This window comes from Oryx dammah, unplaced genomic scaffold, assembly GCF_014754425.2.
Source record: "Oryx dammah isolate SB20612 unplaced genomic scaffold, SCBI_Odam_1.1 HiC_scaffold_29, whole genome shotgun sequence".
Classification (NCBI taxonomy): domain Eukaryota; kingdom Metazoa; phylum Chordata; class Mammalia; order Artiodactyla; family Bovidae; genus Oryx; species Oryx dammah.
This window is the reverse complement of record NW_024070213.1, coordinates 36,314,389-36,375,336: the sequence shown is the minus strand read 5'-3', so window position 1 is coordinate 36,375,336 and position 60,948 is coordinate 36,314,389. Positions and strand designations below refer to the sequence as shown.

Genomic DNA, 60,948 nt, shown 5'->3' with positions numbered 1-60,948 from the left:
CTGTCCCACTCCTCTAGGTTATCATATAGCACCAGCTTTGGGTTCCCGGCATTAAACAGCAAATTCCCACTACTTTACATATGCTAATGTATATGTTTCAATACTACTCTCTCAAGTCATCCTACTTTCTCCCTCCTCCGCTGTGACTGTAAGCCTGTTGCTTACATCTGCATCTCCTTTGAAACTGCCTCGAAAACAGATCGTCAGTACCATCTTTCTAGATTCCATGTATATGTCAGTATACGATATATTTCTCTTTCTGATTTACTTCACTTTGTATAATAGGCTCTAGGTTCATCCGCCTCAGTAGAACTGACTCAAATGCATTCTTTTTCACAGCTGAGTAATATTCCACTCTATAGTGTTTTTTTTAAAAGTAAGTTAACCACCATAATACAAGAACAGCCAGAATTTTATTGGGAAGAAAGTCAGTAGGGTAACAGTAACTTCTGTATCTTTAAGAGGGTAGCAAGTCTTCCACTTCCAAATTCAAGAAAGGTGCAAGAATCTCCCGCAGTTCCCACATCCTGCGGCGCCCGAGAATTGTAGGGAGTACCTTTTCAAAGATAAATGTAGCATCAAAAAACAGTATGTAACATGAAAGTCCAGTCAAGGTGAGGACATAAAACATGATGAAAATCCTCAGTGCACGTTTCCTAGAAGGAAAGAAACACATTTGTGGTTAAGAACATCTGAAGGATGTAGAGAGCAAACTAGTGGCTACCAGTGGGGAGAGAGCGGATGGGGGTGCAAGATCGGGCTAGAAATTAAGAGACACAAGCTATTATGTACAAAATGAATAAGCGACAAGGATATATTGTATAGCACAGGGAAGTATAGCTATTATTTCATAATAAATGTAAATGCAGTATAATCTATTAAAATATTAAATCACTATGTTGTATAAGTCTGTCCAAGAGTGTTCAACATGTCTGACTCTTTTGCAACCCCACAGACTGCAGTCCATCAGGTACCTCTGTTCATGGGATTTCCCAGGCAAGAATACTGGAGTGGATTGCCATTTCCTCCTCCAGGGAACCTTCCTGACCCAGGGATTGAACTTGCATCTTCTGCAATCACAGGCGGATTCTTTACTACTGAGTCACCTTGGAAGCCCCTTTACCTGAAACCAATATGATATTACAAATCAGCTGTACATCAACCAATTAATCAATAGATAAGTAAATAAACAAACAAAAGAACATTCTGAAGAAAATCACACTGATGTGACCCCTGGTTCCTCCATCTGTGTAGCTCTACAGCTTCAAGTAAGTAACTGAACTTCTCTTAACTGCTGTTGACGTCTGCAAAAGAAGGAACTTGGGAGTAGATAGATATAAGCCCATCCTAGGGCTGGCATTGGAATTCTAAGATTCTATAGCCATGAGACAATGAAACCCTGGATACTGTGGAGTTCTTTTCTTTGAAATGCTAGTCTTGCACTCTAGTGGTTACTGCCACCCTTACTTCACTTGTGAGGTACAAGAAGTCTATTTGGGGAGAAATAAGGGCACAGCCAACTAGCTAGATTTTCCTCAGGGTACAAAATACCATGTGACAAGTGAATTCAGCTCTCTTTATCACCAGTTTTATCCCACCACTAGCCATGCCCTTTTTGCATTATATTTATTTGCTTTGAAGTTCTTGCATTGTTATCTAATTATAAATGAAATACATGATTAGGATAGAAGATCTGGAAAATCCAGAAAGACAGAAAGAACAAAAGCAATGTCACAGATAATCCAGTTACCTGGAGATAATTACCTTCTATAATACCTTTCAGAAGAGTAAGTCTAGGGCACAGTTAAAGCTAGTTACGCATATGTTTTGTGACCCAACTCTTTGGATTCCATGAACCTGAGCCAAGTTTCTTGGCATTATTGCCACTGGCTATCTCTTGGCAGGTACACAAATAATTGCTTCTACTTCACATATTTATTAAAGAGCCAATGATCTTAAAATACTCTATTTGAAAGAGGCTTTGATGGCTAGCAAGGTGAAGCAGAAATGTCCTGTCCTCGAGGAGCACTAAATCTAGATTTGTTCCTTCTTATGCAAAGAGACTCACTACCAACACATACCTAGTAAATAAACACTGTCTTTCTAAATTCCAAAAGTAATCATATTTGGAAATACTAAGCTGGGACATTTTCCACAAAAACACCACATTTTAACATTAATATTTAAAGAGAAAATAGGTTTTTTTCTAAATTACAGATAACTTGGAAAACAGAGAAACTAAACACTATAATCCTATAACTTTAATATAATTTTATTGCTGCCTAGTTTCTAAGTCATGTATGACTCTTTACATCACCACCAGGCTCCTCTGCCCGTGGAATTCTCTAGGCAAGAACACAGGAGCTGGTTTTCTCCTCCAGGGAATCTTCCTGACCCAGGGATTGAACCAGTTTCTCCTGCATTGCAGGCAAATATCTTCACTGTCTGAGCCACTAAGGAAGCCCCAACATCAATTAAAAAAAAAAAAAACAAGAACTTTCCTTGCATAAAATCTTTAATCTTTTCTAAATGTTCACATTATATGTGGTCAATAAATAGAAGAAAACTATAAGCTAACTGAGAGATTGGGGATAATACCAGGAAGAGGCCACCCTCTGAAGCTAAAAACAGCAAAATTGGTACAGAATAATTGACTTTGTAAGATAAACCTCCAGAAAAGAGATAATGTATAAATATGCTTAAATGGAATAGAATGTTTCCAGTTCTTTGAAAGGAGACTTATAAAAGTCTTAGACAATCTTAACTAGGATGTAATTCTGTGTGTGTGTGCATGCTCAGTTGTGTCTAATGCTTTGTGACCCCATGGACTGTAACCCACCAGGCAAATCTGTCTATCAGATTCTCCAGGCAAGAATATTGGAATGGGTTGCCATTTCCTCTTCCAGAGGATCTTTCTGACCCAGGGATTGAATCCATGTCTCCTGGGCCTCATGCATTGGCAGGCAGATTCTTTACCACTTGAACCATCTCTGAAGCCAATTATGTGATGAAAGATGACCAACTAACCTGGATTGTCTGCCTGTATAACACAGTTAAGTGACAGTGAAAGTCATTCAGTTATGTCCAACACTTTGCGACCCCATGGACTGTCCATGGAATTTTCTAGGCCAGAATACTGGAGTGGGTAGACTTTCCATTCTCCAGGGGATCTTCCCAACCCAGGGATCGAATCCAGGTCAACTCACTGCAGGCGAATTCTTTACCAGCTGAGCCACAAGGGAAGCCCAAGAATACTGGAGTGGGTGGCCTATTCCTTCTCCAAGGGATCTTCCCAACCAGGAATTGAAATGGGGTTTCCTCCTTGCAGGCGGATTCTTTACCAACCGAGGTATCAAGGAAGCCCATAACACAATTAAGTGATCACCAAATGGCATTCACTTACTCACTTACTTGTCTGTTTTTGAGATATAATTCACATGCCATAAAACTTATTCTTTAAAGTGTACAATTCAATGGCTTTTAGTTTATTCACAAGATTGTACAACCATCACCACTAATTCCAGAAAATTTTCATCAAAATTCCCCCCCAAAACAGTCATTCCCTCTTCTCCACTATTCCTAAGCCTGGCAGCCACAAATCTAGTTTCTGCATACCTGGATTTTCCTAATTTTAATACTTTATATGAATAAAATGATATAATATGTGGCCTTTGGGGTCTGACTTCTTTCACTTAGCATAATGTTTTCAAGGGTCATTCACGTTGTGGCGTGTATAGGTACTTTACTGTTTTCATGGCTGAATAATATTCCATCGTATGGATATACCACCTTTTGTTCACCTTTAATCCGTTGATGAGTGTTTGTATTGTTTCCACTTTTTAGCTACTGTGAATACTCATATACAGGTTTTTATGTGGACATATATTTTCAGTTCTTTGGGTGCATACTACAAGTGGATCATATGGTAGCTTAACATTTTCAGGAACTGTCAAACTGTTTTCCAAAGTGTTTGCACCATTTTACAATCCCACTAACACTGTCTGAAGATTCTAATTTCTCCACATCCTCTCCAATGCTTGTCATCGTCTGTCTTTTTTAATTATAGTTATCTTAGTGGTGTAAAGTAAACTCCGGGAGTTGGTGGTGGACAGGGTAGCCTGGCATGCTGCAGTCCATGGGGTCGCAAAGAGTCTGACATGACTGAGCAAGCTAACTGAACTGAACCTGATCTTGAGGTGTAAAATGATACCTCATTATTTATTTGTTTATTTATTTTGGCTTATGGGATCTTAGTTCCCTGACCAGGAATCAGAACTGGGCCCTAGCAATGAAAACAAATCTTAATCATTGGATCACCAGGGAATTCCTAGAATCTCATGATTTCGATTTGTGTTTCCCCAAAGATCAATAATGCTTTCATTGTGCTTTTTCACTGAAAATATTTTCAAGTGATTTTTGGCCATTTGTATGTCTTCTTTGAAGAAATGTCTATTTGAGTTTTTTGCTTATATTAAAAATTAGGCTGTTTGTCTTTTGCTATTGAGTTTCAAGAGTTGTTTATCTTTTCTGAATACTAAATATTTACTTTACAGAATTGTGAAAAAGTTGATTCTGACAATTTTTTCCAGCTCTCTGATTGATTTTTATGGAGGAGGAAGTTTTCTTTGATGGTCTTTACTTCACCATCAACATCACTCTTCACCTGTTACTTTAATTAATAAATAAGTTAAATATTTGTTGAGCATGATGAACATGTTTATATTTAATATCCACAAACAATCAAGACTTCTGCCTTCAGGTAGCCCATGGATTATTAAGATAAGACAGATTGGAAATAATTTAACTGCAATAGTATGCTGTGGGTACTATGTCAGGATTATGAGCTAAGTACAATGTGCATACACAAAAGAGAGAGCTGAAGATTCTACTTGGGTTAGTGCTTGGGGATAAAAAAATCAAAAGAGCTTTCTTAAGCAAAAGAGATAAAATGGTTTTTATACCATTTTCATTATATTTTTATAAAATTGAGTTAACAATATTTGTGCATGTATGTGCTTGTGTGTGAAAACATGGCCAGAGTTTACTTAATTTTCACATTTTTCTCTAACAAAAGAATAAAACAAAATAAAAAGATTAAAGAATAGCTTTCTTAGAGGAAAGTACTACTCAAGGCAAATATGATGGTATGGCATCTCCAGAAAAAGAGATCCAGAGTCAGAATTTGCCAGTATGTGTGTCTTCAATATCATACAAGGAAGAGCCACCCTGTCTAGCAAACAAAGGTTTTCAAATCTGCTTAGCAGGTATGTTCTTTCAGTAGAGGTGGCTGCATCATAGCTTGCAGACACCATCCTTTAAAATGTATGTATATGTAGTTTTCTGGGGCTTCCCAGCTTTCTCAGTGGTAAAGAATCCACCTGCCAATGCTTGAGATGCAGTTTCATTCCCTGGATTGGGAAGATCCCCTGGAGAAGGAGGCAACCCACTCCAGTATTCTTGCCTGGAAAATTCCATGGGCAGAGGAGACTGGCAGACTACACTCCATTGAGTTGCCAGGAGTCGGACATGACTTGGTGACTAAGCAAGAATACATATATTTATAGTTATCTAAAATGCTAAGAAAGAAATATCTATATCTATGTCTATATCTATATCTACTGCAATAGGTATATGTCTTGGGAATTCCCTGGGGGTTCAGTGGTTAGGATTTGGTGCTTTTACTACTATAGCCTGGGTTCAATCCCAGTAGAGGAACTAAGCTCCCACCAGCCATGCAACGTGGCCAGTAAATGAAAGAAAATACTGATTGAAAATTTTAAAAATATTAAGAAGAAAAATATTACAACTTAAAGTTTTAAAGAAGAATAATAAATAATTTATTTAAAAAATAAAATAAATTCCTTGATGAAATTATAGTCCATTCATTTTGGGGACTCTGTCAGCCTCCAGAGGTCCCTGTCTCTAACTCACCACATTGTAATGTGGGGAGGGGAGCTCTCCTCCAAGGATGGTGATGAAGCCTGAAGAAGCAGGGGCTCCCTTTCATCCATGCCCATTTCTTCAGGACTCTGAGAGTCTGGATTCCCTTGCATTTGGTACATCCCCAAGTGTGTATCCAGCAGAGCCATGTCCTTGCAAAAGTTCTGGGAACAAAAAGAGCAATCATTTTAAAAAAAGATTCTCATTGTCTGCCCTTCTCATTGGAGATGATGCCAAGTATCTTTCCTCCAGAACACGTAAAGGGTGCTGCAAATCACATGTGAGTCACATGTACTCACTGTGTACTCACCTAAGGAAAGAAACTTACACATTCACAGAGTAGTCAGACACAAATGTAATTATTCTTTTATTGAATTCAACTATTCAATTTTTTCATCTATGCAAAACATATTTATTTGACTGACTCCACCAGGCACTATTCTAGGATGTGGCAGGTAACAAAATAGACAAGACATGGGCATTCCATTATGCATGTGTTTTTTAACAAAAGGGACAAAGAATTTTATGTGTGTTTATAAGGGTTGGGTGGTAAGCAATAAACAACTAAATGCATATATTCATTAGATCCTATAGACTAAAATACATGCTAAAGAGAAAGTAAAAACTGTGAGGACACAGTAGCTGAGGCTTGGTTTTGGGACATCTCTAGGATAGGTAGGATGATTAAGCACCTCTGAACGGGTGACAGGTTCATTCATTCATTAATTCACTGTTTCATTCATGCGTTCACATTTACCTCAGTATAAACTCTTGTGCGAGAAGTTCAGATGGAGTCATTTTTCTGGCTAGGGGAGATTAGGGGAGGCCTGGGAGATGAGAGGACATTTGAGTTGAGCTTTGAAGAGTGGATAATACGTAGACTTATCCACTCTTATACGTATATGGAGGATAAGCTGCAGATGGAGGAGCTGCTGGAGCAGCCCCAGGATATGAGAGCTTGGCAGTACACCACACCTGTGAGACACTCGGTCAGCCCAAAGCAGAAGTTCAGGAGGGGAGAGAAGGGTAGAAGGAGACCAGTGTGTGGTGTACACTCAACTTCCAGGGAAAAAGTGACCTCTGTGTGTAGATTTAAATAAGTTCATTTGATCATTATTTGAACTTGTGTAACTGCAAAATCTTACCTCTATTCTTGCAATGAGTTTTTCCTTTAATTTTTGAGCTTCATCACAAGCATCTTCCTGAAAAGACACCCACAATTTTGGGTAAAATAAAAGTTACATTTTCTGATTTATACAATAAAACCATACTCATTCTGATACCACTAAGTTGTAGGGAGGCTTCACTGAAACTTACTTTTATTCAGTTAAACCCTTCCTCTTAGAAAAAAATTCATCATGCAATCACAATAAATTACAGAAGGTATCACCACAAGATCAATAAATTATTTTCAATACTTCAAAGATATAAATTTTTACAATAGCAGCATATTACAAATAATTTTTTTCTCTATCCACTACTCTCTCCTTGCTTTTTAAACTTTTACCAGGACACTAGTTGGAGAAACATAGTATGTTTCTGAGAAAATAATAAAACTATATTTTTTCTAAATATTTTAAAATTTACAATATATAAGTCTTCATTATGTTTGAATACTTGGGCCTTAGAGTTTAATAAAAGTGCTGACCACAAAAAGTGTCTTGTTCCTCTTTTCTTCCCATGTATCTCAGTAAGATCAAGACACGGGCTGAAAGCAAATCATCCTCTTCTAAGATGCAAATGCCAGTTGCACATATGTCCTGCATAAATAATGCTTAGAAAGATCTTTAATTAGTCATCCCATAATAGACTTGCAGGATATGTTGAAAAGCAGAGCCTTAACCGAAAAAAGAGTGTCCTGTGATTCAAGGAGGTGCCATTTCTAGAAACTAATCCTTAAAAATTACTTGCAAAAGCAAGAAAAGATATGGATTTTTGAGGTAGAGTTTATAATTGATTATAAAACCACAAATATCTAACAAAATAAGTTTCATAAATCCAAAAATCAAATCCTGCCTCATATAAACAGTGAAAAAGTAAAAGGACATCTAGTGGCATAGAAAGTTGTTGAAGAAAAATGCTAAATGAAAAAGCAAGTTTGAAACTAATATATATAATATTAACTCATTAAAATAATAATATTATAATATATGTATTAAAACTTTTAAAAGAATATAAATATACTAAAATGTTCACTGTGTTTATTTTTGAGAGTGGTTTTATTTTTCTTTTTATATGCAATATTTTTATAATTTTTAAATTATTAAAATAAGCATGCATTACTTTTGTTAGAAGAAAAAATATTTTTTATATTCTTTTAGATTTACATTTAATTAGAGGATAATTACTTTACAATGTTGTATTGGTTTCTATAGTACAACAATATGAATCAGACATAAGTATACATACATCTCCTCCCTCTAAACTTCCCTCCTACCCCATCATCCCACCCCCTAGGCTGTCACAGAGCACGGAGGAGTTGAGCTCCCTTATTACACAGCAACTTCCCTCTAGCATCTGTTATACACATGGTAATGTGTATGTTTCAGCGTTACTCTCTCAATTCTTCGCTCCTTCTTCTTCCCCTTCCATGTCCAAAAGTCTGCTGTTCTCTATGGCTGTGTCTCTATTCCTGCCCTGAAAACAAGTTCATCAGTACTGTAATATTTTTTAATTAGATAGCAAGCACAAGACTCTTGTCATGTGGAAATATGGGTAAAAGTAATAGTAAGTTCCCTTCTAGGTCTGAAATTCTGAGTCTCTTTTGTTGAATTTTGGATTCCATTCACTAAAATTTGAGATTTCTTTGTAGAACTATTTCTCTTCCTTAAAGACATTTTATCATTACCTTGACAAAATTGTTATCCATTTCTCCTATTTGCTTTTTAATTTCCATGATCTTCTCCTTTAAAACAAAAGAGTATAGAACAAAAGTTGTAATGAATGATGTCTGAAACTGAAAAAGAACAAATGACAATTTTTTAGAAGAATGCTCATTCATGATCAAATAGTCTGAGATTTAATAGAAGCTGGGTTTTCTTGCATCCAGTTCTGGTTGCTGATCTGCAAAATCAACATTAAATCAAATCAAAACTATGTCATTAGCTGCATCCTATGTAAGTGGCCATGGAGTTAGGCATTATGCTTGTTGGATATAAGCAATAAGAGTGTTTACCCTCGAACTGCCTATAGAAAATGGATAATCTACACCTTTTTTCCCCCAAGTTCATTCATCACCAACCCCTGAGTTGTGTGATTTAATTATTTAAAAAGGAGCTGTGAGATAATAATCACATTTTACGCAGCACCCTAGTAAATATCTTTACACGGTAATTATCAAAGATAATTGTACCAAAGGTAACTGAGATAGGAGTCAGTCTCAGGATGAAAGTTATTTTCATACAGATATTTCAGAAAGCTTTGTGGACTCAACATCAGGCTACTTCAAAGTCCTTTCTTCAGCTTAAAGTTCTCGTAAATTTGTTTCTGATGTGTGTGTGTTTAAATACTTTCACCAATTTCCCCCTCCTCCCACTTGCATGCTTTGAGTCATTCCATTTATTCATGAGAAATAAATGAGCCAATACGTGTGATGTGTGTGTATTAGTCATTCAATCGTGTCCAACTCTTTGTGATCCTGTGAACCGTAGCCCGCCAGCTTTCTCTGTCCGTTGAATTCTCCAGGCAAGAATACTGGAATGGATTGCCATTCCCTTCTCCACAGGATCTTCCCAACCCAGGGATTGAACCTTGGTCTCCTGCATCACAGGCACACACGTTGCTTTTCCTATAGTTTTTTCTAACAATAGCTCACTTGGTAAAGAATCTGCCTGCAATGCAGGAGACCCCAGTCCAATTCCTGGGTCGGGAAGATCCCCTGGAGAAGGGATAGGCTACCCACTCCAGTATGCTTGGGCTTCCCTTGTGGCTTAGCTGGTAAAGAATCTGCCTTCAATGTGGGAGACCTGGGTTTGATCCCTGGGTTGGGCAGATCCCCTGGAGAATGGAAAGGGTACCCATTCCAGTATTCTGGCCTGGAGAATCCCATGGGTCCCAAAGAGTTGGACACAACTGAACGACTTGTGCTTCACTTTCACTTTTTCCTCCACCAGAGTAAACCTAAAGCCATTCTTAGGACCTTGCTTCTGTAACAACTGTATTTAAAGTCCCTTACTTATTATATTACTGCATTTGTTTTTACACAGACTTTTCCATCAGTCCTTAGTCTTAGGACAGAGTTGTGTCAATTTTTAAAGTCACGTTTATTGAGGTATAATTTACATAGAGTAAAACTTATCTTTTAAAAGCATCACTGTATGCACTGTATGTCACTGGTATGCAATCACCGCTACAGCACTACAGCAAGATATGGAATATTTCTATCACGCCCCTAACTGCTTTGTGTTCCTTTATCCGGCCTTTCCCCACTGCTGCCAGTGACCACTAGTCTATTTTTCATTCCTATGGTTTTGCCTTTTTCAGAAATGGGATCATGAGGTATGTAATCTTCCAAGTCTGGCTTCTTTCACTTAGCATCATGCACTTGAGATTCAGATATGTTGTTGGGTGATTAAGAAATCTCTTTTTAATCTCTGAATAACATTCCATCATTTAGTACATACCACAGTTTATCCACTCACCAGTTGGTGCATATTTGGGCTGTTTCTAGTTTTCAAGTCTGTGCCCATATTTTTAGAGTGTATACAAAGCTGTATATTTCCAGGATAGAGAATTCCCTTAACATATTCAGGCCTTCCCTGGTGGCTCAGACGATAAAGCGTCTGCCTACAATGCAGGAGATCGGGGTTCAATCCGTGGGTCGGGAAGATACTCTGGAGAAGGAAATGGCAACCTACTCTAGTACTCTTGCCTGGAAAATCCCATGGATGGAGAAGCCTGGTAGGCTACAGTCTATGGGGTCACAAAGAGTCGCACACAACTGAGTGACTTCACTTTCACTTAACATATTCATGATGCCTTCCTTTTTCATATTTTTTTTTACCAGTGCAAAATATATCTGTTTCATTTTATTTATTTATTTATATTTCTAAGTTATTTTTAAATATTTTATACTAGAGTATAGTTGATTTACAATGTTGTGTTAGTTTCAGGTGTACAGCAAAATGATTCAGTTATACACATATCCATTCTTTTTTGGATTCTTTTCCCTTTTCATATTATCCCAAGCCCATGTTGATTTGTCTTTTCAATCTCACTGTCATTTGTCTCTGTGCTTTTTTTCTCTCTTCATTCTTTTGATATCCATCCCTCCCTATCCTTTCCTCCAGTGAACCCACATTTCTGTATTTTCTGACTTTTGGAGGAAATTTTTTTAAGGGGAAAAATGTTTCTTGGCCTTTGTCCTCTTCCCTTTCTTCATAGTTTTCAATTTCCAAAGCCCTAGATAGTGAAAAAAAAAAAAAAGCTGACTTTCCAACTAGCACAAAATGAAGTTGCTACGTCAAAATGTTGCACTAAGCCATAGTTAAAGCTGTTTTGTCCCTTGTTGAAAAATCTGTACATGGTTTTTAATATGTGAGAGGTCTAAACAAATATTACTTCCTACTATAAAAGAGGCATTTTTCTTTTTCTTTCGAAATCCTACTTAATTTAAATCTGGCTTGAACTAAAGCAGAAGCTGGCAATTTCAGTAAAAAAAAAAAAATGTAGTTAGACACAGATTTTTTCCATTTTTAGAGACTGTTCTTCAAATGCCTGAAGTTTATTAGAGAAGAAAAACTACCAGCCAGGGCTCTGAAAGTTATTTATTATCCAAAGTTGGTCACTACTTTTCTAATATTTTATGACTCTTAAGAAGGGAAAAGTAAACCTTTCTCAGAAAAGAATCTCTAAGAAATGCAAGGACACAAAAACAATAAAAAAGCTTTGGATATTGTGAAAACCAACATAAGAACTCTTCATGAAGGCATGAAAGACAAACACAAATCTATCTCTTATGTTCTAGGGATGCAGTTCTTCACAAATATATATTTCCTGCAGGTTTTTCTCCATAGTGGTAGGTGCTGGGAAACAGATATTAAGATGAGAACTTTTCTCTCAAGGAACTCTTCATTATTTTAAGTGGCATCGAGATGAAAACCTGCCAAATTTGACTGAGTTTCTAGGTAGAACAGAAAAGTCTAGTTTTTGTTGTTGCTGTTGTTAGAGAATAGAAATGGTGGAACCCAGGCAAAATGTGCTCAGAACTGACCACCAGATCCAGCATACCAGGGATCAAACTTGTGTCCTCTACAGTAGAGGCTTGGAGTCTTAATCACCAGACTGACAGGGAAATCCCTTTAATTCTTGTTCAGTTCAGTTCAGTTCTCTCACTCGGTCATGTCTGACTCTTTGCGACCCTATGAATTGCAGCACACCAGGCCTCCCTGTCCATCACCAGCTCCTGGAGGTTACCCGAACTCATGTCCATCGAGTCGGTGATGACATCAGCCATCTCATCCTCTGTCATCCCCTTCTCCTCCTGCCCCCAATCCCTCCCAGCAGAACGGTCTTTTCCAATGAGTCAACTCTTCACATGAGGTGGCAAAGCATTTTAGTTTTAGAACCAATGAACACCCAGGACTGATCTCCTTTAGGATGGACTGATTGGATCTTCTTGCAGTCCAAGGGACTCTCAAGAGTCTTCTCCAACACCACAGTTCAAAAGCATCAATTCCTCGGCACTCAGCTTTCTTCAAAGTCCAACTCTCACATCCATATATGACCACAGGAAAAACAATAGCCTTGACTAGATGGACCTTTGTTGGCAAAGTAATGTCTCTGCTTTTCAATATGCTATCTAGGTTGGTCATGATTTTCCTTTCAAGGAGTAAGTATCTTTTAATTTCATGGCTGCAATCATCATCTACAGTGATTTTGGAGCCTAAAAAAATAAAGTCTGACACTGTTTCCATTGTTTCCCCATCTATGGCCCATGAAGTGATGGAACCAGATGCCATGATCTTCGTTTTCTGAATGTTGAGCTTTAAGCCATTTTTTCACTCTCCTCTTTCACTTTCATCAAGAGGCTTTTTAGTTCCTCTTCACTTTCTGCCATAAGGATGGTGTCATCTGCATATCTGAGATTATTGACACTTCTCCCAGCAATCATGATTCCAACTTGTGCTTCTTCCAGCCCAGCGTTTCTCATGATGTACGCTGCATAGAAGTTAAATAAGCAGGGTGACAATATACAGCCTTGACGTACTCCTTTTCCTATTTGAAACCAGTCTGTTGTTCCATGTTCAGTTCTAAGTGTTGCTTCCTGGCCTGCATATTGGTTTCTCAAGAGGCAGGTCAGGTGGTCTGGTATTCCCATCTCTTTCAGAATTTTCCACAGTTTCTTGTGATCCACACAGTCAAAGGCTTTGGCATAGTCAATAAAGCAGAAATAGATGTTTTTCTGGAACTCTCTTGTTTTTTTGATGATCCAGCAGATGTTGGCAATTTGATCTCGGGTTCCTCTGCCTTTTCTAAAACCAGTTTGGACATCTGGAAGTTCACGGTTCACGTATTGCTGAAGCCTGGCTTGGAGAATTTTGAGCATTACTTTACTAGCATGTGAGATGAGTGCAATTGTGCAGTAGTTTGAGCATTCTTTGGCATTGCCTTTCTTTGGAATTGGAATGAAAACTGACCTTTTCCAGTCCTGTGGCCACTGCTGAGTTTTCCAAATTTGTTGGCATATTGAGTGCGGCACTTTCACAGCATCATCTTTCAGGATTTGAAATAATTCTTGTTATGACATGTTAAACAACAGATGGTGTGAAAAGAGGTTACAGAGTCCCCACAACCTCCCCATTTTTTCCCCAAGCCTTCAGCTTACCTCCATGTTTACCCCCTGATCAGAGTCAAGGTCCTGGTGTGATTCCAGCTTTTCAATTTGGCCCTCCAGGGAAATAACCTCACTTAATAAGCTGCAAACAGACCAAGAGAGGGACTTAGTCCTGTGGCTTAAGAAAATCCCCAATGGATAATCTTTTTTGATCTTGAAAGATCATTTCTGACCTTTCAAAAATGAAATCCTATTCCTATATAAGGGGGACTCTTGGGTGGTAATTGTGTTGGAATGGGAAGTCATAAATGCAGTTCAAGAAAGTAAAAAACATACTAAGTTATCTAGATAATTGTAAAGAAGTGTAGTCCTAACTGGATATAGAAGCAGAAATGTAAATTTCACTTATAACTGGTAAGGTCTGAATGAGCTTTGTCATTAATATTAATACCAATATCCATTTCTTAGTTTTAATGATACCATTGGTATCATTGGTAAAGTACCAACTCATTGGTTTTGAGTTGGACAAGATGCTACCATTCGGAAGGTTGAAGGAATGGTGCATGGGATTATGCTATATATTTCTTTGAAAATTCCTGTGAAGTTGCAGTTATTTCAAAAAATATATAAGAAAATATTATTAATAATTTTATGCCAATAAATTAGATAATTTAGAGGAAAAGGGCAAGTTCCCTAAAAGATACATTCTACTACTGAAATATACTCAAGAGCTAGGTAGCCTGTGCATCCCTATGATCCTATATTGTATCATTAAAAATTAAATTTGTAGTTAAAATCTTGCCATGGTGAAATCTCTAGGCAATATGGCTTCACTGGTGAATTCAACCAGTTAAGAAAGAAATTATGCCAGCTTTACACAAACTCATCCAGAAAATAGAGAACTGTATAAAAGCATCCCAATTTTTTCTTTGATACTAAATATAAGTTTTTTTGATACCAAACATAATTCTGTTACTAACACTAGACATTTCAAGAAAGCAAAACACAGGTCAATATCTCTGATTAACATACACATTAAAGATCATTTTAGTAAGCTGAATTCAACAACAAATAAAAAGGATAATATGGCCAGGTGGTATTTATTCTGGGAATTCAAGGCTGGCTCAGCATTTAACAATCAGTCATTATAATTCACCATATCAAGAGATTTATAAATGAACAAACAACATGATTAATCCCAGCTGCAGCAAAAGCTATTGAAAAAATTCAGTATCATTCCTGATTTTAAAAACAACTCAGTAAACTATAAATAGAAGAAGAAATCTTCTCAATCTGAGAAAGAGCAATTTAAAAATAAACAAACAAAAGCCCAGATAATATCACACTTAATGCTCTTGCTCTTCCTGTAAGACTGAGAACTAAGTAAGTACGTCTGCTATCTGCTGTCACTCCTATTCAACATCACACTAGAAGTTCTAGCCAATATAATAAGGCAACAAAAGAAAGTGAAAGGAATACAGATTGGAAAGGAAGATAGAAAGCTGTCTCTATTTGCTGATGACATAATTATCTATGTGAAAAATTTCAAATAATCTGTAAAGACTATTAAAACTAATAAATGAGCTTATCAAGGTCACAATGGAAAGTCAAATACAAAATGTTAGCTGTATTTCTATATACTAGCTATTAACAATAATTTTGAGGGGCTCAAAAATCACTGCAGATGGTGATCACAGCCGTGAAATTAAAAGAAGCTTACTTCTTGGAAGGAAAGTTATGACCAACCTAGATAGCATATAAAAACCAGAGACATTACTTTGCCAACAAAGGTCCATCTAGTCAAGGCTATGGTTTCTCCAGTGGTCATGTATGGATGTGAGGGTTGGACTGTGAAGAAAGCTGAACGCCGAAGAATTGATGCTTTGAATTGTAGTGTTGGGGAAGACTTTTGAGAGTCCCTTGGACTGCAAGGAGATCCAACCGGTCCATCCTAAAGGAGATCAGTCCTGGGTGTTCTTTGGAAGGAATGATGCTGAAGCTGAAACTCCAGTACTTTGGCCACCTCATGTGAAGAGTTAACTCATTGGAAAAGACTGATGCTGGGAGAGATTAGGGGCAGGAGGAGAAGGGGATGACAGAGGATGAGATGGTTGATGTCATCACTGACTCGATAGACATGAGTTTGGGTAACATCCAGGAGTTGGTGATGGACAGAGAGGCCTGGCATGCTGCGATTCATGGTCACAAAGAGTCAGACACAACTGAGCAACTGAATTGAACTGAACTAAAATGAACAATAAGAAAGTGAAAATTTTAAAGTACCATTTATAACAGAACCAAAAACATGACATAGATATAAATCTAAAAAAATGTGAAATATCTGTACACTGAACACTCCACAATGCTGATGAAAGAAATCAAAGACCTAAATAGAGAGAAATACTGTATTCATGAATCAGAAGAGTTGATATTGCTAAAATATTAATTATTCCCAAATGTATCTACAAATCAATGGTAGTTTCAATCAAAATCACAACAAGATTGACAGGTTGATTGTAAAATCTACATTTAAAAAGCAGACAAGAAAAAGTAGAGTAGCTAAAACAATTTTGAAAAATTAAAACAAAAATTAATGACCTACTGTAACAGGGAACTCTGCTCAATATTCTGTAATAACCTAAATGGGGAAAGAATTTGAAAAAGAATAGATACATGTATGTGTGCCTGCATGCCAAGTCATTTCAGTCCTGTCTGACTCTTTGAGACCCTATGGGCTGTACCTGGCCAGGTTCCTCTGTCCATGGGATTCTCCAGGCAACAGTACTGGAGTGGGTTGCCATTTCCTCCTCCAGGGGATCTTCCCGACCCAGGGATCGAATCCACGCCTCCTGCATTGCAGATGGATTCTTTACCACTGAGCCACTGAGGTAGCCCCCTAGATACATGTACGCTGCTGCTGCTAAGTCGCTTTAGTCGTGTCTGACTGTGTGAGACCCCATAGACAGCTGCCCACCAGGCTCCCCCATCCCTGGAATTCTCCAGGCAAGAACACTGGAGTCGGTTGCCATTTCCTTCTCCAATGCATGAAAGTGAAAAGCGAAAGTGAAGTCGCTCAGCTGTGTCTAACTCTTAGCGACCCCATGGACTGCAGCCTACCAGGCTCTTCTGCCCATGGGATTTTCCAGGCAAGAGTGCTGGAGTGGGGTGTATATGTATAACTAAATCACTTTGCTGTTGATTCCAGCTGAGCTGTTTCAAATCCTGAAAGATGATGCTGTGAAAGTGCTGCACTCAATATGCCAGCAAATTTGGAAAACTCAGCAGTGGCCACAGGACTGGAAAAGGTCAGTTTTCATTCCAATTCCAAAGAAAGGCAATGCAAAAGAATGCTCAAACTACCGCACAGTTGCACTCATCTCACTGCTAATAAAGTAATGCTCAAAATGTTCCAAGCCAGGCTTCAGCAATACGTGAACCGTGAACTCCCTGATGTTCAAGCTGGTTTTAGAAAAGGCAGAGGAACCAGAGGTCAAATTGCCAACATCTGCTGGATCATGGAAAAAGCAAGAGAGTTCCAGAAAAATATCTATTTCTGCTTTATTGACTATGCCAAAGCCTTTGACTGTGTGGATCACAAGAAACTGTGGAAAATTCTGAAAGAGATGGGAATACCAGACCACCTAACCTGCCTCTTGAGAAATCTGTATGCAGGTCAGGAAGCAACAGTTAGAACTGGATATGGAAAAACAGACTGGTTCCAAATAGGAAAAGGAGTACGTCAAGGCTGTATATTGTCACCCTGCTCATTTAACTTATATGCAGAGTACATCATGAGAAATGCTGGACTGGAAGAGACACAAGCTGGAATCAAGATTGCCAGGAGAAATATCAATCACCTCAGATATGCAGATGACACCACCCTTATGGCAGAAAGTGAAGAGGAGCTAAAAAGCCTCTTGATGAAAGTGAAAGAGAAGAGCAAAAAAGTTGGCTTAAAACTCAACATTCAGAAAACGAAGATCATGGCATCTGGTCCCATCACTTCATGGGAAATAGATGGGAAAACAGTGGAAACAGTAGAAATCACTTTGCTACATACCTGAAACTAACACACACTAATCTCCTAACTAATAATAGTTAGCCAATAATTAGTTATTAACTAATAATAAATAGTTAATAGCTAACTAATACTCCATTTCCTTAGAAGAAATGAAATAGCCCTCATAGTCAACAAAAGAGTCCAAAATGCAGTACTTGGGTGCAATCTCAAAAATGACAGAATGATCTCTGTTTGTGTCCAAGGCAAACCATTCAATATCACAATAATCCAAGCCTATGCCCCAACCACTAATGCCGAAGAAGCTGAAGTTGAACATTTCTATGAAGACCTACAAGACCTACAACTAACACTCAAAAAAGATGTCCTGTTCATCATAGGGGACTGGAATGCAAATCTAGGAAGTCAAGAAATATTTGGAGTAACAGGCAAGATTGGCCTTGGAGTCCGAAATGAAGCAGGGCAAAGGCTAACAGAGTTTTTCCAAGAACATGCACTGGTCATAGCAACAACACAAGAGAAGACTCTACACACGGACATCACCAGATGGTCAATACCGAAATCAGATTGATTATATTCTTTGCAGCCAAAGATGGAGAAGCTTTATACAGTCAGCAAAGAAGATCTGTGGATCAGATCTTTAAATCCTTATTGCCAAATTTAGATTTAAATTGAAGAAAGTAAGGAAAACCACTTGATGGACGTGAGTCTGAGTGAACTCTGGGAGTTGGTGATAGACAGGGAGGCCTGGTGTGCTGCGATTCATGGGGTTGCAAAGAGTTGGGTACGACTGAGCGACTGAACTGAACTGAACTGAAGGAAAACCACTAGACCACTCAGTTCAGTTCAGTTCAGTCGCTCAGTCGTGTCCGACTCTTTGCAACCCCATGAATTGTAGCACGCCAGGCCTCCCTGTCGAATACCAACTCCCAAAGTTCACCCAAATTCACATCCATCAAGTCGGTGATGCCATCCAGCCATCTCATCCTCTTTCGTCCCCTTCTCCTCCTGCCCCCAATCCCTCCCAGCATCAGAGTCTTTTCCAATGAGTCAACTCTTCGCATGAGGTGGCCAAAGTATTGGAGTTTCAGCTTTAGCATCATTCCTTCCAAAGAAATCCCAGGGCTGATCTCCTTCAGAATGGACTGGTTGGATCTCCTTGCAGTCCAAGCGACTCTCAAGAGTCTTCTCCAACACCACAGTTCAAAAGCATCAGTTCTTTGGCACTCAGCTTTCTTCACAGTCCAACTCTCACATCCATATATGACCACTGGAAAAACCATAGCCTTGACTAGATGGACCTTTGTTGGCAAAGTAATCTCTGCTTTTCAACATGCTATCTAGGTTGGTCATAACTTTCCTTCCAAGGAGTAAGCGTCTTTTAATTTCATGGCTGCAATCACCATCTGCAGTGATTTTGGAGCCCCCCAAAATAAAATCTGACACTGTTTCCACTGTTTCCCCATTCAGGTATGACCTAAATAAATTCTTGATGATTATACAGTGGAAGTGACAAATAGATTCAAGGGATTAGATCTGATAGAGTGCCTGGAGAACAATGGATAGAGGTTCATGACATTGTACAGTAGACAGTGATCAAGACCATATCCAAGAAAAGGAAATGCAAAAAGGAAAAATGGTTGTCTGACGAGGCCTTCCAAATAGCGGAGAAAAGAAGAGAAACAAAAGGCAAGGAGAAAAGGAAAGATAATGCTCGTCTGAAAGCATAGTTCCAAATAAAGGCAAGGAGAGATAAGAAAGCCTTCTTCAGTGATCAAGGCAAAAGATAGAGGAAAACAATAGAATGGGAAAGACTAGAGATCTCTTCAAGAAAACTAGAGATACCAAGGGAATATTTCATGCAAAGATGGATACAATAAATGGTATAGACCTAACAGAACCAGAAGATATTAAGAAGCAGCAAGAATACACAGAAGAACAATACAAAAAAGATCTTCATGACCCAGATAACCACAATGGTATGTTCACTCACCTAGAGCCAGACATCCTGAAATGTGAAGTCAAGTGAGCCTTAGGAAGCATCACTACGAACAAAGCTAGTAGAGGTGATAGAATTCCAGTTGAGCTAGTTCAAATCCTAAAAGATGATGCTATGAACGTGCTGCACTCAACATGCCAGGAGATTTGGAAAACTCAGCAGTGGCCACAGGACTGGAAAAGGTCAGTTTTCATTCCAATCCCAAAGAAATGCAATGTCAAAGAATGTTCAAACTACTGCACAATTGCACTCATCTTAGACGCTAGCAAAGTTGTACTCAAAAATTGCCAAGCCAGGCTTCAACAGTATGTGAACTGTAACCTTCCAGATGTTCAAGCTGGTTTTAGAAAAGGCAGAGGAACCAGAGATCAAATTGCCAACATCGGTTGGATCATCAAAAAAGCAAGAGAGTTCCAGAAAAACATGTACTTCTGCTTTATCGACTACGTCAAAGCCTTTGACTGTATGGATCATAACGAACTGTGGAAAATTCTTAAATAGATGGGAATACCAGGCCACCTTAGCTGCCTCTTGAGAAATCTTTATACAGGTCAAGAAGCAACAGTTAGAACCGGACCCAGAGCAATGAACTGGTTCCAAATCGGGAAAGTAGTACGTCAGGCTGTATATTGCCACCTTGCTTATTTAACTTAAATGCAGAGGACATCATGCAAAATGCCAGGCTGGATGAAGCACAAACTGAAATCAAGATTGCCAGGAGAAATATCAATAACCTCAGATAAGCAGTTGATATCACCCTTATGGCAGAAAGGGAAGAGGAACTAAAGAGCTTCTTGATGAAAGTGAAAGAGGAGAGTGAAAAAACTGGCTTAAAACTCAACATTCAGAAAACGAAGATCATGGCATCTGGTCCCACCATTTCCTGGCAAATACATGAGGAAACAATGGAAACAGTGTCAGACTTTATTTTTGGGGGGTCAAAATTACTGCCGGTGGTGACTGTAGGCATGACATTAAAAGATGCTTGCTCCTTGGAAGAAAATGAATGACCAACGTAGACAACATATTAAAAAGCAGAGACATTACTTTGCTGGCAAAGGTCTGTCTAGTCAAAGCTATGGTTTTTCCTGTAGTCATGTATGAATGTGAGACTTGGACTCTAAAGAAAGATGAGCCCTGAAGAATTGATGCTTTTTAAGTGTGGTGTTGGAAAAGACTTGAGAGTCCCTTGGACTGCAAGGAGATCCAACCAGTCAGTCCTAAAGGAGATCAGTCCTAAATAGTCACTGGTAGGACTGATGCTGAAGCTGAATGTCCAATACTTTGGCCACCTAATAGGAAGAACTGACTCCTGGTAAAGACCCTGATGCTGGGAAACATTGAAGGCAGGAGGAGAAGGGGACGACAGAGGATAAGATTGTTGGATGGCATCAGTGACTTGATGGACATGAGTTTGAGCAAGCTGTGGGAGTTGGTGATGGACAGGGAAGCCTGGCATGCTGCAGCCCATGTGGTCATAAAGAGTCAGACACTACTGAGTAACTGAACTGAATTGAACTGAAACTAACACAGCGTTGTTAATCAACTCTACTCCAACATAAAATAAAATTTTAATTTAAAAAAAGAAAAGGAATAAAATCAGATAATAAAAATTAGTATTTGACTTAGAAAAAAATTAGAACAAAACTGAATAACATTCACTACCTAATTTAAAGACTTAATATAAAGCTACAGTTACCATGGTAGTGTGGTATTGTTGTTGCTGTTTTAGTTGCTAAGTCACGTCCAACTCTTTTGAGATCCCATTAACTGTGGCCCACTAGAGGACAGGCTCCTCTGTCCCTGGGATAACCCAGGCAAGCTTCTGGAGTGGGTTGCCAGGTCTATCTAAAGGGGATCTCCCTACCCGGAGATTGAAACCACATCTCCTGCACTGGCAGGCAGATTCTTCAGTACTGAGCCACCAGGGTAGACTCAAGTGAATGTTTAGTGTCTTTATTAATGATTGCTAAAAAAAATTTAATATGTCTCAGCTAGTGAAAGAATAAATTGTAGCATATTTGTATAAGGGAATACTGTTCAGCAACAAAAAGGAACAAATTGTTGATGTGTACAACATGGATAAATCTCAAATTACATTCTTTATACTAAGGAAAGAGGGTTGACTCAAAAGGGTGCATGCTATGTAATTCCACTGCTGTGACATTCTAGAATAGGCAGAACTGTACAGACAGAGAATAGATGAGTGGTCACTAGCAGCCTGGGGAGAGGTGTTAACTATAAAAGAGTATGAAGGATGTGGGGAGTGATGAAAGTGTTCTTTATCTTCACTGTGGTGGCTAAACAAGAGTATGCATTTTTTAAAACTTGCAGAACTGTACAATAAAAGATATAATTTTACAGTATGTAAATTATAACTTAGTTTTAAAAATGGGAAAAAAGTTTTTGGCCATACCACACAGTTTGTGAGATCTTTGTTTTCCAACTAGGGATTGAACCCATGCCCTCTGTAGTGAAAGCGTGGAGTCCTAACCACTGGACCAGCAGGGAATTCCCATGGAAAGAAACTTTAATGTGCCAAGTTTGAATTAATAAAAACATAGAATCTTTTAAAATCCAAATATTATTCGTGCTCTGGAAGAAAAAGGCTGGTGCCTTGAATAGGATAGTCAGAAAACTGGTACAGAGATGTTTAGCTAAAGGTATGGTGATGTTTAACTGAATACAAAGAAGATGTTTAACTGAAAGGCAAAGAAACATGTAGAAGAGTAGCCCTACAATAGGAAAGAGTTTGGAATGTGGTAGGAAGATTCAGAAGGCCAGAGGGATTTATTTTTTTAAATAGCTTCCATTTATTAATTGCTGTTACATACCAGGCACTGTATTAAATGCTTTACATATGGCATTTTGTTTAATACCCACAATAAACCAATGAGATGGCTATCATTACTTCTTTATGGACGAGGAAAGTCAAGGCTTAAAAAAACAGTTTATTAACCTGTCCAAGAAAGGTCAATATCAAGATTCAAACCCAGGTTCCTCTGACTCCAAAGCCCAGTCGCTATGCCAGTGACTGCATAAATAACAACTTTATCATTTCTGTTTCATCTTGAAACTTTTAACCTGAATTCAGATATGCATTTTCAAGTACACTTTAACAGTTTTTTCATGTCATACTGGTTGGATTCCTTTGAACAACACTGGATAAAACTCAAAGATCACTGAAAACCTCAGTATGGCCTTTTGATAACTGTTAATGTGGCTTCAAGGAGAGAATCTCTGAGGGCAGTCTTTTCCTTGAGAGAAGAGAGAGCAAAGATGCAGATAACTTTGATGTAGGCTTCAAGATTCTGTGACATGACTTTTAATTCTAAGGCTTTATGCTTCCCAGTTCTTCCCAGATGGCGCTAGTGGTAAAGAATGCACCTGTCAATGCAGGAGACATAAGAGACACAGGTTCAGTCCCTGGGTTGGGAAGATCCCCTGGAGAAGGAAATGGCAACCCACTCCAGGATTCTTGCCTGGAGAATCCCATGGAAAGGGGAGCCTGGTGGGCTGCAGTCCATAGGGTCGCAAAGAGTCGGACACGACTGAAGTGACTTAGCACATATACTTTGTATCCTTAAGATTTTACCCACCTTAAACCTGTAGTTTCATACATTTCTGAAGCTATGAGACTTTTCATTATTTTCTGACCCACCCTCAAACCCTACAATTACCTCTTCACTGTGTTTTCTGTTAGGCTTATTTTTTGTAAAATATTTTTAATTTTCTCCATCCAGCCTATGTGATCAGCTCCAAGTTCTTTCACTTGTAGACCCATCTGCATATTCCAGTGGTTGAGCTGAAAGAACATGCTCTCCTGACTCCTACAGAGATACGATTATGATCAGAAAGTGTGAAACATCTCACAAAGCCTGAAACCCTCTTTCTATGGGTGGCAAATAGGTCTGCTTATTCATTTTCTGTCACCAAAATAGGCCAGGTAGGCACTTAGGCTTTAAGAAAGGAGTTTGGACATTTATTTAATACCCATTTTAACAGACTTTTCTAAGGATGGAGAAAATAAAGTATGTTTTATGTTCAGTAAACAATGTAGATATATTTTTAATTTTCCTGCGTGGAATGAATGTTAAGTGTTGATTTCAGGAAGGTGGTTGCATCTTGGTGAAGGAGAAGTTATGTTAGGTATTGATTTCAGGATGGTGGGTACATCTGGGTGAAGGAGAAGAAGTTATATTAATACATAGGGAAAGGGTCCATAACGATTCAATCATACATTTTTAATAATAATTACAATATTTTTCATCTCTAGAAAATTACCTAAGACTGATGAGATGTGTAATAAGTCCAGGGTCCAAAGAAAAGCATGGAAAGAGAACCCCATGGTCTCCCTATGTCCCTCTTCGTTGTTCTTGCTGGAATAGGTAGGTAGTTACTTGTGCATGTGATTGCTTTGTGGTTCAAGACATGTACTGATTTAAAATCTTCTAAGCTTTCCATAAGCTCTCTGCTAAGTTTCATTCTCCCCTCCACAAAACACTACTCAGTGTTCCCTCTTGCATTTGCCAAGGCTTACTGTTCAAGGATGTTCTCAAACTGCAAAGATGTGGATGCTTGGGGATCTTCATGTTGAATGTGATCTCTTTCTTGCTCATCCTGTTCACTCTGCAGGTCCTGGCTATGCCCAGCCTTCGGCTCCAACTTATCCTGATAAAGATCATGAAGGGAGCAAAGCAGACCAGAAGGGTTATCACAAGAGGTGGTGGCCCCACTACGGTACCCCTGCCCTCATTACCCTTTCCGAGGCTGGAGTCCTCTGATGCATTTGTGAGGTAGGCTGACATCCCTTTGCTCTGTGACAGAGAAAGGCTGGGTGTAGAGGGTAGGGAGAACAGATCAGCCTCTTATTGATATACCTGTACAGATCATTGCCCAAGTCAATAGGAACAGCATTCACCTACCTCTACAAACTGCTTTTCAGCACATCATCCTTTAAATGACAGCCCTGACATGGATAAATGTGGGTACTGAAATTCCCTAGGCCATTCATTCATATTTAGTGATTTGGCCAAGGTCACATGATGCAGTGAGTTAAGTGATGAACTCCGAAAGATATGTCCATGTCCTAATACTAGGCCCCCAGAGAATGTGACCTTGTTTGGAAAAAAGGGTCTTTGCAGATGTAATGAAGTTAATAATGATCTTGAGATGAGATTAGCTTGGATTACCGGGGTGGATCCTAAATCCTATGATGAGTGCCCTAATGAGGAACAGAGGAGGAGAAGACAGACAGAGAAACTCATGTGGTGATGGAGGCACATTGTAGTTTATGCAGCCACAAACTGAGGAATGCCCAGAGTCACCAAAACCTAAGAGAGGAATGGAAAAATTCTCCCCCAAAGCCTTCAGAGTAAGTATGGTCTCACTGACCCCTTGATTTTTGATTGTTGGCCTCCAGAACTATGACAGAATACATTTTGTGTGTGTGTGTGTGTGGCTTTAAACCACCAAGTCTAATTTGTTATAGCTACCACAAGAAACCAACCCATATGGCTGGTAAGTATATAGACTAGAACTTGAACTAGGTTTTCTGATTCCCAACCCATGGCTCTTTTCACTGTATCTAGGACTTGGGTTCAGATTAAGGAATACCTAGTTCCTACCTCTGGTGCTTTCACAACCCAGTGGCGCCTCACCAGAGAGGAAGGATTATTACCACATTTACAGATGAAGAAACCAAGGCTAGATTTTCCAAGTATGATGTGACTCCACTATCTTTTAGCTACTTCTTTGTAAATAAAAGGCATCCACCATTTCCATTTCTTTCCACTAAATCTTTGGCCAGGATATTCAAAAGCAGCAGAAACACTGTGATGTAGAGAAAGACAACCACATTGGGAAGCAGAGAACCAGAGGTCTAAGTCTTGTTCTACTGCTGTGAGTGTTGAACAAGTCACTTAATCACCATAAAGCTCAGCTTCCTAGCCTAGTAAGAAAATTGGGCCAGACCATCTCTAGAGTTCTATGTCCAATAATCTCTGATGACATTTCATATCTTCATCAGTCATTTTACTGTAGTGGTTAATATATCACAAACGAGTCAAAAGGCAAGAAATAGAAATAAAAAGAGTTTTTACAAAAAATCTACAGGACTAGGACTTCCCTGATGGTCCTGTGGTTAGGACTTTCCCTTCTAATGCAGAGAGTATGAGTTCAATCCCTGGTCAGGGAGTTAGGATCCCACAGACCTCGTGGCCAAAAAAACCCGTAGCATAAAACAGGGGCAATATTGTAACAAATTCAATAAGGACTTTAAAAATAAGTAAATAAAATCTATAGGACTAAATAAAACCTACAGGACTAAACGCATAAAGAAATGTGTGTGTTTTTAAAATAACAGACTAAATGTTGCATAAAATACACAGTCTAAGGCTTCCCTCATAGTTCAGTTGGTAAAGAATCTGCTTGCAATGCAGGAAACCCAGGTTTGATTCCTGGGTTGTGAAGATCCTCTGGAGAAGGAAACAGCAATCCACTCCAGTATTCTTGCCTGGAAAATCCCATGGAGAGAGGAACCTGGCGGGGTACAATTCATGGGGGTCACAGGAGTCGGACATGACTTAGCAACTAAACCAATGGCATTGAAAGTGAAGTTGCTCAGTCGTGTTCGCCTCTTTGTGACTCCGAGGACTATACAGTCCATGAAATTCTCCAGGCCAGAATACTGGAGTGGGTAGCCTTTCCCTTCTCCAGGGGATCTTCCTAACCCAGGGATCAAACCCAGGTCTCCCGCATTGCAGGCAGATTCTTTACCAGCTGAGCCACAAGGGAAGCTAAAGACATTACTTTCCATTTATGTGCAGCTTTTGGGAGAGCTCATATTCCTCGGAAAGTGAAAAATGGAACTCATCATATTTCCCCTCAACTTGTCCAGTTCCCCACTCTTGTATATGGCCCCCCATTCATCCAAACGTCTCTGTCTGAAGACTGGAAGAAGTCCTTGAATTGTCATGGGAGATATTCTTTTCCCTCCTCGTTACCCATTTCATATCCGCTTAGTATAGTATCCACTAATACTACTTATCTTTTCAGTCGGTGTCCTTGCATCTCTGTTCATGGCACCCTGGTTGGGGCCCTATCTCAAGTCCTCCTCAGTTCCTGACTCCTATTGGTGTCCTGGCTTCCTGCCTGCATCCTGCTCTACCCTGGCCTCAGCATCCTGCCTGCCTGCTTGCCTGTCATGCCTTTTCCTGCACCCTTCCTCTCTCACAACACTGTTTCTCTTTGACTCCTTTATCTTTGCATGTGCTATGCCTTCTTTCTGAAATGCTTTTCTTCTATCTAGATCATCCTTCAAAACTCAGTTGTCATATCCCCAGTCTTAAGCTCTCCCTCCTGTATACTTCATTAGCACATCTACTTCTAGGGTGGATTTTTTCGTACACACCCTTGTCCTTGCCTGAGTCCCTCCTAGTGTGTGAGCTCACTGAAGGGAAAGAATTATATATGTAATATCCTAGCACATTTGTTGTTGTTCAGTCGCTCAGTCCTGTCCAACTCTTTGCAAGCCCGTGGACTGCAGGATGCCAGGCTTCCCTGTCCTTCACCATCTTCCAGAGCTTGCTCAAACTCAGGTCAATTGAATCGATGATGCCATCCAACCATCTCATCCTCTGTCATCCCCTTCTCCTAGCACATAGTGGATGCTCAATAAGTGGTTATAGAAATACATTCTGTTTGTGAGAGATGCAAACAAAAGCAGGAAATAGGAAAGTCTGTTCACTGACCTGGCATCCGAAATCGGCACTATGTATAGCGGTGTCAGGGACTGAAAATGGGAAGCCAGTGCAAAATATTCATTTCTAAGTGTTTTAGGGGGCTTTGATGGTTAGACATGGCAGCTTTGGCAGTCTACTAAAAAGCCTATTTTGTTACTTAAAACACCAATTGATTTTATTTTGCTCCTAACTCTTTGTCCATTTCCTGAAATTGTCCTTTAAATCTTTCTCTTATAAAAGACAAATGTAAGATTATGCAAAGTAGAGACCTTCTGGTTTGCTTTCAGAGAATAAAAGGAAAAGATTTCTTCCTCAAGAAGTCATATATTTGTCCTTTTTTCAGCACAGAGCTAAATTTATTAATAATTATTTGTTGATTATGTGACTGCGTGTGATTTATTTTTCTGTAATTAAAGGATTTTCCATATAAATAAATGAACATAAAGAAATACAATCATAAATAAAAAATATAGTTTCTTAAACCTTTATGCCCTGACTTGAAGTTTGTAAGAAATAGTCTGTAATAGTGAAGGCATTATACCCTTCATATACCCTGAGAGTGTAGACTATGTGATAAATCTTACGGAGTGAATAATTTTATCATCTAACTAGACTTATTCTATCCTAGGCCAACAAGTGATAGTATCATTGTTCACTGACTAATGATAGGAACGTTTTCCTGGAGTCCAGTGACAAGGACCCCACAAAGAATCAGATAACAGTATTTACAGAGTTTTACCTTCAATTTATGTGTTCACTAAGTTCGTGGCTCCCACATCTCATTTTCCCTTTTCTTTCCCCTCTATAAGACTCCTCTTCTAATTCAGCTCCTGGTTTTTGTTTGTTTGTTTGTTTTGTTTTGTAATAGGTATCTGTCTCTTTCTACTTTTTGACTGTCTCATTATTATCTATACTCCACACATTTAACTCTATCCCTTCACACCTTCTATCCCCTTCTATTCCTTTTTTCTGTATATTTATTTTTATTTATTTACTTTGCTGTACCAGGGTTAGTTACAGCACTCAGGATCTTCTCTCGTTGCAGCCTGTGACATCTTTCAGTTGCAGCATGTGGATCTTAGTTGAAGCATGTGGGATCTAGTTCCCTGACCAGGGATCGAACCTGATCGTCCTGTATTGGGAGCTCAGAGTCTTAGCCACTGGACCACCAAGGAAGTCCCACTTCTACTTCTTTTGTTTCTTTTTCTTTTTTCCCTTACGGTGGAGTCTTTGAAAGTAAAGTCCAGCTTGGGATGTTCTTTGGGGACTCTTCCTTCTAAGGATTGTAAAGTTGGCTGGCTATCCCCAAGCCCAGAATGTATTCAAAAGAGAAGTAGACAAAAAGATGAATCCTGGACTTCCTTTGAGGGTTGAATAAGCCTCAGAATAGGAAATACCCACTCCACAGATTGGAACCACCTTCCTTTATAGCCAATAACCTGGGGAATCTATGGGGGAGATTTGGACATCAATAATAAAAGGAATCTTACCCATGCATTTGCTTTGAACTAAATGAAAGCATAAACTCTTTCCATGACAAACTCCAGCATCAGTTTCTCCATTCATGTCAGCTAGATGACTGAATTTCAAAGACTGAGAGAGGTTCAGACTGAATTAAGAGTAAATTAGTGCTCATTTCAATAGCTTATATACTAATATTTGAATGATACAGAGATTAACATGGCCCCTGAACAAGGATGACATGCAAATTCATGAAGTTTTCCATATTTTTTGAGAAAGTTAAAAAAAAAACTCATTTAAAATTGCTTCAAAAGGAATAAAACACCTAGGAATAAATAATCAAAGAGAATAAAGACCTATACTCTGAAAAGTATAAAAAAATTAATGAAGGAAATTGAAGATGATACAAGAAATGGAATGACATTCTGTGCTCTTGGATTGGAAGAATTAATATTGTTAAAATGATCATACTACCCAAAACAGTCTACAGATTTAATGTAATCTCTATTAAAATACCCAGGACATTTTGCATAGAACTAAAACAAATAATAATAAAATTTATATGGAACCACAAAAAGACCCTAAATTACCAGAACAATCCTGAGGAAAAAGAAAAAAGCTGAAAGTATCACCCTTCCAGACTTTAGACTACACAACAAGACTACAATAATTGAAACAGCATGGTACTAGCACATAGATCAATGGAACAGAATAGAGAGCCCAGAAATAAACCCACACATCTATGGTTAATTAGTCTTTAACAAAGAAGACAACAGTATACAATGGAGAAAAGATAGTCCCTTCAATAAGTGGTGCTGGAAAATTTGGACAGCCACATGTAAAACAATGAGATTAGAACATTTCCTTACACCATAAACAAAAATAAACTCAAAATGGTAAATTGTTAGAAGAGAACATAGGCAGAACACACTTTGATATAAATTGCAGCAATATTTTTTTGTGATCTGCCTAAGGCAAACAATAAAATAAAAGCAAAAATAAATGAATGGGACATAATTAAACAGAAAGTGGTATCACCTCACACCAATCAGAATGGCCATCATCAAAAAGTCTGCAAGTAACAAACACTGGAGAAGGTGTGGAGAAAAAAGAACCCTCCTTACAGTGTTAGTGGCACTATAAATTGTCTGAGACCACATGGACCATAGCCTCCGAGGCTCTTCTATCCATGGAATTCTCCAGGTAAGAATGTTGGAGTGGGTTGCCATGCCCTTTTCCAGGGGATCTTCCTGACCCAGGGATCAAACCCAGGTGTCCTGAAATGCAGGCAGATTCTTTATTGTTTGAGCTACCCAGAAAGGCAAAATGGTTGTCTGAGGAGGTCTTACAAATAGCTGAGAAAAGAAGAGAAATAAAAGGCAAAGGAGAAAAGGAAAAATATATCAATCTGAATGCAGAGTTCCAAAGAATATCTGGAGAAAATCATAAGTCAAAAGGATACATGCACCGTTATGTTGATTGTAGCACTATTTACAATAGCCAAGACATGGAAGCAACCTAGATGTCCAGTGACAGATGAATTTAGATAATGGAATAGAAAATAGAATATTACTCATCCACAAAGAAGAATGAGATAATGCCATTTGTAGCAATATGGATGAACCTAGAGATTATCATTCTAAGTGAAGTAAGCTGAGTGGAGAAAGACAAATATCAGATGATATCACTTATATGTGGAATCTAATACATATATTTATTTTCTTGGGTTCCAAAATCACTGTGGATGGTGACTGCAGCCATGAAATTAAAAGATGAGTAATGGATCTCTGTAATGCATCCTATTGGGAGACAATTTGCAATTCAAGGACAAACCTACATAGAGTAATTTGCTCTGAGGTGAAAAATGTCACAGTTATTTTGTAAATTCTAAGAACAAAAATAATGTAATGCACAATTCTCTGTATGAGAACACTAGTAAGTCCGTTGTGTAATAACAGCTGCCTTCAGAAGAAAGAATACCTTCCTCTTTTTCAAGCTCTGAACATCTTGTACCTGTTAGAAGGAAACCTTGAGATATATCCTTACCATTTTAGGATATGAAATGTGAAGTTTCTCTCTTCACCCACTGTGATGTTTAAGTCTGTCCCTTACCCATTTTTTAGTCTCCAAATCTTGAAGGAAGTCAGTTTGATGGTTTTCAGAGAAAATGTCCTCATCATCTGTTCTGTCCAAGTTGTGGTCCATTTTGGTAAATTCCCTTAGCAAACTGTAAGTCACACGATGGAGAGGTTGTTATTACGTCTTCAGTCTACAGTTTAGGCCTGCCCCAAACATTTCTAGAGGAAGAACACCTGGATCTTTCTGGCCCCCAAGAGCACCTGCTACTCTTGTCCTGATTTTATTCTGTGTGAATAATGTCTAGTGCAGTGTATTACTCGAGATAGAAATGGAGAGGCTGGATAAATATTTGTTGATTGACTCAATAAATGATTTAACAGTGAGATTCTGAATTCTAAAGCCCCTGCACAAACATACTGTGTGTGTGCAAATGTACATGTAAAGTAAACAAATAATAAATATTCTTCTTTTAAAAGTAGAGTTAAAAAGTGTCATATGGTAAAACCCTGGTAGTTTAGCAGTTAGGACCCCACGATTTCACTGCTGAAGGCCTGGGTTTGACCCCTGCTTGGGGAACTAAGACCCTATAAGCCACGCAGCATGGCACCCCCCCGCAAAGAAGAGTGTCCTATGGTTCATAGGAAAGGAGTAAGTCTGTGCTACCATCATGATCTCTAGACCCCGAGATGTCCTCCTCCCAACATTCACTAGTTTATTTATTCTTCCACAGAGATTCTATGCATAAATAAGCAGCTATGTTTATGTAAATATATATATGCTTTTAAAAATACAAATTAGAGGATATGACATACACTTACTGTACTTTATAGGGCTTCTGTAGAAGTTCAGACAGTAAAGCACTCACCTGCAATGCAGGAGACCAGGGTTCAATCCCTGGGTCAGAAAAAGCCCCTGGAGAAGGAGATGGCCACCCCCTCCAGTATTCTTGCCTGGAGAATTCTATGGACAGAGGAGCCTGGAGGGCTACAGTCCACAGAGTGGCAAAGAGTTGGACATGACTGAGTGACTATTGGAGAGGACAATGGCAACCTACTCCAGTACTCTCGCCTGGAAAATCCCATGGACGGAGGAGCCTGGTAGGCTGCAGTCTATGGGGTCCCTGAGTCGGACATGACTGAGCGACTTCACTTTCACTTTTCACTTTCCTGCATTGGAGAAGGAAATGGCAACCCACTCCAGTGTTCTTGCCTGGAGAATCCCAGGGACGGGGGAGCCTGGTGGGCTGCTGTCTATGGGGTCGCACAGAATCGGACACGACTGAAGCGACTTAGCAGCAGCAGCAGCAGCGTGACTAATACACATATGCTGTACTTTATATTTCTTTTTTAATGACTTCTTTTGGAGTCCATTTCATATTACTACCTATAGAGCTGCCTCATCTTAAACATTGTTATATGGCATTCCCTCCTGAGGCTGTATCATAATTTGCTAATCAGTTCTCTATATTTATGTTTATATGTATTGTTTCTAATCAATTACCACTACAAACAATGCTGCAATGAATATCCCTACACATCTATGTGTATATGGGCAAGAATATCTATTGAATAAGCTCCACAATAGAATTGCTGGGTCAGTAGACACATATACTTTAAAAATGTGTGTGTGTGTGTGTGCACTCAGTAGCTCAGTCATGTCTGACTCTTTGCTGCCTCATGGACTGTAGTCTGCAGGCTCCTCTGTCCAGGGAATTTTCCAGGCAAGAATACTGGAGTGGGTTGCCATTTCCTCTTCTAGGGGATTTTCTCAACCCAGGGATCAAACCTGAATCTCTGGCATCTCCTGCATTGGCAGGTAGATTCTTCACTACTATGCTCCCTGGGAAGCCCAAAATTTTGATAGAGTTTACCAAATTATGCTTTAAAGAGGCTAAATCCATTTAAAATTCCAGAAAAAAAAAATGACGAGAGTTCCTGTTTTCCCATTCTTTTCTAAAATCATGTATTAGAAACGTTTTTGATCTTTGTCAATTTGGTAAATTTAAACTGGTTTATCACTGTAGTTTTAATCTCTTTTTATGAGAGTTTGAACATCTTTACCTGTGTGTATAAAACTCATTTGTGTTTCCTTTGTTGTGGTAATTGTGTTGATAATCCCTTGCCTATTATCTACTGGACTATTGTTATTTTGCTGGACTGCATATATGTGTGTAGATGTGTACACACACACACATACTCACATATACTTTTGAATGAATCACAATATACAAGTGATAAAGGCCTATGGCAGTAGTTTCTTATATACGGGTCTTGAACCTTGAGGTGGGGGGCCCTCTCTACCTATCCTTCAGAGAAAGTGGCCCTGGAATCAATACACATTTCTATAGATTTAAAAAATACTGCTGACATATAAACATAATATAACATAAACATATACTGTTTCCAAATGTATATGCTACTGTTATTAATAAGTTATAAATGAATTTTAAAACATCTTTGATGTAGTAGCTTCTTTGACATATGAGAGGTTCTGATAAATCTTTTCCTTTAAAAAATTTCTTTTGATTTAAAAAGGCTGTAAACCATTTTTATAGTATACAATTTTATCATATATTGACAAATGCATGTATGTATTTGTATGAATATTTGTACTTCCTCTACTCTAGAAATCATTGTAAATGGTTCATATCTTTAGCAAGTGAAGATAATGAAAGTACAATACATCAACATTTTCCCACAAGCTGAGACTAGAATCTTGACCATTCCTCTTGACAAATATCTGCCTAGTTTCTGACCGTAGGTCCCTTTACTGTCTCATTGGAACTACCACACTAGATATTCATTAGGTCAAAACTAGAAGAATTGTAGAGAAGGATGTTAACCCAAACCCTGAACTTGGAAATCTTATCCTTTGGTCCTACCAGCCTGAGGAAGTCTCCAGACAAGACCAAGGACCAAGGACCAAGGACCAAGGACCAAGACAAAGGACCCCTGGGAGCTTGGCCCTGACTTGCTTCTGCACCGTGCCTTCAGCCTCATCGATTTTGACGAAAGCCATTGTTTTTCTCTGTCAACTCTTACTCCTTCCCAACTGGCTTCATCTGCAGAGGCATCTCATCACTTAGCTTCGTGAGAGCCATCTCTTTAGCACTGCAAGGGCAATGGTATATTTCTTTTTATTTGTAAAGCTGATGTTTGTTTTATTCTTTTCATATTGTGGACAAGTAAGTTATTTCTCGTTTTTCACTACTATAAACAATATAGTGGGCTTCTCTGGTGGCTTAGACAGTAAAGCATCCACCTGCAATGCAGGAGACCCAGATTCAATCCCCGGGTTGGAAAGATCCCCTGGAGAAGGAAATGGCAATCCATTCCAGTATTTTTGCTGGGAAATTCCATGGACAGAGGAGCCTGGCAGGCTCCAGTTCATGGGGTTGCAAAGAGTCAGACACGACTGAGCAACTAACACACAATCAATATAGTAAAGAATATCCCTGTTTGGGAATTTTCAGTGCGTCTCTATCAGTTACTTAGAATACTTCCTTAGAGGTGTAATACTTCTAGTAAGTAAGTAATACGTAGAATACTTCCTGATAATATGATATACTGATTTTTTAAGGATTTAGGAAAATATTCCCAAATTTCTTTCTTAAAGGTTCAACCACTATGCAGTATATGTCTGGTAGCTGTGCATGAGAACAAGAAACTTCCTGCCTGCCTGACAGGCAAGTGTTAGCTGGAGAGCAGAGAACTGAATTGTTAAGTGTACGTAAGTAGTGAGAAAAGTCATAGTGAAAGGAAATAGGAAAGAAGGTAGAAAGGGTTTAGACAGATTCTGGAAAGCTCATATGAAAAGCCACAAGAAAGTATTTAAGTGAAATGTAACTGGTAGTAATGAGCAGAGATCAGAGGGTTGTGTGTTAGCCCTCAGTTGTATCTGGCTCTTTGTAACCCCATGGACTATAGCCCACCAGCCTCCTCTGTTCATGGTGATTCTCCAGGCAAGAAATCTGAAGTGGGGTTGGGTTGCCATTCTCTTCTTCCCAACCCAGGAATCAAACCTGGGTCTCCTGCATGGCAGGCATATTCTTTACCATCTGAGCCACCAGAACAAGCAGAGATCTGAGGATTGTACCCAGCCCTAAACAGCAAGAAATCTTCTCCTTTGGGCACTCAAATGGGTGACTGTAGTAAATTGTCACAGAGGGTGGTCTGGACCTCAGGACCTTGAGAGACAGAATTCCGAAGGGACAGAGGGGACTGTAGACTGACAAAACAGGAAGTGATTGGCAAGCATTTTCCTGGAAGAGTGATTTATGGCTATGATTAGGAACAGATGGAGGGAAAAGCACTGGGAACCACAGAGATACTGGAATCATCTGAGCAACCAAGGGCTGGCCAATCAGCCTGTGGCAAAACTGAGCTTTATCTTTTTTAGAAAATTTTTGTTGTACTGAGTCTTCATTGCTGCGCACAGATTTTCTCTAGTTGCAGGAAACAGGGGCTACTCTTCCTTGCGGTGTGTGGGCTTCTCGTTGAAGTGGTTTCTCTTGTTGCAGAGCACAGGCTCTGGGCACATAGGCCAGTAGTTGTGGTGCCTGGACTTAGTTGCCCCGCAGCATGTGGGATCTTCCTGGACCAGGGATCAAGCCCATGCTCCCTGCATTGGCAGACAAATTCTTAATCACTGGACCACCAGGGAAGTCCTGAGCTTCATCTTTGACCTATGTGGGGCCCCACAGTGGATGTGGGGCAAAGGGGACTCCTGTAAAGCAGAAGCTACAGGAAGATGCCAGAACCTAGAGTGTGACAAAGAAGAATAAATCTTCGATCTCTTTCAGGAAGGACTTTGTGACCTGCCCAATCTCATACAGCTCCCATCTGGACAGTTTGTCTTGTGTCCTGAAGATGGTAAACATTACCAAGGCAACTCCAAACTCTGAAAGATGAATGATCACTGAGTTCTGCTGAGTTTTTTGTCCCTTTCCAGTCCAAAACTTAAAATATGCTACAAATAATAAGATTTCCTTATTTTGGTAACTCTTTAGCATCCTAATGGCTTCCATTGGTTGATTTAAAGGAAAATCTCTTCCTCTAAAATCAAGTAGCTTCAGAAATTCTGTCCCCAAACATTTTCTCACATTTCAAACAACAACAGTCAGAGTCCTAATGATGGCTTATGTTTGTGCAGCTCCTAATAAATTATGAAATATCTCTCACACATTTCTTTATCTGTGGGCATGCTTAGTCACTTAGTCGTGTTCGCCCCTTTGTCATCCCATGGACTGTAGCCCACCAGCCTCCTCTGTTCATGAAATTCTCCAGGCAAGAATTCTGGAATGGGTAGCCATTCCTTTCTCCAAGGGATCTTTCCAACCCAGGGATTGAACCTGGGTCTCCTGCATCGTAGTCAGATTTTTTACCGTCTGAGCCTCCAGGGAAGCCCTTCTTATCCGGTTCCGACAACAGCACAGTGAAGAAGGTTTTGTTGTTGTTGTTTGGTTGCTAAGTTGTGTCTGACTCTTTTGCGACTCCGTGGACTGTAGCCCACTGATCACCTCTGTCTGTGGGATTTCCCAGGCAAGAATACTGGAGTGGGTTGTCATTTCCTCCTCCAGGGGATCTTTCGAAACCCAGGAATCAAACTCATGTCTCCTTCAGCTCCTGAATTGGCAGGAGGATTCAAAGGTATTAGCCCCATTTTCTGTGACTCTGGGAGATGGTGTAATGTGTTTAGAATCGTATAGCAAAGCCAGGACCCAGAACGTCCATGTCCTCACAGCTACTCGTAAGGGATTTCTCCCCCACACCAAAGATAGTCTAGACCAAGCGCTCCAATAAAACTTTCTATGATGGTAGAAATGTTCTCTACACTCTTCAGTTCAATAGTACCAGCCACCTATGTCCACCTATGAGCAATTGAGCTGTGACGAATGCAACCGAGGAATGAATTTTTGATTTAACTGAAATACATTTAAATTTAAATAGTCACATGGAGCAAGGGGCTACCAGATTGGACACCTCAGAATTCTCTGGACCAGGGATCCACAAGCTATCTTTTGAAGGCCAAATCCATCCTGCTTTCTGCTTCTGTAAATAACACTTTTTTTTAAAACACAGCCACACCCATTCCTTCTCATATTGTCTGTGAGTGCTTTGGTGCTGCTATGACAGAGTGGAATGGTTGCAAGAGGGACATAAATTTGGCATGTAGAGCCTAAAATATTCACTTTCTGGCGTTTTATGGGGAAAAAAATTGCCAACCCCTGTTCTAGACCATCTTTTTCTATGATAGTGGGTATTTCCAACAATGAATCAACTGATTGCAGTGAATAACAACTTCACGACTTCCCTGGTGATCAGTGGTTAAGAATCCACCTGCCAATGCAGGGGACAAGTCTGATCACTAGCCCAGGAAAATTCCACATGCCTCAGAGCAACTAAGGCCATGCACCATAACTACTGAGGTTGTGTTCTAGAGCCCATGCCTTGCAACAAGTGAAGTCACTGCAATGAGAACCCCACACACTGCCTCTAGAGAGTATCCCCTGCTTGCCACAACTGGAGAAAGCCTGTGTGCAGCAACAAGACTCAGCACAGTCTAAATAAAATAAATAAATAAAAAGAAAAGATTTTGGATTTTAAAGAGTCAGGCTGAGTTCATATCACAGCATCAATACATAGCAGCTGGGCATAATCTTAAGGTTCTAGGTCTTACTTTCCTCACCTGTAGAATGGGGCTTAACACAGTGTCAGATAGATGCAAACACTTGGCAATGGTTTCTACCTATTTATAATTAAAATAGAAATGGGAGCTATTGTAAGATATCTTTGGCCTCAAATATTACAATAATTATAACAACAATAATAATATGCTTACACATGTGCAGCACCTTCAGTTTATAAGGCACTTTCACTAAGTTATTTATTTAATTCTCATCTCCATCCCTATAGTCAGTCAACCAAAGCAGATTTTATTAATTTTTTAGACATAGAAACAGAGAAATGATCCATGATCTATCCAAAATTGTATTGCTAGAAAATGGTAGAAACAGGATTTTAACCTGCAAATTTTGGCTACAAGTTTTGCAATCATCCTACTATTAAATGTAAATTTTATGCCCACTATGTTTTCATGGTAAAGAATTTACCTGCATGCAGGAAACAGGGTTCAATCCCTGCATCTGGAAGATCCCCTGGAGAAGGAAATGGTAACCCATTCCTGTATCCTTACCTGGAAAATCCCATGGAGAGAGGAGTCTAGCGGGCTACAGTCCATGGGGTTGCAAAAGAATCAAATACGACTTAGTGACTAAACAGCAAAACATTAGTCAGCAGCCTTCTTACCTCAAAATAAAACCATCTTTTGAAGCACCTTATAAATAGTTCTGTAGTGTGGACCCTTGCTACTCAAAGTATGGTCTGTAGATCAGCAGCATCAGTATCAAATGGGAGCTTGAATCTCAGATCCCACCCGAGACTCACTGAATCAGCTTCCACATTTTCACAAGATCCCAGGGGATTCCTAATCCTGTTAAAGTCTGGAAGTACCTGCACTCTAGGCCTCATCAGCTAGAATCTGTCTTCTCCCTCCTCCACCTTGGCTCTTCATTCCTATATGTTTACACTATGGGCCTCTAGGAATTTTGGGTACAACTGAGTGAATCCCTCCTCCTTCCCCCTCTCCACTTCATCAAAACCTTTAAAGTTACAAATTTGGAGAAGTGTTAGTCAAATGGAACAGAACAACTGTTTCAAAAAACAGCTGCTGAAATCTATAATTTACATTTTTTGGACATTTTCTCCAGGCCAGACCACCTACCCACTAGCTGGTCAATTTGGGATTTCAAAAATTTTATAGCATAATATTAAGAATCAGGGATTTGGCCCTGGCATGGTTATAAGGAGCAGGTATGGCTGTGAAATTGTATATACCTGGTAATATCCTTGCTCCTTCCAATCTGGTGATCACAGACACCTCTAGGTTCAATGGGATAGGCTAGAAACAGTCAAGTTTCCCTGGAGTGTTCTGGTGATGCTGGGTCCTCCTTTCCCCAGCAACAAAGGCAGAGAGGAGGCCATTGATGAGGGTGCACACCTAGGCAGGTGAGTTTGCAGTTGGACTTGCCCTCTTTGACATTCCGCTTAGAATGCAGCACATGTGACCCTTCAACCCCCTCTCACAAGGTTCCAGGGACATAGTGCTCTCCTGCTTTTCTTTTACCTGTGTCTCCAGCCTGTCTCCAAGCTTCCTGGCTTCTCTTGCCAACTCTTTGGAAGTGAAATCCCTCCCTGGCCTCAACCCTCTGTCCGTCCATCCACTGGGGTCTGACAGGAGGTTCTGGGGTGATCTTCCAACCTCAGCTTCTCCCACATCTGCCCTTTCATCTCCTTGCCTAAACAAGGCATCCAAGACCTTCTACGATGGAGGACACAACTTCACCTACTCCTTCCCCACTTCAGCAGAAATGAGGAAGCAGTTTACCAACTTGTAAACCAGGGCTGCCCCTACTCTTTGGCTTTGACACCTATTTGCCTTTGAGGTCCGCATTTCCTCTTACTGCCCTCCACAACCCACTTTCACTTCCTTTAGGAATTCAATGCTAAGTTCCCATTTCCCCCGACATCTCATCTTCTCCCATCATTCTTGGGGAATCCAGCACATAACATTATGACTTTATAGGTCCTCAGACCCTCAACTCTTAAGGCTTTCCCTTTCACCTACCAAAATTTTTCAGCAGCACTGAGACGAAACACAGAACTTTTCTTGATGGAGACCTGGGTTTGCCATTTATTAGCTATTTGATTTGCAGCAAAATTTAAACTTTTGTCTGAAAAATGGGGCTGAGACTACCTGCCTAACTGGTTTGCTGGGAAGATGGAGGCAATAATGTGAAGAAGGAGTTTGGGGTCTGGCTGGACAATTGCTAGTGCTCCCACTAGAATGTGGGCTCCTTGAAGACGGGATGTTTGTGTGCGTTGACTGCTGCATCCCCAGCACTAGAAGGGGGCTGGTACATAATAGGTATTCAGCAAAACTGTGTCAAAGAAATGGGGTGAATGCACATATGGTGGCCATGGTTTTTACAGCAACATTTTAGGTCTTGTCAGCACTCTGAGTATTTCCTCAGCTAGAAGCTTAATCTAAGATGTCTCATATCCCTCCTGGACTTCCCTAAGCTCCCTTCCTACCTGGGAACCCAGACTACCTCGCACTGAGATCTCTCCCAGTGCCTGGGAGGCCCAGCTTCAACCTTGGGTTCCTGCTTGATATTATGACTAGGCTCCTAGCTTTGGTTGTCCTAGGTGACTTCATGTTTCTTTAGAAGACTGTTATGAGTGGTTCCACCACAATTTAACAGCAGGGCATGCAGGCACGCTAAGTCACTCAGTCGTGTCCAGTTCTTTGTGACCCCATGGACTGTACCTGCCAGGCTCTTCTGTCCATGGGATTTCCCAGGCAAGAATACTGGAGTGGGTGGCCATGCCCTCCTCCAGAAGATCTTCCCAATCCAGGGATCAAACCTGCATCTCTTATGTCCCCTGTATCAGCAGGCAGGTTCTTTACCACTAGCGCCCCCTGGGAAGCCCTTAACAACAACACCAGCACTAATAGTATCTTACACTTACTGACTGTATAGACCTTCTCCATCTTTTGCTGCAGAGAATATAATCAATCTGATTTCAGTGTTGACCGTCTGGTGATGTCCATGTGTAGAGTCTTCTCTTGTGTTGTTGGAAGAGGGTCTTTGCTATGACCAGTGCATTTTCTTGGCAAAACTCTATTAGTCTTTGCCCTGCTTCATTCCACATTCCAAGGCCAAATTTGCCTGTTACTCCAGGTGTTTCTTGACTTCTTACTTTTGCATTCCAGTCCCCTATAATGAAAGGGACATCTTTTTTGGGTGTTAGTTGTAACAGGTTTTGTAGGTCTTCATAGAACCGTTCAACTTCAGCTTCTTCAGCATTACTGGTTGGGGCATAGACTTGGATTACTGTGATATTGAATGGTTTGCCTTGGAAACGAACAGAGATCATTCTGTCATTTTTGAGACTGCAAAAACATCTGCTGGATCATGGAAAAAGCAAGAGAGTTCCAGAAGAACATCTATTTCTGCTTTATTGACTATGCCAAAGCCTTTGACTGTGTGGATCACAATAAACTGTGGAAAATTCTGAAAGAGATGGGAATACCAGATCACCTGACCTGCCTCTTGAGAAATCTGTATGCAGGTCAGGAAGCAGCAGTTAGAACTGGACATGGAACAACAGACTGGTTCCAAATAGGAAAAGGAGTCCGTCAAGGCTGTATATTGTCACCCTGCTTATTTAACTTCTATGCAGAGTACATCATGAGAAATGCTGGACTGGAAGAGACACAAGCTGGAATCAAGATTGCTGGGAGAAATATCAATAACCTCAGATATGCAGATGACACCACCCTTATGGCAGAAAGTGAAGAGGAGCTAAAAAGCCTCTTGATGAAAGTGAAAGAAGAGAGCGAAAAAGTTGGCCTAAAGCTCAACATTCAGAAAACGAAGATCATGGCCTCCGGTCCCATCACTTCATGGGAAATAGATGGGGAAACAGTGGAAACAGTGTCAGACTTTATTTTTTTGGCCTCCAGAATCACTGCAGATGGTGACTGCAGCCATGAAATTTAAAAGATACTTACTCCTTGGAAGAAAAGTTATGAGCAACCTAGATAGCATATTCAAAAGCAGAGACATTACTTTGCTAACTAAGGTCCGTCTAGTCAAGGCTATGGTTTTTCCTGTGGTCATGTATGGATGTGAGAGTTGGACTGTGAAGAAGGCTGAGCACCGAAGAATTGATGCATTTGAACTGTGGTGTTGGAGAAGACTCTTGAGAGTCCCTTGGACTGCAAGGAGATCCAACTAGTCCATTCTGAAGGAGATCAACCCTGGGATTTCTTTGGAAGGAATGATACTGAAGTTGAAACTCCAGTACTTTGGCCACATCATGCGAAGAGTTGACTCATTGGAAAAGACTTTGATGCTGGGAGGGATTGGGGGCAGGAGAAGAAGGGGATGACAGAGGATGAGATGGCTGGATAGCATCATGGACTCGATGGACGCGAGTCTGAGTGAACTCCGGGAGTTGGTGATGGACAGGGAGGCCTGGCGTACTGCAATTCATGGGGTCGCAAAGAGTCGGACACGACTGAGCGACTGAACTGAACTGAACTGAACTGAACACTTACTGAATGTTTACTAGTGTGCCAGGCACTCTTCTAAGTGTCACAAGTATGACCTAATTTAACTCTTACTACTTTCCAAATACAGAGAGAGCTGGGATTCAAACCTAAAACTGCCCAGTCTGGCTCCCAGGACTGTGTCCTTAAGAACTCCTGTATAGGACAATTCTTCCCATTGGGTTCTCACTGTTCCTCAGCGCAGCTTTATGCATCTCTTGTTGCCCCCAAACGTGTTGGCCGCAGCAGCTGCTTCCTGTCTTGCTTGGTTCCTTTCCCACTCTGCCCACTGGATCTCTCTTCAAGCAGTGACCCGGCCACCTCAGTACTGCACAGATGGAGGCCACCTGATGAGAATCTTCCCACCACTCAGCACACAGCTCCTCTGTGAAACACTTCTCCATTCAGAACACACCATGTACCCCTCATCCTCGCCCTCTGCCCTTCTAAGCTCAGAGAAAGTCCTTTCCCACTCTCCTTCTCCAGGCTCCCTTGAAGACCCTTGTTTGTTTGTGGGTGGCGGGGATTGGGGAGGGCGGGATCCTCTACCATCAGTTATCAATTCTCTTGCAATTTCCAAAACTCTTTTCCAGATTCACTTCAGGCATCCCATGAAGGAGTGCACATTTTCTTAGAGGAAGCAGACATGCAAGTATACTTTTACATCTTCAAGCTCTGCCTTTGTACTAACATTTTGCAAACCAGGTCCTATATCTCCACTTGCAGAAAAATATCCTTCACCCTGTGTATTTGAACTACCATCTTTTTTCTCTCTGTTCTTTTAACATTTCTCAAAAGTTCAGAGACTATGTGTTGCTCATCTCATGGTGGTGGTTGCCTTTAGTCACTAAGTCATGTCGAACTCTTGAGATCCTATGGACTGTGGCCCACCAGGCTCCTCTATCCGTGGGACTCTCCAGGCAAGAATGCTGGAGTGGGTTGTCGTTTCCTTCCCCAGGGAATCTCCCTGACCCAAGGATCAAATAGGGGTTTCCTGCCTTGCAGACGGATTCTTCACTGATTGAGCCACCAGGGAAACCCCCAATCAGTACGCCTTCTTATTCTAAATGCTTTCAGTATGGCTTCTTCATTATAAGGTTTTTGTTTTTTGGTGCTTAGTTTTCTGTTTATAGAGCCTTTAATAACCAATTTCTTTGGTGAGGTGGAAATAGTACATTTTGTTTCTCATGGTCATTTGACTCTACCAGTTTCACCTAAGCTTGCAGAAGTGTGTTTCACGGACCGCCCTTTGGGAATCCCATTCTTAAGATGATAGATACTGCAAGTGAAACTCCATATGCACAAGAAACTCTTGTAAACAGCAGCGACCACGGTCACAGGGCATCCTCACTGTCGCATCTTGGAGTTCACAACCTTGGCAGTTTTCTGGAAGGACTTTTTCTCATCCAATATCATAACGCCTAGGTGCTCAGAGGCAGGCTTTCTCACATGCTCAGTGAGCTCTAATCCCAGTATCTGTCCCACCCAGTGAGTTGTGGTCCCAGTTTGTTCTCACTGCCTGTCACCTGGCCTGCCCCAGTCCAGTAAGTTCTGAGAGGTGGCCTTAGTATCAAGAAGGACTTTGGATCTTGTAAAAACCGTAAGCCTGGCTATGTTGACAAAAGTGAGGGCCCAGAAATTTCAGGAATTAAACCTAGAAATGAGTAAATATGCGTATGTTCTCAAAGGAATAAGAACTTTTAATAAGCACCTTTCCTCGGAGGGTTCTGCGATATTTTGATTTACTAACATTGTTGTGAAGCCAGTAGTTAGTTCAGTGAGTCTGCTTTGAAAGTGCCTCTTTTTAAACTTTGCCAGGGCAGAGAGATATCCCCAAGTTACTCAAATCTCTGAGCTTCCCTTTTTTCGTCAGCAAAATGGAGGAACATCGACCTTGCAGGCTTATTGTGAGTAGGAAATGAAATGCTGTGTATAACGTGCCTGGTACAACCCTGGAACACAGTGGGCACACAAGAAAAGAGAAGCAGTGGCCTGAAGGAATTGAATACACAAAACCTCAAGTGACAGTCTTGACCACTGTAGTAGCAGAATATTATTCATTCTGTGTCTGGGAAGCCCTGGCTTCCAGCCCTTCAATAAAATGGTAAAATCACTGTTTCTTTGAAGGATATTGCGCTGAAAGAGAAAAGCACATTAGAGGGAGTGGGAGGAAATTTGTGTTATGTCCTATGATGTTAAGGAAAGAACTTGGAAACCAAAACCCCTCAATGCGTGCATGCTAAGTCCCTTCAGTCATGACCGACTCTTTGCGACTCCGTGGACTGTAGCCCGCTAGGCTTCTCTGTCCATGGGATTCTCCAGGCAAGAGTACTGGAGTGGGTTGCCATTTCCTCCTTCAGGGGATCTTCCTGACCTAGGGATCAAATCCGGGTCTCCTGCATTGCAGCCAGATTCTTTACTGTCTGAGCCACCTGTGAAGCCCCAGACTCCCCTGTTAGACCCTAAATAAGAGCGATGTCTGGCTTTCCCTGGTGGTTCAGTGTTTAAGAATTCACCTACCAATGCAAGGGTTCGATCCCTCATCTGGGAAGATCCCACATTGCTTGGGGCAACGACAACTACTGAGCCTGCTCTCTAGAGCCTGAGAGCCACAAATACTGAGCCCACAAGTCATGACTACTAAGCCCAAGGGCCAAAAGCCCATGTTCTGCCACAAGAGAATCCCCTATTCTCTGCAACTAGAGAAAGCCCGCGTGCAGCAATGAAGACTCAGAACAGCCAAAAATAAATAAATAAGTAAATAAAAGAGTGATGTCAGAGTTGAAATTAAGAAATTGCTAAAGAGCCTGTAGAAAGAGCAAGATTAGGGAAAGTAGTGCCTACACATCCACAGATATTTAGGACTCAATATCTGTGTGAAGTCCCCTTCTTAGTGGTAACAGCATCCTCATCCCTCTTATCAAATATTCATCAGCTGCTTATTGAATCTAGGACACTGTGCTAAATAAGGCAGGGGATAAAAGGATGTGCAAAACAGTCTCCACCTTCAGTTTGGAAAAAAGATAAATAACAACAGTCAGTATATGTTGGACGGCAAATACAGGATTGTGAAGCAAAGGGATTATTGGATGGATGCTTACATGGGAGTAGGGCAGCTGTTCTAATACTTTTAAAGAGTTTCACACAGTGAATAGGACTTGAATTCAAGGAAATGAAGATAGGGAAGGAAGTCTTCCAGGGAATGAGAACTGTCTTAAACACCAACATAGAGTTTGAACTTAAATAGGATTTGATAAAGATTTAATTTTTCTGATAAACTTAATTGTATTTTATTCAATTATAATTTAATTTTTGTTTTAACCTATTAAATAGGAAAGAAGGCAATGATGAAAGGCATTTATGTCAATATTTATTTATGGTCCTGTCTATATCTTTATATACATAATTTGCAGGATGTTTATCCAAAATTTAAAAAGTCTATTTTGGAGTGGTAGACATTTTTGTGATTTTTCTGTACAGTACAGATTTCAGAAAAGATAAAGGAGAGGAAGAAAGGCAGGAAGGCAGACAAGGCTGCTGGCACTGGGAATTAGTGAGGATTCCCATGAAAGGATGTGACATGAAACAGTCATGCTGTAGGAACACAAGCATTTCAGACAAGGTTTTAGAAAGGAATATGTGGCGTCTAAGCAGGCTGATAGAAAAGGAAGCAGCGGTTTTGGGGCACTGGGATGGGCTTTCCAAGGCAAGCCCTGTGAAGCTCATTTCACTTCCTTTTGTAGAACAGAGATGCAATTAGTCTTACCTGCACACCAAAATCTTTTCTCAAGTACTTAACAATACAATTGATATAAGATGAGGAAAAATGGAATAATTGTGGAAGCCCATGTGATTTTCTGCTAATGCAAAAGAAAAAGGAGACAGAACACAGGTTTTCTCATACTTTTCCTCTATCTGAAACATCGGATACCTTATGTCCTCCAGGGTGAGGTAACAAGAATATATTACATTTCATTTTAACTAAAAGTTCTGGTTAAGAAGTTTTCATTTCTCAGGTCATATGCAGACTCATCCTCTCAGGGAATTGCTATGGAAATCAGGAAGGGATTTGGAAAGAAAGTGGTACAGACATATTTGGCAGTGATGTTTTTAACTGCCAAGATTTGAGCCCATATATTGTTTTGCCTGGAAACCCCAGTCATTTAAAGCCATGATTTCAGGACTTCGGTGCTGAGGGTGGCTCAGAACTCTGACTGAGGAGGCTGACTTCCAAGGATTCATCCCCTCTACCCATCCTCACCCTCCCCTTCACTCCCTGAACCCCCCAACTTCCTACCCTTGGTTGGCTATTGAGTGGTTCTGATACTGTGGAGGCAGGGGGAGAAGGGGACAACAGAGGATGAGATGGTTGGATGGCATCACTGACTCAATAGACATGAGTTTGAGCAAGCTCTGGGAGTTGGTGATGGACAGAGAAGCCTGATGTGTTGCAGTCCATGGAGTCGCAAAGAGTTGGACATGACTGAGTGACTGAACTAAATTGATATTGTGAAAGCACACCAAAGACTTTTGGAACTCAAAGAGTGTCTAATCTACTGTCATGACCCACTATGAAATTTGTGGGGCCCAGTGAAAGTGAAAATATGGGGTCTTTTATTAAAAACAATTAAGAATTTCAAGACAGCAACAGGAGAACACTAAATCAAGTGTGGGTGATGTTACACGGTGACCTCAGGCCCTTGAAGTTGGTTCATAATTAAGCCAGCACTGATTTTAGGTTTCCCATTTACTGGAATTTCACTTAAAAGTTAGGGAGGGAAAGGATTTTTCTTCTAGGAAAAGTAACGGTGACAACAAAAGATAGACGAAAAACTGCCTTCAATCCTTTTACTTTATACTTAAAGAGTATTGCTAAAAATCACACAAGGAGAAGAGTTTAACATTATAAAAATTAAAATACTATAAAAATATGAAGATTAACTTGCACTTGCTTTATAATCCAATTTCTCTTCTCAGAGATGCATATCAATATTTTGATCTGTATTCCTCCCAGATACTTATCTATTCTTATATATATTATACATTCAAATACTTTTTATGTAACATTATTGTGCTGATACTGTGTATTCTGTCCTATGACTTGTTTTTATTCCTCAGCATCTCAGAACTGGCCATGTCAGTCTTATACATCATCTTCATTTTTTAAAATTGATGTTGTTTAATATTTTATACCATGGGTTACCATGACGTTTTCAAGCCATCCATCCCCCTATTCCCTAATATTTATTTTCAATTTTGAGGATTATTGTTTTTATAATAAACAACATTACAGTGAATGCCTGTGTCTATGCCAGGCTTTGTACAGACAAGGGTATTCTTCTTGGATACGTAATCTATAAGAGGACTTGCTGGATTGAGAGGATAAGAGTTGACTCATTGGGAAAGACTCTGATGCTGGGAGGGATTGGGGGCCAGGAGGAGAAGGGGACTACAGAGGATGAGATGGTTAGATAGCATCACCAACTCGATGGACATGAGTCTGAGTGAACTCTGGGAGTTGGTGATGGACAGAGAAGCCTGACGTGCTGCAATTCATGGGGTCGCAAAGAGTCGGACACGACTGAGTGACTGAACCGAACTGAAAGATGCAAAAACACTTACTCCATGGCACACAGGTTTTAATGGCAAATGTGGTGAGATAATAAGCTTTGTAAAAGTATATGTTGGGTTAACTTTGGAAAAAGTGTGGAATATATAGTAAAAGCTGTAGGACTATCATATCTTTTATCTCAGCAGATGTGCAACTGGGAATAATCAGAGATCTGTGCAAAGATATCTTCATAAAGATGTTCTTTGCTGTCCTAGTTGCAATATTGATAAATATTCTGATATCCAGAAAATTGGCACCAATATAACCATGTGTGTATGTGTGCATGCACGCTAAGTTGCTTTAGTCATGTCTGACTCTTTTAGACCCTATGGACTATAGCCCCAGGCTCCTCTGTCCATGGGATTCGCCAGGCAAGAATACTGGACCCAGGGATCTAACCTGTGTGTCTTATGTCTCCTGCACTGGCAGGTGGATTCTTTACCACTAACGTCATCCATATGGTTTTATTGGGACTTCCCTGGTAGCTCAGACGGTAAAGAATCTGCCTGCAATGCAGGAGACCAGGGTTTGATCCCTGGGTCAGGAAGATCCCCTGAAGAAAGGAATGGCAACCAGTCAAGTATTATTGCCTGGAGAATTCCATGCACAGACCATGGAGTCACAAAGAGTCGGACATGACTGAGCAACTGACACTGATGTTGAATCTTTTCCTTTCTGAGCACCAGCTAGGAAGCCTTAATATAACCATAAAAGTGAAAAGTGTTGGTCACTCAGTCACGTCTAACTCTTTGCGACTATATGGACTGTTGCCTGCCAGGCTCCTTGTCCCTGGAATTCTCCAGGTAAGGATACTAGAGTGAGTAGCCATTCCCTTCTCCAGGAGATCTTCCCAACTCAGAGACTGAACTTAGGTCTCCTGCATTGCAGGCAGATTTATTATCATGCAAATCACCAGAGAAGTCCCAATATAACCATATGTGTTGTTAAAATTCTAAAAATCTTTTGTTGTGATTGTACCTTCCACTCAATTTTCCTCTGACCCTAAAAATTAAGTCTATTAAAAAAAATGAAAGTCTGAAGATACACAATACTGTTGTAAAATATTTTGAATATACTACCAAGTGGGGAAAGAAGCAGTATAAAAAACAGTATTGTTGTTCAGTTACTAAGTTGTGTCCGACTCTTTGAGACCCCATGGATTGCAACATGCTAGGTCCCTTTGTCCTTTACTATCTCCTGGAGTTTGCTCAAACTCTTGTCCATTGAGTTAGTGATGCCATCCAACCATCTCGTCCTCTGTCGCCTCCTACTCCTCCTGCCCTCAATCTTTCCCAGCATCAAGGTCTGTCCCAATGAGTCAGCTCTTCGCATCAAGTGGTCAAAGTACTTGAGCTTCAGCTTCACCATCAGTCCTTCTGATGAATATTCAGGGTTGATTTCCTTTAGGATTGACTGGTTTGATCTCCTTGCTGCCCAAGGGACTTTGAGGAGTCTTCTCCAACACCACAGTTCAAAAGCATCAATTCTTTGGGGCTCAATCTTCTTTATGGTCAACTCTCGAGTCTGTACATAACTACTGGAAAAACTATAGCTTTGACTATGTGGACCTTTGTTGGCAAAGTGATCTCTCTTCTTTAAATATGCTGCCTAGGTTTGTCATAGGTTTTCTTCAAAGGAGCGAGTGTCTTTTAATTTCATGGCTGCAGTCACTGTCTGCAGTGATTTTGGAGCCCAAGAAAAACAATACAATATACCCCATACAATCCCATTAGAAACATTTTGGGTTGGCCAAAACATTCGTTCGAGTCTTTCTATAACATCTTATGGAAAAACCTAAGCGAACTCCTTGGCCAATCCAATATTTATTCATACTGAGTCACAGAAAAAGGCTAAAAGAAAACAAAAAATGTCAACAATGATTATATCCAAATGATTTGATTATACTTGATTTTTGTGATTTTGTTTGTTGCTTATCTGTATTTTTCAACACTTTTGCCATGAGCCTGACAACTTTCAGAATTAGAAAAAAATATAGCATTTTAAAAGCAAACTGAAACTAAAGTTACTTAGCTTGGAAAAGGTAATCTTTCCTCTTGATTCATACATTTGCTGTACTTGCTGGAAAACAGCTCCCTAGGGAGTGAGCCAAAGAGTAAGCCAAGAAGGCTGACAGGAGTTCAGCGAAAACATCTGTAAGGAGGAAAGCTGGTGGGGGAAGGGCAGAGAGGGCAAGAAGCCAGCAAACAGCCAGGCTCCTTTCCCTTTTCCTCCTCTCTTTGTTCTGGCAGCTCGTTTTGGTGAGCATAGGCATTTCTGAAATTCTGCAATATGCTGTTCTTTCATGTCTGAGCATATGTGACTGCTTTTCAGGGAATACGTACAAGCAAATGTTCCACTCTCTAACTGGGCTTTAATCCAAGGTATAGATTTAGAGTTGGGTACACAGCCACTGAAATAACACTCATACTCCCCAGCACAGGATGGGGCAGCCACTTTTATCTCGGTAGGCTCTGGTTAGAATAGTCTTTTCATAATGACAAACCTTTAAACAAGAGATGGCAGACCCAAATCACCCTTAAGAATCTGGACCACAGTTGAAAGGCTGTCATGGCACATGCTTTCTCAGCCAGCCAGCTGTTGTAGGAGGTACTCCAAGGCCAACAATCTCCTACGGTATGATGGATGCTCAACTCCAGAATCCGATCTGATTGGAAACTTGGGGCCAATCAACAGGTACACCTCTCTTTGGAAGTTGAGGTAAAAGTTTGAAATACCCATGGAGACCTCAAGAAGAGTGGTCTGCAGGCTCTAATGCGCTTGAGATTGCTGGCATCAAAACTCCAAGGACTTCCCTGGTGATCCAGCGGTTAAGAATCCACCTTCCAATGTGGGGGACACAGGTTCTATCCTTGTTTGGGGAACTAAGATCCCACTTGCCTCGGGGCAACTAAGTCTGCATGCCACAACACCTGATCCCACGACAGCACAACCAAATAGAAGCCCACACATTGCAACTAAGACTTGACACAGCCAAATAAATACATGATTTTTTTTAATCACCTTAAAAAAAAACAGAACTCTAGGACCATGGACTTCATAAGACATATTTTACAACTGTGGGTCTAGGAAGAAAATTTCAATTCCAAGAGTAGATAGTCAGAAATGTGATGTCAGAAATGTGCCTTCTTTATCCTCATTTCCTTTAGTAGCCATCCTCCCACTCTGTAATCCTTTTGTTTAAGTTTTATTCTATATAAGGAAGGAACTGAACTTACAACAGTATAAATATCTCTGAAACAGGTACTAATATATCATATCAACTGCATGCATGCATGCTAAATCGCTTCAGTCATGTCCGACTCTTTGCAACCCCATGGAGTATAGCTGGATAGGCTCCTCTGTCCATGGGATTCTTCAGGCAAGAATATTGGAGTGGGTTGCCATGCCCTTCTCCAGGGGATCTTCCCGATACAGGGATCAAATTTCCATCTCTTAAGTCTCCTGCATTGGCAGGATGTTTCTTTATCACTAGAGTCACCTGAGAAACCCATCATATCAACTATGACCTCTTAAATGTAATGGAATTTATTGTATCCAGTTCCGGCCAGTTCACATACGTTCCCTGCAAAGAGTAATAGATGTTAGCTGACATTAACGGTAGAGAAGGAAGGGATTCTGTTGAGGACTTTGCCTTAGGAAAGCAGGTCCAGAGGGTTTCTAGAAGAGAAGACCAAAAATGAATGAAGCTGCTTGTGGGAGAGGTGGCTGGGGAACCAAGAATATGTACTGTCAGTCCTCATTGTTCAGGATTCCATATTTGCAAACTGACCTACTTGCTGAAGTTTATTTGTAAATTTCAAAATCAACACTCTTGGCACACTTGCAGTCATCTGTGGACTCATAAAGAGCAATACAGATTGAGTCCCGACCACACATTCCCAGCTGACAAGGTGATGCACTGCCTTCCTGATTCAGCTCTGATACCATAAACAACATCCTTTGGGAAACCGTAGTTTTCACATTTTGGTGTTTTTTGTTGACTTCACTGTTTAAAACAGCCCCTAAGCAGAATACTTATGGGAACTTATGGCTCAGAGGGTAAAGCGTCTGCCTGCATTGCAGGAGACCTGGGTTTGATCCCTGGGTTGGGAAGATCCCCTGGAGAAGGAAAGGGCAACCCACTCCAGTACTCTTGCCTGGAGAATCTCAAGAACGGAGGAGCCTGGTGGGCTACAGTCCACGGGGTCGCAAAGAGTCAGACACGACTGAGGGACTTCACTTTCACTTTCAAGCAGAATACTACAGCGTTGTCTGGTGTTCCTTTGCATAAGAAGGCTGTGATGTACCCTACAGGGGAAAAAAAAACCACACATTAGATAAGCTTCAGTCAGACGTGAGTTACAGTGCTATTGGTAGGCGTTTCAATATTAATGAGTCTTAATATATATTAAATATGGTATCTTTAAACAGAAACACACATAAAATGAGGTTATATATTGTCAGTCGATGACAAACTTGTGACCAGAGGCTTGAAGAAGTATAGCCCTGCACTTGCTCTTGGAGCAGCCACTCAGTATTTACTAATTCAGAGTGTTCACAGCAACTCCACAGAACGTAACTACAGTAAATAACAAGAACTGCCCGAATCTGAAATTTTGGAAGGAGAAAAAATGTCAGCTAAAAAATAACTGTCTGTAGTAATAAAATAAATGACACATGTTTATATCCTTCTATTTTTCTCTTGAGAAAAGAGGAATGAGAGCCTCGTTATGGCAGTTTGTAAAGTTTATCAAAGCCTGGAATTCCTTGGACTATACAATGTCTCATGTGCTTAGTCGTTCAGTCATGTCCTATTCTTTGCGACCCCATGGATTGTAGCCCACCAGGCTCCTTTGTCCATGGGGATTCTCCAGGCAAGAACACTGGAGTGGGTTGCCATGCCCTCCTTCAGGGGATCTTCCCAATCCAGGGATCGAACCCAGGTCTCCTGCATTGCAGGCGGATTCTTTACCATCTGAGCCTCTTAAGGATCCTAAAATTCTTCTTTCACTTCCTGCAAGGAGTCACCGGGTACAGAAATTCTCCCTTGAGAGGATAACCTCGTTCGCTGACACACCCTTGTGGTATCACTATGCCAAGCCAGCAGTAAAAAAAGGTTGAGAAGCCTCTACCTAGAAAGATTCAGAGCATTTTACTTTAATATTTGCTTATAATTTTCATTATTATTTAATAAGACAAGCTAGTTTGTCTGGAATGCCATTTCTAAATACCTATAGCAATGATCCCTCATTAATGAACATTATTTCTAACATTTCTGCAATTAAGGAATTCTCTGCTGCAGATTTAGATACAGATTTAAAGTGCCATCCTCTCTATGAGGACTCCAGATGCTATTAATAACTGACCAGGATTCTTGGGAATCCTGAAGTGTGAACTCCCACAAGACACCTGAGTGGGGGAGGGGTAGACCAATGCAAAATGACACACATATCCATCACACACTTTATATCAAAGTGACAGTCCTAGACTTAGTGGTGTCAGATTCTAACAAACTTATCTTAAAGGGAAAAAGAAGTCTCAGCTAACAGATAACATCCACTTATGATGACCAACCTAGATAGCATATTCAAAAACAGACATTACTTTGCCAACTAAGGTCCATCTAATCAAGGCTATGGTTTTTCCAGTGGTCATGTATGGATGTGAGAGTTGGACTGTGAAGAAAGCTGAGCGTCAAAGAATTGATGCTTTTGAACTGTGGTGTTGGAGAAGACTCTTGAGAGTCCCTTGGACTGCAAGGAGATCCAACCAGTCCATTCTGAAGGAGATCAGCCCTGGGATTTCTTTGGAAGGAATGATGCTAAAGCTGAAACTCCAGTGCTTTGGACACCTCATGCGAAGAGTTGACTCATTGGAGAAGACTTTGATGCTGGGAGGGATTGGGGGCAGGAGGAGAAGGGGACGACAGAGGATGAGATGGCTGGATGGCATCACTGACTTGATGGACGCGAGTCTGAGTGAACTCCGGGAGATGGTGATGGACAGGGAGGCCTGGCGTGCTGCGATTCATGGGGTCACAAGGAGTCGGACATGACTGAGCGACTGAACTGAACTGAACTATGAGTCCACAAGTGGTTCAGTGAAAACTGGGCAACAGAAGAAACAGAGTTTGGGTCAAGCAGCACTTGTCAGACACGCAGCCCCATCTGCAGGGATCGGGGGCTGGGGGCTGGGGGGATGCAGGGGGGTGACCGATGCTGAGGAATGAGAAATGCACTCAAGGAAGAGATAAGAAGGCCTGAATCAGCAGTGGAGAGAGGATCAGCAGCCTTGAGGGAAATATGCTTAAGTGACCAGATGTGACTCTCAGGACAGAACTGGCTGAGGCTATGGGGGGAAATGACCTCCATGGTTTCTTTCCAGAAAGGATGGGGCTGAGTCCCTGAAGCACTGTGTCCATGTATGTGGTCCATGGAATTCCTTCCTGCTGGAGCCAATAAGATTACCTGACAAGGCTGGAGTAGGAGCCAGGAGCTAAAACTGGCAGATACACAGAAAGACAGCGTGAGAGACAAAAGGGCAGAAAGTGGAGCCAACGGCTCTAATCTGGAAACTCCTATAGAAATGGCTAGAGATTGAGACCCAGATAGCCAGGCATTCTTCAAGCCAACTGGGTCATTCCCTTCTTTTGCTTTGAGGATAAGACTGTTTTTTTGAGACACTGTGGTCCTACTGTAGAACAGATAGAAATATGTAGCCAGAGAAATGGAACTACAACGTGCAAAGAGGGGAGTGAGACATATAAGTGTTACCAGTGGATTACTCAGTGAATTATATCAGGGTTTAACTTTCCTCCCTTTTCAGAGGACCAGATGAGAACTAATTCTGTATAAATCCTCTGGTGTCATATTTAACTCAATCAAAGGCACAATAGATGTTTAAATCAAATCTGCAGAAAAAGTGTCCAGGAAGGCAAAGCAAGGAGAGGAGCCTCATTATTCTCTTTTGTCAGGCTTTTAATCCAAACTCAGGAAGTAGTTTCCAGTTGTTTTCATGGTTTTCAGAGAAACAGAAGCTACAGGGTATATACCTGTATATTCTGTATGTACTAAGTTGTACCACTGGGTTTCTTGGAGCCCCAGCTTGCAAATGGCAGCTTTGGGGGCTTATTATCCATAATTGTAGGGTCAATTCCTCAAAGTTAATCTTGGGCTGCAAGTTAGAGCCCCAGGAAACCAGTGGTGTAATTCAGTCTGAGTCCAAAGGCCTGAGAACTAAGGGAGCTAATGGTTTAAATATAAGTCCAAGAGTAAGATATAATATATCCAATGAGTCAGGAAAAGAGATTCCTGCTTCTTCTTGCCTTTTGCTCTGTTCATGTCCTCAATGGACTGGATGATGCTCAGTTACACTGAGGAGGGCCACCTACTTTATTGGGCTCCCCTGGTACTTCAGTGGTAAAGAATATACCTTACAATGCAGGAGACATGGGTTCAATCCCTGGGTCAGAAAGATCACCTGGAGAAGAAAATGGCAACCCGTTCCATTAGTCTTGCTTGGGAAATCCCATGGACAGAGGAGCCTAGTGGACTTTGGTCTCTGGGGTCTGTAAGAGTTGGACATGACTCAGTGACTAAACAACAACAACTTAATTTATTAAATCCACTAACTCAGATACTAATCTCAGCTGGAAATGCCTTTCCAGACACAGCAAGAAATATTTAATCTGGGCACCCCATGGCCAGTCTAGATGACACACAAAATTGTCCACTACACCTGATTATTCACAATTAATTTCAATAACTCATTTTTTGTAGAAGAGTTATTTGTAAATGAAAAGTTTGTCAGCTTGTTCTGTTCATTATTTTCTCAGAAGTATATGCCAGATGATGGACTGTTTTGTCCCTTACACACAGATAACTAAAACATAAAATGTTTGTGTATCCAAATGTTGTTTATACAAAAGACCAAAGCAAAGTATTTGGTTTATATAAAGTAGTTCAAACAAACATCTTTAAGACATTTGTGGCGGGACTTCCCTGGCAGTCCAGTGGTTAAGACTTTGCCTTCCAATGCAGAAAGAAGTGAAGTCACTTAATCATGTCCTATTCTTTGCAACCCGATGGACTGTATAGCCTACCAGGCTGCTCTGTCCATAGGATTTTCCAAGCAAGGGTACTGGAGTGGGTTGCCATTTCCTTCTCCAGGGGATCTTCTCAACCCAGGGATTGAACCTGGGTCTCCCACATTGCAGGCAAATGCTTTACCATCTGAGCCACCAGGGATGCTTTCCAATGCAGAGGGTGTGGGTTCTATCCCTGTTCAGGGAGCTAAGATCCCACATGCTTCGCAGCCAAAAAACCAAAGCATAAAACAGAAAATATTGTAACAAATTCAATGAAGACTTTAAAAAAAGATCCACATCAAAAAAATCTTTTAAAAAAAGACATTTGTGGTATTTCTAGTAACTCAAGCGTTATACTCTGCTCTTGATGAAGGGGGGTGGAAGTGATGTGATCTGTAACAAAATGGTCTTCAGGTTGTCCAGGCTTGGAATAGACTTCAGGAAAAAGTGGCTTTAGGTCAAGTAATACAGTTTTCTGACCCATGCAAAACCCGTAGAGTGGACAGGATTGGGATAGCCTTACAGCCAACATATAGTCAAGTCTGCAGTAGGCTTCTCCCTCCTCTTTCAAATCCCCTTAGTCCTTTTAATCCTTTGAATCTGATGTTGATAACTTTACTCTTCCCTCCATATTAGCACAAATGTTAGATGAAGCTATGGAGGAGGAGATTGAAAGGATTTGCATCCAGTGGTTGGAGGGTGGAGGATGGTAGCATGACCTCAGAGAGAATTATCAAAAAGACCTTTCTCAGTGTAAGTTTTCACTTCCAGATCATTCTTCTTAAAGATCATTTCTTTGCTACTCCACCTTGAATTATTAATACATTATGAACAGTTCCCTTATTTACTTTTACTTAGGACTTGGGGAATAAAAATTGGGAGAGAGAGGATTAAAACAATTTAATCACAGGGGTCCCAGAGCCTGGCTGAGAACCCTTGCCTAGGTCCTTAAAACCATCTTGTCCTGTGGCCCACATTTGAGTTTTGTCATTCTGACACAAAGCAGAGAAAAACATTGATTTCAGGTCAATTTTTGTTTTTACTGATTTGTTTTTGCTTTTATACAGTGGGGAGAAAAACAGAAAGAAAAATGATATTAAGTTCAGTATGGCCATTCTTTCCAAACCAAGGAGTAGTATTCTACTAAACCGAGTCTGCCAACTTGGGAGAACAAAGGGAGAAGACTTAACCTATTCATTGCGCAACAGACCCAGGGGGCCTTGTGCTTTTGATTTATATCTATGTGTTGGAGAAGACTCTGGAGAGTCCTTTGGACTGCAAGGAGGTCCAATCAGTCCATCCTAAAGGAGATCAGTTCTGGGTGTTCATTGAAAGGACTGATGCTAAAGCTGAAACTGCAATACTTTGGCCACCTCATGTGAAGAGTTGACTCATTGGAAAAGACCCTGATGCTGGGAGGGATTGAGGGCAGGAAGAGAAGGGGACGACAGAGGATGAGATGGCTGGATGGCATCACTGACTCGATGGACTTGAGTTTGAGTGAACTCCAGGAGTTGGTGATGGACAGGGAGGCCTGGTGTGCTGGAATTCATGGGGCTGCAAAGAGTAGGACCATGACTGAGCAACTGAACTGAACTGAATCATTAATTCTGACAACTTTATAGGGTAGTTGATGTCATTCTCATTTTACCAGTGAGTAACATGTTCTGAAAGATAAATGACTTGCTCAAGGACCTACTTTAGTGTGTGGCAAAGCAGGAATTTAAGCCTAAATCTCTTTAAACTGGAAAGCTAATGCTTCCCCCACTTGTTTCCAAAAGTTTTATTTCATGAGCATCTGCCATGTACCAGATATTGTGCCAGATACCATGGAGAATATAAGAATAAATAAACATACAATCCTACCCCTACAGAGCTCACAGGCCTTGGGAGCTGGTGCACATAGGTGCACTGTGTTATGTGAAGATTACCATGTGGCCACAGAGGAGAAGCACCTGGCTCAGAAGGGCTCAGAAGCAACGATCCAGAGAAAATATATCTACAGGAGCTTTAAAAAGTGCTTCTCGAATTTTAATGTAAATACAAATCATTCTAGGATCTTGTTAAAATATGGATTCTGATTCAACAGGACTGAGGTGAGGCCTGAGATTCTGCATTTTTAAGAAACACCCAGGTGAGTCTGAGGCAGCTAGTCCACAGATCCCACTTAGCGGTAAGGTTCTCAAAGGCAGGTAAGTGTTCGCCAGGTGAGAACTTTCCCAGTAAAGATGCAGAGTGTGCAAAGACTCAGGGAGAAAAAGAACAAGATCAGCTGCAGGGAACTGCTGTTGATCCAGTAAGCCTGGATCATGAAAATTAAGCGTGAAGTAGCCTGCCATGAGGCTGGAGGTGACAGCAAAGGAGTCAGCTGGAAGCACATTGTGTGGCCTGGGAAGATCATAAAGTGCCGAGGTCCAGCCTCAGCAGAGTCCAGGGATATCCTCAGGATGGATGATGTTGGCGAATGAAGAAAGATAGAGATAGAGATAAGGAAAGAATGACACGGGGTGACCAAGCTTCAGTGAGCGAGGCCCATTTTACTTTATTTTCCTTGGGGCTTTTATACCCTGAGTTGTACGTGCAGCAAGGTGAAAAATGCAGAGTCAACTCAACATTCCATCAGTAATAACTTTTATCGATATCAGGTTCCTTCTTGTAAGAGTCTTATTTTTTGTACATCATCTTCTGTCCCGGAGGCCTCTTGATATTCCATGACCTCTTTTTGATAAATGTTGGTCAGCCAGAACAATAATCTTCCCTTAAAAAAGTGTTTCTTCTTAAATTCTTAGCCTGTGTCACCCTTAAAGTACAGAGTTACATTTTTATAGCAAAGATTCAGCAGGTTACAGCAAAGAAAGAACTTATTAACTCAAAGTCTAATGTTGCTAATGTTAAAGCTGCTGCTTAATATTTCTATATCTTAACTATATGCACTCCCAGGAACACAATGGATAAAGGATGTGAGAACTTGGCAGCAAGCATAGGCTCAACAATGTTGCAAGAGTCTGGATAAACCTGCCAAGTAAGCTAGAACGCTAACAGAGGGTTTGAAACACTCCTTTCATGCCCAGGAGATTTATCAACTAGAGTCCTAAGTTAACTCTTTTGGTCAGGGACAGCCCTCTGCTAATGTCAGAAGAGCTGGTGAAAGACATAAAATAATAAGACAGACAGATTCTGGTTTGGGGGTAGATGCTCGAGCAGGTCCAGGGGGTCCATTGAGTCCTGAGGACTTATCAGGACTCTTCCACATGACCTTGTCATGGGTCGGATGGCCCAAGGAGTCCCTCGAGTCCTGCATGATCTTGTCATGGGTGGGATCTCCCATGCTGGCTCCCGGCAATAAAGAGCCATGTCTAATTCTGAGGACAGTGAGATGCCATTAAGTGTTTTTCACTGATGAGTTCCTTTCTTGGATTTGGGCTTTCCAAAAAGCATACTGCCTGTGGTGTGGAAGATGCAATAGAGCAGTGTTCTCAGAAAACCAAAATAAAAACACCGTTAGCAATCCAATTGCATATTAGAATCACCCGGGGAGCTTTGAACACTACCATTGCTCAGTCCTCACACTGGGCAATTAAAGAGCATCTCTAGGCCGAACTTCTCAAAGTGTGGTCCTTGGACTAGCAGCAGCAGCACCGAGGACCCTGTCAGAACTGCAAATTCCCAGGCTCCATCCTAGACTTACAGAATCAGAAACTCTGATGGTGGGCCCAGCAGTCTGAGTTTTAACAAGCCCGCTGCCCCAGGTGATTCTGAGGCAGCTAATGTTTGAGAACCATCAGATTTAGAAAAGCAGGAAAGAAAGCAGGAAAGGGAAGGTGACAGAAGACATCTCCTTTTCCAATTAGGAAGCAGAGAGATGATGGTGCTGTTGATCCCCACATCAATTTTATTAACTTTGTTGAGCAATGGAGAGCATCACCTTGACAGAGTCCCAGTAGGGCCTTAAGGCAGGGAGGTTAGGATGGTGGTTAGTCATGGGGTAGATACTGGGTGGATATTTGTAAGTGACATTTGGACAGATTTGTCCAAGTTACAAACTAGGTAAGCTTCTGTGTTGTGAACTGAATTGTGTCCCCCCCTCCCAAATCTACAAGCTGAATCCTCAGCTCCCAATGTGATGGTATTTGGAGATGGGGCTTTGGGAAGTAATTCAGTTCAGATGAGGTCATGAGGGTGGGGCCCTCATAATAGTATTAGCACACTTGTAAGAAAAACAAATTAAGAAGCAGACATTACTTTGTCAACAAAGGTCCATCTAGTCAAGGCTATGGTTTTTCCAGTAGTCATGTATGGATGTGAGAGTTGGACTACAAAGAAAGCTGAGCACCGAAGAATTGATGCTTTTGAACTGTGGTGTTGGAGAAGACTCTTGAGAGTCCCTTGGACTGCAAGGAGATCCAACTAGTCCATCCTAAAGGAAATCAGTTCTGAATTTTCTTTGGAAGGACTGATGCTGAAGCTGAAACTCCAATACTTTGGCCACCTGATGTGAATAACTGACTCCTTGTAAAAGACCCTGATGCTGGGAAAGATTGAAGGTGAGAGGAGAAGGAGATGACAGAGGATGCGATGGCTGGATGGCATCACGGACTTGAAGGTCATGAGTTTGTGTAGGCTCCAGGAGTTGGTGATGGACAGGGAGGCCTGGAGTGCTGCAGTCCATGGGGTCCGAAAGAGTCAGACATGACTGAGCAACTGAACTGAACTGAAGAAAAGATGCCAGGGAGCTCACGTGCTCTCTCTCTTTTCCCACTACATATGTAGACATAGTGAGAAGGCAGTTGTCTATAAGCCAGAAGGGAGCTCTCACCAGAAACTAACCATGTTGGCACCTTCGCCTTGGATTTCCCAGTGTTCAGAATGGTAAATTAAACATATTTCTGTTTTTCAAGCCACCTAGTCTATAGAATTTTGCTATGGCAGCTGGTGCTAAGACACTTTGGAACAGTAAGTAGTCTTGTTGGAACACTGTAGTTCTTGTAGAGTTACTGTTAAAACACTTTGTGCTCTTATCTCTGAACATGTGGGTCTGAACAAGTTTTTGCTGTAACTGAGCC

General features: G+C 40.7%; 1 protein-coding gene and 1 non-coding gene across 2 annotated transcripts; one reads left to right on the top strand and one right to left on the bottom strand.

Annotated features, from left to right (window-relative positions):
- Window positions 1–423: 423 nt before the first annotated feature.
- SMCO2 (single-pass membrane protein with coiled-coil domains 2) lies at window positions 424–34,113 on the bottom strand. The gene is given in 9 exon segments (XM_040233906.1): window positions 424–656; window positions 5,932–6,104; window positions 7,086–7,138; window positions 13,762–13,856; window positions 23,412–23,561; window positions 24,272–24,396; window positions 31,047–31,161; window positions 33,314–33,335; window positions 34,023–34,113. Coding segments are annotated over 9 exon segments (1,023 nt in total). The 3' UTR covers window positions 424–457.
- Window positions 29,102–29,205, top strand: LOC120859026. Its single transcript, XR_005720039.1, has one exon. It is a non-coding gene; the product is annotated as a U6 spliceosomal RNA (small nuclear RNA).
- Window positions 34,114–60,948: the final 26,835 nt, after the last annotated feature.